At 41.8% G+C, this 71,751-nt stretch overlaps 1 protein-coding gene and 1 non-coding gene across 4 annotated transcripts; both read left to right on the top strand.

Moving 5' to 3' along the window:
* Positions 1-11,772: 11,772 nt before the first annotated feature.
* On the top strand, positions 11,773-11,882 carry LOC111762090 (U6 spliceosomal RNA). Its single transcript, XR_002795299.1, has one exon. It is a non-coding gene; the product is annotated as a U6 spliceosomal RNA (small nuclear RNA).
* Positions 11,883-21,682: 9,800 nt separating this feature from the next.
* On the top strand, positions 21,683-70,795 carry TOPBP1 (DNA topoisomerase II binding protein 1). 3 transcript variants are annotated; one of them, XM_058294972.2, is made up of 28 exons: positions 21,683-21,919; positions 22,267-22,357; positions 24,271-24,405; positions 25,848-25,991; positions 26,623-26,804; positions 27,872-28,068; positions 28,979-29,158; positions 29,735-29,904; positions 31,623-31,786; positions 31,915-32,165; positions 37,740-38,098; positions 38,728-38,900; positions 43,882-44,093; positions 46,281-46,567; positions 52,037-52,210; positions 52,302-52,411; positions 55,917-56,040; positions 56,675-56,821; positions 56,943-57,045; positions 58,341-58,533; positions 59,886-60,106; positions 60,970-61,136; positions 61,387-61,498; positions 64,487-64,650; positions 65,404-65,541; positions 67,247-67,336; positions 67,509-67,670; positions 69,917-70,795. In XM_058294972.2, the coding sequence occupies exons 2-28, from the start codon at positions 22,274-22,276 to the stop codon at positions 70,058-70,060; spliced, it is 4,587 nt and encodes a 1,528-aa protein (XP_058150955.1). In that variant the 5' UTR covers positions 21,683-21,919; positions 22,267-22,273; the 3' UTR covers positions 70,061-70,795. The 3 variants fall into 3 exon arrangements, with proteins under 3 accessions (XP_058150955.1, XP_058150956.1, XP_058150957.1); XM_058294973.2 differs by having other exon boundaries at positions 21,765-21,919; positions 29,750-29,904; XM_058294974.2 differs by lacking the exon at positions 67,247-67,336 and having other exon boundaries at positions 21,768-21,919; positions 69,917-70,209.
* Positions 70,796-71,751: the final 956 nt, after the last annotated feature.

The raw sequence follows: 71,751 nt of genomic DNA, 5'->3' as shown, positions 1-71,751 counted from the left end.
TACCTCGGCATGACTGAGTTATGATTAGGGCTTTGATTGGGCTAGTCATTAGGGCATTGAGCCCCGCCTTTTGGTGGGTGGAGACTCACAGGTAAAAAGCATGGCCAAGGGCAGAGTTGAGGGTTCTTAATGCTGGAGTGTTGGCCTCCGCTGCGGCACTGCAGGTGGGTCACTGCAGGCGAGTCGCTGCCGGGGATCGGGCCTACGCCACGGCCTGACCGGGGCGGCAGTGGGCGGCTCAAGGCTTGGTGGGGACGCGCGGTTCGATGGAGGAAAAACCACGGAGACGAGGTCTATGCGCAGGTCTGATTTTATTCGGGAAGTACATGGGGTTTTATAGTGTCATGGAGGCGGGGAGGTTGTGGGAGGGGCATGTCCGCGGGGCAGCTGAGGATTGGCTGCAGAGGCAAGGGCGGACCTGCGGTTTATGACGTAAGCCATTGATGGCAGAGGGGGTTGTTTCCGAGGTTGTGCCGGGGCGGATACCGGATGAGGGCGGTTGAAATGAGGCGGGGAGAACAGCGATCGGCTGGGAGGGGGAAGATAACAGTGGCTGGGAGGAGGGGCGGAGGGAGGCAGCAGCACAAACTGCTGCTGAGAAGGGCCATAATACAGGGAGGTTACGAGGAAGAGGCGGGCAAAGTGTAAGGAAGCGAAAGGCAGGGTGGGAGCAGGGGACACTGGAGTTTTGATGTTGGAGTTTGATGCTGAAGTCTTAAGCTGGATGTCCGGGAAAAGACACAGAGCCGTTCTCCTGATAGTCTACAGCTGCCCTTGTGGAGGAAACAGAGGAGCTGAGCCCAGAGGAGCCCAGGAAGCCTGAGCCCTCACAGACGTCGGCAGCCATCTTGCTCCAGCACGTGAAAATAGACTTTGGTGAGGGAAATAGCTTATGCTTTATGGCCTGCTATCTGTAAGCTCCTACCCCAAATAAATACCTTTTCTAAAATCCAACCAATTTCTGGATTTTGCATCAGAACTCCTTTGGCTGACCAATACAGAAAGAAATAAGAAATACATTTATATCCAAGGTAACGACACTTATGCAACAGATTTAATTCTAGATGTGCTTTTGTAAGTTCTGGAATCACTGCAGTAATTGGCGTGTGTCCATGTGGTATATGAAGCACTTAGGAGACATTCTAATGAAGCGACAAACTGTTCAGAAGAAAGTAGTTAAATTTGAAATAGATGTTTCAAAGACTAAGAGAAAATGTGTTTAGAAGCTTTATAGACCGAATAAACTGACCACTCTAAAAAAGTAAATAAATATCAGAAATCCTCCTCACACAGACACCTCCTGTGGTGGTAAGATCGAGGCACCTCCAGAGCTAAGGAAACTGTCAGGCAAGAACCAGTGTCTCCTTGGGACCCTGCACCAGTCGTGAGTCTCACCAGACACCCCTCCCAGCACCATCCTCCCAGCACCTGCGACAGGAGAGCGCAGCCAGCCCTCCCACCGAGCGGGGCTCCCGGCCAGCCCCTCTGGGGTCTGCCCCACCACTGGCTCTGGGCTCTGACAGCCGTTTCCCGGTCATCTGTCTGTCCTCGCAGCAAGCAGGCCCCCCAGGCAGCGCTGGGGACAGCGACAAGCAAGAGGGTTTGGTTTGGTTTTAAGTAAATCTTCAAAGCCTTTTACACGGAGCGTAAAGCCCTCGTTTCGCGCGGCTTGGAGCAGGGGCCGTTTTTCTTACGGAGACTGGAGAAGGAAGAGGGTCTGAGAGGAGGGGCAGGCACGGGGCAGGCGCAGGGCCGGCGGGAGCCCTGGTCCACGGAGCCCGGAGTGGCCAGTGGGGCTGCCCCTGAGCCGCCCCGGGCGACACGGGCAGGCCCGGGCTCCGGGGGACGAGGAGAGCCGCCACCAGGAACACGACTCTCGAGGGCAGAGAAGCAAGAGGAGGCGCCCGGAGGGCCTGGGGACAGGGGCTTCCTGCCGGCGCTGGCTGGCCTGGGCAAGCCCGGTGCCCCATGCCCGTGTGCCCTCCTCAGAGCGGGGACGAGGGCCGACAGTCGCACTCCCTGGAAGGCGCCCGAGTCGCCGAAGCAGGGCCCCTGGGAGGAGCGGGCACCCCTGCGTGCCCCTTTGCCCGCACACGGGTGACACAGGCTGGGGAACGCCTTCCCGTCCACGCAGGGGACGCGGCTGCTCGAGAGGAGTCGGGCCGCTGTGTGCAACACGGAGAGGGGCCTTGGGGCTGTGCCAGGTGTGAGGGAGGAGGCCCGGGAGGGAGCCCACGAGCCTTCAGCCGTGCCCTCAGGAAGCGCGTGTGCCCGGGCCACGGGGCGCAGCTGCTAGAGGCGGCCGGCAATGCCCGTGCCTGAGAGAGTGGCCGTCACAGGCCTGCACGGGGTCTGTGCACGACCGGGCGTGACAGCCCAGGTGCAAGCCCAGGAGAACGTCCTCCCAGCACGTCCGCTCAGGCGTGAAAGCCGCGGACCTGACGGACCAAGGCGGCAGTCCCGGCCGCTGGCCTCCGTCACCTGGCCCCGCAGAAGCAGAGCTCTAAGGGGTCGGAGCACCCAGGCCACCGGGCCCTGGAGGCCCTACCTGACCCGGGGCTCAGGCCCCCCGCCCGCACCTCCCTTTCTGTATCCAGAGGCCGAGACGGCTCGCGGGGCTCCCCTTCCGCACTGGGGGAAGCCGAGGTCACTAGCCTGCTGAGGCCGGGGCCGTGCTGATAGCCACTGCGGAACTCCCAGACAGCCGCCCAGCAGCCCCGGCGTGGAGGCAAGCAGGGACCCCGAGGGGGGCACGGCACGGCCCAGAGCTGTGGCCTGGGCTGGCGCACCCCATCCCGCCCCAGCAGCCGCTCGTCCTGACCACAGAAGAGGAACGCTGCAGAGGGGGGCGCGCCAGGGCTGAAAACGCACCCTGCACTCCCCTTGGCTCATCGCACCCCGGCCCTCGTCCCGCCCAGCCCTGCCCTAAGGCGCTGACAGCTGGCAGTTGTCACCCCCCGAGAGCCCTCCCAGGAAGACGGGGTGAGGTGCCCTTTCTTGGCAGGCCTCAAGGGTGCCCAGGCCGCTGGGATTCCCATGGGTGGTCAGGGAATTAGAGGAGGCACCAGGGGACCCGCTCGTGGTCAGGGGCTTAGAGGACGGCACCAGGGGACCCGCTCGTGGTCAGGGGCTTAGAGGACGGCACCCGGCGGCCCGCGTGGGTGGTCAGAGGCTTAGAGGACGGCCCCCGGCGGCCCGCTCGTGGTCAGGGGCATAGAGGCCCGCTCGCATGCTGCGGGTTCACACACCCTGACTGCGATGTCCTAAGCGCCCCCCAGTCTTGGAGCTCATGAGGCACAAACAAGTGACAGTGACCGCAGGGCCCTGATGTGGCCAGGTGGGCCCGGAGCGCCCCCGCCCCTCCAGCCTTCCTTACCCGGGAGAGGCCGAGCAGGCCACACCCAGCAGAGCACCCGCCCTGCCCAGGCCAGCGCGGACCTCCCCACCGGCGGGCCGCTCAGCAGGAAGTCGCCGGCCTCCGTCAGCGCGGCCACCACATACCTCAGGTGCGTGGCCCTTCAAAGGGGCAGAGGGCCAGGCCGGCCCAGGAAGGGGCTGAGTCACCGCGGGAGCCTTCCGCAGCGTGAGCAGGGGCCTGCGGGGTCCTCCGGCTGCACCACGCCGGTGCAGGCGGCAGAGCAGAGGATGAGAGGAAGAGCCCTGAGGTCACGGCCGCGGCTCCTTCCCCGCAGTCCCTGCCACCCGGTGGGGAGAGCTGAGCCCCAGAGGGTCGGCACGTGGGCCCCCGGCCTTTCTCAGGGAGCGCGGCAGCCCCCGCGGCCCGAGCCGAGCCGCCTCTCCCCCTGCCGTCCCCCGCCGCCCCGCTCCAGCCCGACACCTGGCCAAGGCGTGCGAGGGAGGCGGGCTGGCCCCAGGCTTGCCAAGCCCCTCAAGCTGCGGTCAGCGTGAGGCAGCTACGCTTACACCGCCCCGCGACGCCGACGAGAACGCACGGAGGGAGCGCATCCCCGCCTCCCAGAGCTCTCCTCGCAGCAGGCCAGCCCGCGTTCTGCTGGGCCGCAGGGGCGGCGCGAGAGGGGGCCCCCTGTGTGCTCCAGAGGCGAGCCCCTCCGCCGTGCGCCCCCCGGCCGGGCGGCCTCCCTCCCAGCCCCGGGCGCCCCACGCAGCAGCGCACAGCGCTTCTCCAGGACGCAGCGCCCACAGCGCCCCGGCCCAGCCAGGTCACCGGCATCGCGGTCGGCGTCAGCAACGGCCGCCTCCGCCCCTGCGCCCCCACGGCCTTGCTTCCCGCCAGTGGCGCTGGGAGCCCGCGTCCAGGCCTGCCCGCGGGGAGAGCGCCCCGTGTTTGCGCCGTGGGAGTCTGCGGGGCGCGCTCGGGTCGGGGCGGGCCTGCCTCAGGCACCAGCCCCTTGGTGGTCCCGCTTGCGTCGCCAGCTGCAGGGGCGGAGTCCGGCCCACTCGGAGGCCCCCTCAGCCCACCCAGGAGCTCGCTCGGCGCCTGCTCGCCTGCGCCCCTAGGTCCCTTTCTCAGGGAGGCCGCCCCTGGCCGCGCTCCTGCAGTCCGGCACCCGGTTTCTCCCTTTGTTTCGTTGTCTAGTGTCTGTCCGCCCCTTTCGACAGGACCAACGAGCCCACTCAGCACCTACGAGAGCACCCGCCCTGGGGTGCAAGTCCAGGCTCAGCACCTACGAGAGCACCCGCCCTGGGGTGCCAGTCCAGGCTCAGCACCTACGAGAGCACCCGCCCTGGGGGTGCCGTCCAGGCTTTCCGCGTGAGTGAAGCAGCGAGCTGCCCAACACTTCCATCCTTACGACGTCACTTAGGCACCCCCAGATCTTCGGGGATCTATTTACCAAGGATTTCTTCCCCAGCCTTGCCTCGGAAATGAGGTTGGATCGTGTTCCTACACATCGCAGAAATCATTCTTTTGATTCATTCATAAATTGACATTTAAAGTAAGACTACGCGTGTTTTCAGGGATCATTTCTATAGTTGGTTAAAGTAACGAGTTATTATATATATGCCTCCCTTTTTGAAATAATCTATTTTTTAAAATTTTAAGTATGCTCAGCGATGAAAAGGAAAACATGAGCAAGGTAAAAAGATAAAGGTAAGATATCAAAAGAAGGGAAACGGACTTTGGCCCAGTGGTTAGGGCGTCCGTCTACCATATGGGAGGTCCGCGGTTCAAACCCCGGGCCTCCTTGACCCGTGTGGAGCTGGCCATGCGCAGTGCTGATGCGCGCAAGGAGTGCCGTGCCACGCAAGGGTGTCCCCCGCGTGGGGGAGCCCCACGCGCAAGGAGTGCGCCCGTGAGGAGAGCCGCCCAGCGTGAAAAGAAAGAGCAGCCTGCCCAGGAATGGCGCCGCCCACACTTCCCGTGCCGCTGAGGACAACAGAAGCGGACAAAGAAACAAGACGCAGCAAATAGACACCAAGAACAGACAACCAGGGGAGGGGGGGAAATTAAATAAATAAATAAATCTTTAAAAAAAAAAAAAAAAAAAAGATATCAAAAGAAGCAAAAGGAATTCCTAGAGGTGAAGAGTGCATGATCTGAAATGAAAAATTTCAAAGGATGAGATTAACAAATTAGACACTGCTGAGGAAAAAAGGTAGACTAGAAGTCACTGAAAGGAACTAACCAAAATGAAGCATAAATAAATATCTGGTGCTTTAACATATGTGCAGCTGAAGTCACAGAAAAAAAGGGAGGAGGCAGAAAAAATATGTGAAGCAATATTTGGACCCAATTTTTCCAAATGATACAAAAACAGCCAGGAGGCAGAAATAAATAGGAGCAAAGATGGGAAATACCACAGAAACTACACAGGCCCATTATATCATGAAATGATATAATTAATGTGCTAAAAGGAAAATAACTTGTCCACAGAGAACTCTATGTCCAGTGAAAATGATTTTTTAAAATTAAGGCAAAAATAGACTTTTTCAGACTAAAATTGAGAGAATTTAGTAAGAGCAAACTGGTACTACAAGAAATGTTAAAGGAATTACCAGCACCAGATGATTTCACTGGTGAAATCTATAAAAACACTTAAGAAAGAACTAATATAATGCTGCACAAACTATTTTTAGGTAATAGAGGAGGAAGAAAAACTCCTCACTCATTTTCTAAGGCTAACCTGATACTAAATTCCAACAAAAATTTTACAGTTTGAAAAGAAACTATAGCCAAATGCTCCCATATACATAGACTCAAAAATCCTTTACGAAATATTAACAAATCAAATCCAGCAAAAACAAAATTCAATACATGAACCTACACACACATAAACAGGTCAGAAAAGAAGATATACAAAAGGCCAATAAAAGATGTTCAACCTCATTTATGAAAAGATGCTCAACATCATTTGTCATCAGAGAAATGCAAATTAAAACCCCAGTGCTGGCGGCGGACTTGGCCCAGTGGTTAGAGCGTCCATCTACCACATGGGAGGTCCGCGGTTCAAACCCCGGGCCTCCTTGACCCGTGTGGAGCTGGCCCATGCACAGTGCTGATGCACTCAAGGAGTGCCGTGCCACGCAGGGGTGTCCCCTGCATAGGGGAGCCCCACGCGCAAGGAATGCGCCCCATAAGGAGAGCCGCCCAGTGCCAAAGAAAGTGCAGCCTGCCCAGGAATGGTGCCGCACACATGGAGCGCTGACACAGCAAGATGACGCAACTGAAAGAAACAGATTCCCGTGCCACTGACAACAACAGAAGCGGACAAAGAAAAGGCAGCAAATAGACACAGAGAACAGACAACTAGGGTGGCGGGGGGGAATAAATAAATAAATAAATCTTTAAAAAAAACCACAAAACCCCAGTGCAATACCACCCCACACCTGTTAGAATAGGTAAATGTAAAAAGACTGACAACACCAAGTGGTACAGCACCAAATGGTACAACTACTTGAAAAAGTTTCTTGTCAAGTTAAACATACACTTATCATCATGATCCAGCAATGCTACTTCTAACTCTTTACCCAAAAGAAATGAAAATGCGTGCTTACACAAAGACCTGTGCACTAACATTCATGGCAACTTTTGTCATAATAGCCAAAAACTGGCAAGAACCTAAACGTCCATCAACCCGTGGAAGAGTAAAAAGACTGTGGGTTAGCTATACAACGGAATACTTCTCAGCAATAAAAAAGGAATGAACTGTGATACACACAACAATGTAGATTAATCTCAGAAGAATTATGCTGAGTGAAATATCAGACTCAAAAGAAAAAAAAAGAAAAGATTATGTATGAATCCACTTATGCTCCTAGAAAAGGCAAAGTAATCTCTAGTGAGAGAAAGTGGGATTGCCTGGGAAGGGGTAGGAGAGAAGTTTGTGGGTGATGAAAATGTTGTGCTGGTGTTTACACGGGGGCTATGCACTATATGTGTAGCATATATGGCTTTGCATTTTTCCCACAGGCCTTCCAGTTCTTTGCCCTTTTGGTAAGCATCTCATTTCTTAATAGTTACACAGCAAGCCTTGGGAAATGACTGTTCATGAGCAGTTACTCACAAACTAACAGAAAGTAACTAATAAGTAAACCTTGTGGCAAGCGGATGTGGCTCAAGCAGTTGGGCTCCCATCTACCATATAGGAGGTATGGGGTTTGATGCCCAGGGCCTCCTGGTGAAGGCAAGCTGGCCCGTGTGGCAAGCTGGCCCACGCAGAGATCTGGCCCACGCAGAGAGCTGGCGCAGCAAGATGACACAACAAAAAGACACAGAGGAGAGATAATAAGAGACACAGCAGACCAGGGAGCTGAGGTGGCACAAGAGAATGATCGTCTCTGTCCCATTCCGGAAGGTCCCAGGATCTGATCACGAGTCACCCAATGAGAATACAAGCAGACACAGAAGAACACACAGCGAATGGACACAGAGAGCAGACAATGCAGAGAGGGGGGGAGAAATAAATAAATAAATCTTTAAAAAAAATAAAAAATAAAAAATCCTGTATGCTTAGACTTCTGTCCTGGAAACTCTAAGAATAACCTGGTTTGTGAACTGCTTGACTACCTACATATCAACAGATCCCCATGTAATTACCGTAAAGATGTAACTTCAGCTCCTCTGACGAACACTGCAAATGCTCCTTTTCCATAGGCACTGTGAAAGCCTAACTTCCGCCCTGCTGGGAAGGCTCTGTGGCTGTCTGGGCCTTGGTTACCTGTCTGAGCCTGCACTTTTTAATCAAGCTCCCCTCACGTGCCCGCCCCATCGCCACTTAGACTTGCAGTATAAAAGACCCCTCCTGCTAGCAACAACAGTTTGAGCCTCGGAAGTGCCAAGTTCTCCCTCTGCTGCAGGTGAGGATTTGGGCCATGATCAGGCTCAGTCTCTCCAAGAGACAGGACTCCCCCCGACCATCGAGGGTGAGGGGCCACGTAAGCGCCCGAGTAAATGCTCTTTTGCTTGCCAAGCTGGACTTGTCCAAGTCTTTCTTTGGTCTGATGCACCCCTCTCTGTTTGAGAGGAAGCTGTCGTTTTACATGGCTATTTGCTCTACTGGGAAGAAACGTAGGCTTAGGATGGGAACACTTTATTATATGTAAATTATGTTTCAATACAAATGATTTTCAAGGGGGAGGGGGAAGCACGCACCAAAAACGGAGGGAGTCAGGTAACCTAGTCTAGAACAATCAATCATAACCCCTACTGCTGGCCATGTGACCTTTTCAGGGCCCGCTGTGAAGACTTTCCACTGAGCTGGAAGGGAGAAGCTGCTGGTGGCCATGTGCTCCCTGCGTGGAGAGGACAAGAGGCTGAGAGGGGAGTGACAGCCACGGTGGAGGTGCAGGGAGTCTGAGCCTGGGCCCCCGCAGGGCCACCCAGCTAGATTTAGGATGGGTTTCTGTCATTTGCCACCAGATTTCCTATTGGACTAGAACACTGAGCTTTACCAAAAGCATGCCCCAAACTCCTGGGCCAGCAGCCAAGAGGGAGGGAACCGGGGAGGCGTGGAGAGGGGCAGCTCTCGCCTCTGATTGGTAAACAGGGAGCTGACTGGGGAAATGGACTTTCGGTCAGCACCTGCCTTTGCCAGGAGAGGAGATGGAAGAACAAACACTACAGACGCTCTTCAGGAAGAATGCGGGAAGGACCCGAGGGGCTGCACTCCAGTTCCTGGTGGGAGTAGAGGGCCCTGGCTATGTTCTCCTTGTCTCTCCCTCCCCAGCCCCAGCAGGCTCACCGTGGGGCCCCGTGTGCTAGGGCCGGGCTGTGGAAGGGCGACCGCGGCGCTCCACGCCCTCTTGCCCCCTCCTCCCTTTGCTCTGCCCCGGTTACCCCTTCCCTCATGCAAGATGCTGCACCCCAGGAATTAGTTACGCACCCGGGCTGGAAAGAGCCGACCCTGTTGAGCCAGGCAGGGCTCTTGACATGCGGGATCCCCATGACGTTGCACCATTACATTCCGCACAGTTACCCAGACAGGAGCCCTGGAGGAGTGGCTGCCTGCCCCCGCGTCTGACACAGTGCTGGGGGGGGCACCTTTACCCAGGCTTTTCCCAGCCTTGACTCGCCTGCTTCTAGAGCTCCGCCAGTCGGTATATCATCTCCTGTTCCCAGCAACTGTGTGCTTGCTGTGAAAGGGTGATTCCTACTGCGCTAATGAGGAAAGCAGCGCAGAGGCAAGGGGCCGCCAGGGCCACTGGGCAGTGAGCGGCATGGGGGTCTGACTGCAGGGCCCCTGGCCTCCCTCTGCACCTTGTTGTGTGGTCTGAGTGCGCAGAGGGTTCTGGCCAGTTCCGAGCAGGAAAGACATTTCCGTCAGGAGTCGGGGGTACCTGACCGGCGGCTCCGCCGCTTAGAATAACCCGTGGAGCCTGGAGAAAATCCCTTCTCTCCAGGACACCGTCCCCTTCACTGTAAAAGGACCTAACAGCCATAGGTCGACAAGCTTTTTTCTGTAAAGGGCACATAGTCGAGCCTTTGTAGACCGTAATTTCTGGTAATTACCCAACTCCGCAGCGGTAGCCGGAGGGCAGCAACAGGAGATACAAAACCAAATGAGCATGACTGTACTCCGTGCAATTTTGTGTTTGGACACTAAAATTTGAACTTCATATGTTTTTCACGTATCACAAAAATATTGTCCTTTTGATTTTCTTACAACCGTTTAAAGATGTAAAAGCCATTCATGGCTCAGCCGGCCCTGTGGCCGTAGACTGCCCTGGTTGTCGAATCTGCCAGGACCGCAGGGCGGGCGCAGGGATTGGTCCTCTGGGCCGGGGGGCGCAGGGCTGCCTCAGAGCCCGGCACCGCAGGCCCCCCGCGCCGGCACCGGGTACGCCGTGGAAACCCCTGTGGGCAGGCCCCCCGCCGCACTCCCCCAGGGCCGCAGCGCAGGCAGGAGCAGCTGGCGAGCCTCGGCTCCACGGTGGAGACTGAGGGCTGCGAGCGCCCACCCCCTCGCCGGCGCCCCCAGCTGCTCCAGCCGCCCGGCGCCCCAGGGCGTGGGGCTGTCTGCGCCCAGAGGTAGGAGCTGGCACAACCTGGGAAGCCTCGCCTGACCTCCTGGCTCCAAAGACACAAAAATACAACTAATGTAATTTATGGACTGTAGTTAACATTGTAACGTTTTTGTAGCAAAAGCAAAGTTGGTACTATTATAATGGTAAAGGTGAAAAAAAAAAAGAATGTGGAGTTTGCTTTAGAGATATGAATATGATTAAGTACTTTTTTCTCTTCTTTGTTTTTTTCTTTAATAAAGAGACCCTGACTATGTCATTTAACAAATCTTTGGACATCGGTGTATCTTTCTGAGCAGTAGGGGAGCAAATGAGTTAGTAGTTGAAATTAGATGAGTTACAAGTACTTGGAAAGAACTTTTTAAGAGTAATGTTTCCATACCTTGATGAGCTGCACTCTTCTGTTATTTTATTTTTTTGAATTTGAACTAAAGTTATTTTTTAAAAAAAAGAATGGGAAGCAGATTTGGCTCAATGGATAGAGTATCCACCTACCACATGGGAGGCCCAGGGTTCAAACCCCAGGCTCCTGACCCACGTGGTGAGCTGACTGATGCGCAGCGCTGATGCGCGCAAGGAGTGCCGTGCCACGCAGGGGTGTCCCCCGCGTAGGGGAGCCCCACGCACAAGGAGAGTGCACCCTGTAAGGAGAGCCGCCCAGTGCGAAGGAAAGTGCAGCCTGCCCAGGAATGGCACCACACACGGAGAGCTGACACAGCAAGATGATGCAACAAAAAGAAACATAGATTCCCGTGCCTCTGACAAGAATGCAAGCGGACACAGAAGAACACACAGTGAATGGACACAAGAGAGCAGACAATGGGGGAAAAGGGAAGAGAAATAAATAAAAAATAAATCTTAAAAAAAAAAGAGTGACCCCCCCCGCCCCCCAGGATGCCAGGTCAGTTACTAGAAACTAGATTCCCTGACCCCTGGACCGTCATCTGGGCAAGACAAGACGCTCTTAAATGTTTCAAAAATAGACTCCTCCTCCCGGGAGGAGCACGCTTCCAGGTTGACACTCCGGCCCTCCAGGGAAGTTCCTCGCACCCCTCTGCTCTGGGAGACTGAGGCTGGTTGAAACACTGACACTGGAGAGGCTGCTTCTCCTCGCCCTCGGAGCCCCGTGCTCCTGAGCTCTCCTGAAGCCGATGAGCTCTGCCCCCTCCTGCAGGCCTGGGGGAAGCCGGAATTCAAATAAAACTTTAAGAACTTTCTATTGAAGTTTAATAATGATCCACAAAACTGCACGTAGCCTAAGAGTACAGCTCAACGAATGACCACAACTGAACATGCGCCGGCAACCCAGCGCCCATGTCAAGAAACAGCACTGTGCTCTCCTCTCAGGCAGCACATTTACTGAAATTAGAAGGACACAGAGAAGATTAGCCTGGCCCTGGAGCAAGGACGATGCGCAAATTCGTGCAGTGTTCCCTTTTTTTTTTTTTTTTTTAGCTCTCTGTGGTTTTTATGAACAATGTTTGTATAAATACATTGTTTTTTTTTAAGATTTATTTTTATTTATTTCTCTCCCCTTCCCCCCCCCACCCCACCCCCCACCCCAACAGAGAGTTGTCTGCTCTCTGTGTCCATTCGCTGTGTTCTTCTGTGTCCACCTGCATTGTTGTCAGCAGCACCTGGAATCTGTGTCTCTTTTTGTTGTGTCATCTTGTTGTGTCAGCTCTCTGTGTGTGCGGCACCATTCCTGGGCAGGCTGCACTTTCTTTTGCGCTGGGCGGCTCTCCTTACGGGGCGCACTCCTTGCGCGTGGGGCTCCCCTACGCAGGGACACCCCTGTGTGGCACAGCACTCCCTGCGCACATCAGCACTGCACATGGGCCAGCTCACTACACAGGTCAGGAGACTCTGGGTTTGAACCGTGGACCTCCCATGTGGTAGACAGACGCTCTATCCATTGAGCCAAGTCTGCTTCCCAAAATACATTTCTTTTTTCTTCTCATTTTTTTACATAGGACTTTTCATGTGGGTGAAAAATAATTATATACTTATATTCAAAATCCTGTTTTTGCACTGTGTATTTTAGTGAATAAAAGGAATATTGCTTTGAGTAATTAAAAGAAAAAAAAAGAAACAATATTAACAGAGCTGCCTCTCCACCCTCTTCATCACTTTCTCTCCCACCTCCTTCCCAAAAGTAACCATTAGCTCAACTTCTAACACAGACTAAGTGTGCAGATTTTTGAACTGTAAATAAATGGAATCATACGCAATTTTGTGTTTGGTTTCTTTCATCCAAGATTACATCTGTGAGATTCACCTACCTTGTGGTGTGTAGTTGTCATTTCTTCCTTCTCGATCTTGCATACTATTCCATCAAGTGCCTATAGCGTTCCTGGTTTATGTTTTCTACTGATGACAGCAGTTTGGGTGGTCTGCAGTTTGGGTTCTTAGAAATAAGTGACAGTGTGAACATTCTGGTACATGCCTATTTATTTATTATTTATTTATTTAAAGGCAAGGGAGTTTATTAAGAACCAAGAAAAGAAAAACAGCACACGACCCTACCCATGGCTGCGGGCAAGCCACGGGGTGGGATGCGCACCTGGACCCCGGGCCAGGCCTTTGCTGACCTCTCCCCCTCCCCTTTCCTCAGGCCGGAGGGGCCCAGCTGCTCGCTGTTCTGATTGGTTGCCCTGCCTGTTAGCTGTCTCAGGCCTCTGGGGCATCAGGTCTTTTGATGCATAGAGGCGTGCATTTCTATGGGGTGTTTCCCCAGGAGAGTAATTGCCAAATTGAAAGGTAGGCATTAATAGAGAGCTTTAGTAGCTACTACCAAACAGTCGGTCAAAGTAGTTGAGCCAATTTACAGCCCCATCAGAAGAGTCGGAGAGTTTGGTTTCTCCACAATTTCACAACCTGGTGGGAGTATTGGTGGTTTCCGTTGTATTTTGAGTTGCCCTGATGACTAACAAGATGGAGCATTTTTCTCATGTGCTTACTGACCATTTAGATCCACTCTTGTGTGAAGGATTGGTTCAAATCTTTTGCCCTAAACATATTTTATTTATTTATTTATTTTTATTTATTTCTCTCCCCACCCCTCCCCTCCCAGTTGTCTGCTCTCTGTGTCCATTCGCTGTGTGTTCTTCTGTGACCGCTTCTATCCTTATCAGCGGCACGGGAATCTGCGTTTCTTTTTGCTGCGTCATCTTGTTGTGTCAGCTCTCTGTGTGGGCGGCGCCATTCCTGGGCAGGCTGCACTTTCGTGCTGGGCGGCTCTCCTTATGGGTGCACTCCTTGTGCGTGGGGCTCCCCTACACGGGGGACACCCCTGCAAGGCAGGGCACTCCTTGCGCGCATCAGCACTGCTCATGGGCCAGCTGCACACGGGTCAAGGAGACCCGGGGTTTGAACCGCGGACCTCCCATGTGGTAGACGGATGCCTTAACCACTGGGCCAAGTCCGCTGCCTGAGCACTTTGAATATGTTATCATGATGCCTTCTTACCTCCATTGTTTCTGATGAAAAGTTAGCTGTTAATGTTACTGTACTCCACTGGTAAGTGATGGGACATTACTTTTCTCCCTGTCTCTGACTCTGAGCACTTTTACTGTGATATGTTTGTCAGTGGGTCTCTTTGCATTTATCTTACTTGGAGTTCATCGGGCTTCCTGTGTGTGTAGATTAATGGTTTTGTTTTGTTTTTTTCATTAAACTTGGGACATTTTCAGCCATTATTTCTTGACCTACTTTTTCTGCTCCTTTCCCTCTTCTTCTTGTATTCCCATTATACATCTATTGGTCTGTGTAATGGTGTCCCACATTTGTCTGAGGCTCTTTTCAATTTTCTTCTCCCCCTGCCCCTTTCTTCAGATTGCATAATCGCTATCAATCTCACCTCAAGTATGCTAACTCTTTCTTTTGCCAGTTCAAATCTACCATTGGGCTTCTTTAGTGAATTTTTCATTTCAGTTATTGCACTTTTTCAACTCCAGAATTTCCATTGATTCTCTATTTTTATGATTTCTAGCTCTCCACTGATATTATCTATTTGATGAGACATTGTCATACCTTCCTTTCCTTCTTGAACCCTGGTTTCCTTTCATATTTTAAACATATTGAAATGGCTACTTTAAAGTCTTTGCTAAAGGACAGATTTCAGTTTTGGTAGGCTTTCAGTACTCCCAGCGGAAAACCTGGTATATTTATTGGGGCCACATTTCTACAATGTAGCATTATCTTTTTTTGAGGCAGCGGGGATTGAACCCAACACCTTGTACATAGGAAGCTGGCCCGTGACCAACTGAGCTGCACCTGCTTCGCTGTAGCTTTATCTTTTTTCCCTTCTCCCTGAAGCTACAAATTGTGACAAGTGTCTTATGGGGAACACCGGCCATTTATCAGGCTCAGTTCTCCACTCCTCTTTGAGGTCTCGTTTCTGTCCTTCCAGTGCCAGACTGCTAAAGGCTCCACTGATTTCTCTGTAGCTCAGCAGCTGCTTCTGCCCAGGCAAAGCCAAAATCCCTTTTGCTTTGTGCCCAGAAGTGGCAAATTCTCCCAAGGAAAATGTGGCTGCAAAATGTCATCTCCCCTCTCCCCTCATTTCCCAGAAACACGGCCCCTTTGGTCTCAGTGCTTTTGAATAGATGCTTCCTGGTGCTTATCCAGCTTTTCTGATGTGCTCAGCAAAAGTATGATTTCTGCACAAGCTGCCACATGGTAACTAGAAGCATAAATGAGGACTACGTTAGCAACTAGGTTTTTTTACTTTATTTGATAGGACTCTAATAAATTCTTGTTGCTTGAATGAATTTTCCAGGCTGCTGTGCTCATTTATAACTGTCCTGGCTCTTCCTTGATTTATTCCTTTGCAAGGAAACAAGGACTGTAAGAGCAGAGACCATAGTTTTCTTGTTCAACTCTCTATTCCCAGCTTGGAAAATAGTGCAAGGTATAACATAAGGCTCAAAAAACTATTAAGGAGATGAATAAATGCACATAAGTGACCATCCAAGAATCAGTTTAAACAGTCTTCTTTTCAGACCTGTGGAACAAAACCAAATAGTGTCCAGAGGTGAGCATTGCTCCTAAGGTTAATGATCCACCTAAAGCTAACACAGCTCAAATCCAGCAGAGCCAGAGGGATCTCTGACCCCGAGAGGAGCAAACCTCCCACATACAGGGGCAAAGTCCTATTTCAGATGAAGGCCGTCCAAAGTGCTAGCACCATCTCTGCTGCTTTGCCACAGGTTCTCACAAAGACCACAGCAGAAGTTTGGAGGAGCAATTAAAGACTCCGTCAAAAAGAAAGAAGGCCTTTGGAAAGTTAGGAAAACTTTGTCATTAGCTGTCTACCAGGCAGTGTGCTAGGTGCTTTCCAAATATTAATCTATAGTACCCCATGAAATAGATGCTATCATCACCCCCGTCTCCCCGAGGAAGAAAGTGACGCGCGAGAGGCTCAGTAGCTTGCCCGAGATCAGCTACCTCGCCCGTGCCAGTGACGGCACTCCAACCAGGCGGCCTGCTTCCATAGTCCACGGTGCTTCCCAAGTGTGGACTCTGGCATTTTTCTCTGCAGCAGTTTCACACTTTATTTTCTCAGGGCCCTTGTACTAATAAAGAGAATTTTTACAGTGGGAGAAAACATCTGTTTAAACACGTTGCCAATTGCAGGATTGGTTAGTTTGGCACTAGATGCTAAAATAGATAAATCCCCAAATCTCAATGACTTCCTGACAGCACGAAGCGCAGCGGCAGCAGGGGTGGTGATGGGCTGGCAGGACTCCCCTCCACGCCTCTGCTCTGTCACTCGGGGAGCCAGGCCGAGGGAAGCTCTGCCACTTTCAACACGTGGCTCCCAAGACGCTCTTGGTATCAACGTCCAGGGGAAGGAACAGGAAAAAGTGGGAAAGACAGGGCAAGAGGCTTTCATGGAGCAGGCCTAGAAATGACAGGCTTCACTTCTCCCCATTATCACTTGGACGTAACTCAGTCACCTGACTCTACCAAGATGCAAAACAGTGGGAAATAAAATCTCTGAGGAACTACTTCCCAGCAACACTACATTGTGAAAGCAGACTGGAAGTCTTGAGTATTTGTCTTAATTTGGATCCTCCAGAAGCAGACTTTTAGACATGGCTTTTCAAGTGTTTTATTTGGAAAATAAAAACAAAAACAAAAACAAACACCACAGGTAAGAGACTGGAAAGTAAGACAGGGAAAAAAAGGTGTGATGGTTACTCTTATGTGTCAGCTTTGTTAAGTTATGGTGTCCAATTCTTTAATCAAGTAAGCACTGGCCTGATTGCTACTATGAGGATATTTCCCCGATTTAAATCATTAGTCAGTTGACTGCATCTATAGCTGAGTACATCTACATCAGCAAAGACTGCCTTCAGCAAAGAGAGAAATCTCAATCAGTTGCAGGCCTTCAAAGGGAGAACTGAGGATTTCAGCAGTCGGAAAGAAGAGTTTCCACCTCTATTTCAGCCACCCAGCATTGTCACTTTCATTAGAGTTCCCAACTTGCAGTCTGCCCTAAGGAACTCGAACTTGACAAAGTCATGGTTACATAAGACAATTCCTCTCTCTCTCTCTCTATCTCCCACTGGTTCTTTTTCTCAGGAGGAGCTTATCTAATACATAAGGCATCCAAAGCGTGTGTTAAGAAGTCATTTACCACTGTGGGAGAATGAAGCTTAATTCCATTGTGGAAACCGAGAGCTGGAGTAGAACACACATCAGAGTAGACTATCCCAGCCATGGGACATACAAGCATTGGGGCAGGGGTTCTTAACAAGGGGTCTGTGGCGGCAGACTTGGCCCAGTGGTTAGGGTGTCCGTCCACCACATGGGAGGTCCGCAGTTCAAACCCCGGGCCTCCTTGACCCGTGTGGAGCTGGCCCATGCGCAGTGCTGATGCACGCAAGGAGTGCCCTGCCATGCAGGGGTGTCCCCTGCGTAGGGGAGCCCCACATGCAAGGAGTGCGCCCTGCAAGGAGAGCCGCGCAGCACGAAAGAAAGTGCAGCCTGCCCAGGAACGGCGCCGCACACACGGAGAGCTGACACAACAAGATGATGCAACAAAAAGAGACCTGTGCCGCTGACAACAACAGAAGCGGACCAAGAACACACAGCAAATAGACCAGAGAACAGACAACCAAGGCAGGGGGAGGGAGAGAAATAAATAAATAAATCTTTAAAAAAAAACAAGGGGTCTGTGAGCTTAAATTCAAGAAAACATTATTCTTGTGGGGACATGTTGGTGCAGTGTAATGTATTTATTAAGTAATACACAGTATAGTGTGAACTTAGTAAGGGGTGTGTGGTTTTTACCCGACTGGCAAAAGGGTCAGTGGAACAAAAAGGCTAAGAACCCCTGCATGGGTGAGTTTTCTCTCTTTGGGAGCTATATGACTTTCGATGATTTTCAAACCATAAAAAATGTGCAAGCTTGAGGATGTATCAAAGTTCGAATACTCTAGGTTTCTGATTTCCTTGGCAAAGCAATTATCTCAAAACCTTAGTGCACTTCAGATCTATTTGCTTCCAGTCAGCTTTATTTTGTACTTGTCAAATACACACATACAAGGCAAGATCAGGGCAAAGCCTGACTGAATTGATGGTAAAGATAGAATGAGCCACTTCTAGATTTAAACAGTTTTATTATTTACACCAATAGTGAAAAGAAGCCAAAGGACCCAGCAGCCTGGGACCTTGTCCCACACACCAAAAGGGATGCCACCAAACCAAAAGGGGCCGGCGACTGCAATGCGAGCTGGGGATACTGCATCGCGGAGGAGCCAGGTCTAGACAGTAGCTAAATGGTTTTCTACCCGCGGTTTTAGTGAGGGGGTGGGCAGAAAGCCCCACATCTCATCAGAACCTGGGAGGTGGGCGAGGAGAAACTATCTCATGATGGCTCCCCAGGGGAGAAAGGGGACAAGCGGGAGACGGCCTGGTAGCGGCTCCTCAGCGACTGCCGCGTGTCGCGTTCCAGCAGTACTGCAATTTCAGCCTTGCCTTATATGGACATGAGCGAGGTCGCCAAGACGCCCTGGCAGGGCTGGTCCCCGAGAGCAGGAGCCACGTCCACATTAGGTCTTCCCTAGGCATGATTCTCAGGCCTGATTTCTATCCTTGGCCCCATACCTTTCTCTCTCATTTGATGGTACCTACCCAGCTTGGGTGACGGGGCCACACTCTTCAGTCTTTTTTTTTTAAGATTTATCTTATTTTTATTTCTCTCCCCATCCCCCCTGTTGTCTGCTCTCTGTGTCCATTCACTGTGTGTTCTTCTGCATCTGCTTGTATTATCAGGGGGCACTGGGAAACTGCATCTCTTTTTTGTTGCATCATCTTGCTGTGTCAGCTCTCCATGTGTGCAGCACCACTCCTGGGCGGGCTGCGCTTTTTTTTTCAAGCAGGGCAGCTCTTCTTGTGGGGCGCACTTCTTGCTCGTGGGGCTCCCCTATGCAGGGGCGCCCCCACATGGCACAGCACTCCTTGCGCACGACAGCACCGCACATGGGCCTGCTCATCACATGTGCCAGGAGGCCCTAAGTACCAAACCCTGGACCTCCTACATGGTAGGCGGACGCTCTATCTATTGAGCCACATACACTTCCCTTAAGTAGAATCTTAAAAGGCCTTTGCCACTCAAATCCTCGCTCAGGTTTATCTCTGGTTTTTAGGGCCTAGATGCAGTCAATTTTTCCAGCCTTGCAAAACCCCACGTCTTTGGAGTTTCATTCCATTTAATTTTGCTTGCAAATAGGATAATTCTTTCCTGAGCTTGTCTCTCTCTTATTAAACACAGCCAGTAGCAACCAAATGTGCCACTGACATTGCACTCTGCCTCCTCTTCCCTCAAGCTCAGCAGCTCAGTTAGCCTATGTTCTGCCTTCCAAGTCACTGAAGACAAAGGTTTCGACAAATGTTTCCACATTGCAAGGAATATTTCTGCAGCAGTAAAGATCTTGTGCTAATTTCATATTTGTTAGACATCATTTACTGACACGTTTATTTACTTACAACACTGGGAACTTAAAGTGCTATAGTTCAAAAAATCTAATTTTAATGTTTGGTTTTTTTTTTCATTTTGAGAAATCTTACCTAGCAGCACAGTATACTAAGAAATACTCTTATTTCTACCATCCCTATCTTAAAAGTAACCATTTTGTCACATTTGTTTCCTGTTTTTCATTCTAAAATTCCCTTTACTTCCACCTCAAGCTGTATGTGGAGTATTTGGCTTCAGGTGACAGAAGTGTCAGAGAAACAGGGCACTGTCCCCAATGCAAGCAGTGCCAAGAGAGGGGAAGTTAATCCCCAAGCCCCCGCTTCTGAGGCAGCTCCCTGAGGACACAGCACAAACATTCCCCATTCTCACCCAAATCTTCACAGACCTCAAGCCCCTAGAACCACTCTCACTCTTCCCCAAGACGGCTGCTCAAGGAAACTTTACTATACGTGAGAACATCTCGAAGGTTTATTAAAAGACATTGCTGGGACCCACCCCCAGAGTTCCGACTCACCAGGTCTTGGGTGGGGCCTGAGAATTTTCATTTCCAACAAGTTCCAAGTGCTGCTGCTGCTGCTGCTAAGCCCACTCGTGGAGAACCACTGCTCTAGCTAATGCCCAAGGTCCGGCACTCTGCCTGCCAGGAAACACAGGCATGAACAGGGGCTCACACCTCACTTACTTGTCCTTCTTCTACCCACTGACGCCCTTTAACCTAGGAAAGTAGTTTTCAAAGCATGTACCTTTGCAGGTAGGGGACAAGGGAATGAAAGACAAAGAAGGGATTGGCCATAGCAGGACTCTGGGCCCTCCCGTGTCGGCAGATCTCTTATTCTAAAGACAAGGTTGACTCCTCTGCTGGTGAATTCCAGCTGGCTAAAAGCTGAAGGGTTGACTTTATTTTCCTACTCATCTTCATTAGCAGCATCTAGGAATCTCCTGCTCTCGTGAGGCTTCCACTTAGTGCCATAAATGCCAGGAATGGGCTCCTGCCCCGGTGCTGACCTTCCTCGGAGCTGGGCAGGCAGCAGGCAACAAGGAGCAGGGGGTGTGCCAGGAAGGGCATGGGGTCTCAATCCAGGTGCTGCCACTTCCTGCTGTGTGGTCCTGGGCAAGTCACACTGTCTGAGCCTCAGTTTCCCCATCTACATAGCATGGGGCAATAATACCCACATACTGGAGGATTGCTGAGGAGTCAACGGGAAGGGTGCGAGCAGAAGTCCTTTGTCCTTTGTAAAGTACCCTACAAATATTATTATGATAGCTACATGACAGATGTGCATCTTAATAGGTAATGGTGGCTTATTTTTTTTTCACCCAGCTTTAGTAAATTTTGTTTTTAAAGCTTTCCTCTCAACAGTGGACCTTTACCTTTGAGCCCCAGGTTACAGGTTCTGACTCACTTTCCACAGGTGTATTTACATGCTTAAGACTCAAGTGCCTCAATGCTATCTTTACGCTCTAAAAAGAAAAACAAGCAAACACCGCAAAGTACATGGCACTAAGCTTTCACATTACTAGAAGCAAAGTCACGATGTTCTCCATCTCAAGAGTCAAGAATAAAATGTGAAGTAGCTTTACTAAGCAGCTTGATGGGTGACCAACGGGCACACATTCTGAAAGCCCGTTTTACCTCCTCTCCTGTTCACTTCCTTTGAGCACTAGGTTCCGTCCCAGAAATCTCCCTAGCACTCAGGCAGATAAAAAGAAAGAAAGAAAAAAAGAAGACACGCCCTTTGGAGGGAGGAAAAAAACCAATGAAGATCCTGGTTCACGAGCCGGGCGGCCTCGGACCCCTCATCTAACTCCCAGGCCTCGTCTTCTCCACCTGTGCGGTGGCGAGGCCGTGCTTCGCCCACAGCTGTGCTGCCGGGAGCGAGTCGCTTCTCGCGCACTGCCTGGCGTACGCAGGTGCAGAGTAAATGTCTCCTGGGGAACCTCCTTCCGCCCTGCTCGCCACAGCTCTCCTGGGGCCGGGTCGGCCTCGGTCCCTCCAAGGCGCAAACCGCGGCGGCCCGGCCCCCGCGCCCCTGGGAGGCCCGGCCGAGCCCGCGGCCGCGCGCCCGCACCTCCCTTCCGGCGGCTCCCGGCCGCCCGCAGTGGCTGCGTCACTTCCGCAGGAAGGGGCGGCCGCAGACGCGCGGTTGGCGCGAAAGTCGGTTCAGAGCGTCGGCAATTTCCGGGGTCTCCGGCGTTGGCGCGGGCCGGGGGCGCCGCGGGGTGGGCAGGTGTGCGGAGCCGGGGCCCGACCCCGCCGCCGTCCTGCGGGCCGCGGCGCTGAGCGAGGCGCCGAGGAAGGCCCTGGCTCCTGCCCGGCCCCAGCGGGGGCCGCGACGCGCCCGCGGCCCGGGGGCCTGCGCCTCTCGCGCGGCTAACCGGCCCGCGGCTCGGCCGGCGAGGCCTTGACGCCGGCCGCGGGGTAGCAGGCGCGTCCGGCCTTTGGAGCTTGCTAACTGGCTTCCCTGTTCGTATTCAACGTCTGTTTACGGAGGGGTAAGCAGCCCTCGGGGGTCGGGGCCCGCCGCCGCGGGGGTGCTCTGTGGAGCTGGTGCATTTGGGTGTCCCTTTGCCGAAGGGGCTTCGAGTCCCCGGCGCAGGGCCCTCGAGGCATGCCGCTTGGGGACCCCAGTTTTCTCATGATCGGGGATTGGTGTCGTTATCTTTTTCCTTGACTTCGTCAGCATTCCAGCCTTTCTTACAAATGCGCTGGACGAATTGATAGGCAAGGCCGGAGCGTCTTCCTTAGGAATTCTTGCTTGCACGCAAACCTAGGAGCTTTAAAAACTTAACTTCACAGGTGGTGTGTATTGTTCTTGTTAATGATTCCTTTCTTTTGACAGCTCAGAAATGTCCGGAAATGACAAAGAACCGTTTTTCGTGAAGTTTTTAAAATCTCCAGACAATTCCGAATGCTTTTTTAAAGCCCTTGAGGTAAGAATAGTTGAAAACTGTCTTGTTGGATGCTGTGGATTCATTTTCTTGTTTTTAGTATTTTTGATTTATTGGGCTCTTTATGTCTTAGTAATAGATATTTTCATAATAGCCTTGCCATAGTCGACATTAATGTAGATATCATATTGAATGACTTAAATATATCATTATTATGTATTTGGGGGCCTTGAATTGATGACATTTCTGTTGGACGTGGCATACCTGTAGTTCTTGGAAATTAAAGTACTTTCTTTTGTTTACTAAGAAGAGTCGTCTTTTGTTGAAAAAATTTGAGTCACTTATGTAGTAGTCACTCTTAAGCATTTAATTGTTAAATGCTTGTTTCATTACATACAATATAGGACACAAGGGTGTACAGGTGGTGTAGAGCCTTGCTGCTCACAGACTCCAGCAGCATCGGAATGGCCTGGGAGCCAGAAATGCAGACTCTCTGGTCTATCCACAGACTTAGGAATTAGAATCTGCATTTTAACAAGATCCCCTGTGCACATTAAAAACACTGGTGTAGCAGGTTTTCCTTCCAATTCATTCATTTACCAAATATTTATTGACTGTCCATGATCTGATAGGCACTCTTGTAGTATTTGGGGTATATCAGTGGTCAGAGCAGGCAAAGATTCCTGCTTTCTCAGGGCTTACCTTCAAGCAGGAGGTGCTAAGTTTTATGGCAAGAGAAAAAAAAAATCACAACAGGTTCTTGGGTTCCAGAAGATGTATTTTTATGTGGAAGGAGAAGGGAAAGTTACAGTTTTAAATAGAGTGTGCTCAAAGTAGGCTTTAGGAAGACGGCGATATTTGAGTGAAATTGAAGGAGGTTAGTTAGGTATGTGGGTATCTGGGGAAGAAGCTTTCCGGCAGAGGAAGCAACCAGTACACAGGCCCATGGGAAAATACATAGACTTGGAGTGTCTGTCCAGGGAACAGCAAGAAAGTTCGTGTGGTTATAATGGAGTGAAAAGGGTTGGGGAAAGCGTATTAAGGAAAGCTTCAGAGAGTAAGGGTGAGGAGGCCACGGAGGGCCTCGTCGGCCGTTGTAAGACCTTGGCTTCCTCGCTCAGGAAAGTGGAGAGCCTCTCGAGAGTCTTAATCACAAGAGTAAATGAGCTGCGTTGCCATTTTAAGAGGATCACTCCAAGTATTTCACATAAGGACTTCAAATCTTGTTGAGAAAATATTGAATGCCTCTTAGGTGCCAGAATGTGGTGGCAAATAAGATATAGGTCATGAAATTTTTGTTCTTAGATGGGACAGAGACCAAAAAATTGTATACATTATGGCCATTTTATTATTATTATTATTAATAAAATAGACTAAAGGGATAAGGGAAGGATGTTTTAGAAGGTATAGTTAGGAAAGACATCTCAGAGGAGGTGACAGTAGAGCAGAGACCTAACTTAAGCGCAGGATCAAGCCAGGAGAAGAGTATTGCCAGCATTAGGAACAAGAGCAGATCCTTTACATGCGATTATGCTTACCTTGCTCCAGAGCAAGAAAGCTGGAGTGGCTAGAGTAGAGTTAGCAAGAAGGAAAAGAGGGAAGAGGTGAGGGTGGGAAAATAGGGGCGAAACTGTGCGGTCTCATAGGTTGTTACTCTTTGAGTGTGGGTGGAAGCTGTTGGAGAGTTTTAAGCACAGTGATAATGGTCTTGTTTGTATTTTTAAAAAGAGTACTAGTTGCTGCATGGAGAATTGATGGAGGCAAGGGAAGGAGAACGAGACCACTTGGGAGTAGGCTACTGCAGGGGTCTAGGCGAGGTGATGGTAGAGTGCAGTAGGGTGGCGTCAGCCACGTGCAGAAAGGCTGGATTCGAGATGGATTTTTAAGATAGAGTGGATAGTACTAAAGTACAGATGACTAATTTCAGGTGCATTCTTACTTCCCTTTTCTTTCAGTCAATAAAAGAGTTTCAATCAGAAGAATATCTTCAGATTATTACAGAAGAAGAGGCGCTGAAGATAAAAGAGAATGATAGATCACTTTATATCTGTGACCCTTTTAGTGGTATTGTCTTTGATCACCTCAAAAAGGTTTGCTAACATCTAGTGTTTTCTTCGGCAGTCTGCTTTTTTGGTTTGTTTTTGCTTCAGTGGACATCAGTTCTCTACTGGTTATGACATAATATGCAAATTATTAATACAGTGAAATCATTTTGGTTGGGGGGAGAGACCAGAATAATATCATCTTTAAAAGCTCATTATGTTACAGTAGGGTTTTATTATATGTAGTTTTAATATTTCTGGGGATGTATCTTCACTTAGTATAAATAACCCTGTAGGGAAGAAGCATTTTAGTGATGGAATTCTGCTATATACCTAAACTCAGTTTGATTGTAAAATATTTCAGGGAGAAATAATAAAAGGTAGTAAAGACCACAGCAGAGTGTTTGGTTACTTAATTGCCTTTCCTATGTGAACTTGCACACCAAATCTTAGTTCATGTTGTACCCTGAAAAATTATATGTGAAAAGGAAGCATATTTGGGTGATTGCTAAAATACTAGTGAGGCCTCTTATTTCTTTTGTTAATTCTGGAGTTTACTGACTCATTATTTTTTTTGGTGTTTGGACGAGAGAAAGCAATGAAATAAAAGTAAATTGGCTGTAATTCCATTCAAGTTACGAAGAATGGATTCTTGTTTAAGAAAGCATAAAGGAGTAGGTAGATGCAGTAGTGTCTATGCCTGTACAGTTTATGGAAGGTCTCTGCCAACCTTCGCCAAAAGCATTGTTGGCCTTAGCCTCTTTTTGGAAATACCACTGCTTGTCAGAATCAGTGCATCAAAAACTCATTTTCTTATGGCTGACCAAGAAAGATAGCAGTAATCATTTGCCCTGTAGATACTTAAATCAGCCATGCAGTGGTAGCTTTGGCAACTGTTGGCTTTTTAGTTTGCTCGAGTATGCTAATGCTGAACTAGACTGTCACCTCTCAACTCATTATCAGTGAAAATGATGTCACTTTCTGAGTTTAACTTGCGATGTCTTAGTAAAAATCATTGCAAATTTTCCTTGGAAAGACACTGACGTGGAAAAACAATATTTAAAATCTGAATGTAGAACCTGCCTAGGATTATGTTTTTGTGTATAGGGATTTGGGGGGAGGCTTACTTATAGCTCTCACTTTAAAATGCTTTATTTGCTGGATGCTTCATTTGAAAGTATATATGGATATTTCCTAATTGGATGGCCTAAGACTTGCTAATACACCCATCATTAAGATTGTGTTTGTTTCAGAGATTAAAATTTTGATACCCAGTTTTGCGTGACAGGGGCTTTTAAGTAAAAGCTTAATCCTTTTGATAGCTTATGTTGTTTGATTTGCTTTATTTAAAGTTTTGTGAGAAGTTAGATAGTGGTCTTTATTTTTTTTTTAACAATTTGGTGATTTTTTCAGCAGTGGTCATCAACCTCTATAGAAAAGTTTGGTAAATATTTTAAATTTTAGTAAAACTTTTTTTTTTTTTTTTGTAGCTTGGCTGCAGAATTGTTGGTCCTCAAGTAGTCATATTTTGCATGCACCACCAACGATGTGTCCCAAGAGCTGAACATCCGGTTTATAATATGGTTATGTCTGATGTTACCATATCTTGTACAAGCCTTGATAAAGAAAAAAGGGTAGGTAGTTGAGAAGAATATCATGATCGATGTGTGTATATTTCCATGCTTAATGTTTTTCATTGCATGGGAGATACCTTGAAAGGGCATTGCCCTTAGTGTTCATGCCTTATGAAAGAGTTGATATACAGAAACTGTTTATATCCTTTTATTTTTTTTAACAAAATGTAATACGTGTGGAATAAATTTTATGGAAAACAAAGGCTAATTCAAGTTTTTGCTTTGATTAAAAAGGAAACTCATTTTTTTCTATATGCAGTAATCAAGCTTTTTTTTTTAATACTTTTTCCTACCATAGATGGATAATCTTTTAAAAAAACAATTCCAAAGTATTTTTACAAAGTACATGTATTTACATATTTAAAAGAATGTATAGACATCATATAAAATATTTATTGTAGATGCAGCTAGTTTAATAAGTTCATGGAGTTGAAAGGGATGAATATAGGAAAATAATGTATAAAGGTAGTTACTTAAAAACATTTTTTAAATAATTCATATCGCTCTAACTTCCAAAAAGTAATTTGTCTCATTTAATTTTATAACAGAAACATTTGTGTATTCAAATTAACAACAACAAAAGATATCTATGGGATATTGTATTGATGATATATTTTCTTTTGAACTACAGGAAGAAGTGCATAAATACGTTCAAATGATGGGTGGACGAGTATTTAGAGATCTTAATATATCAGTAACTCATCTCATTGCAGGAGAAGTTGGTAGCAAAAAATATTTAGTTGCTGCAAATCTAAAGAAACCTATTTTGCTTCCTTCTTGGATAAAAACACTTTGGGAGAAGTCACAGGAGAAGTAAGCAAGACATTTGATATCTTCTAGATTTGAAAGAACATGCATTTAATCATTTTGGCATACTCTGATTTTTCATAGGGGAAGCTTCATGGTATCCTCTTTAAATTTGGTATTCAGGGACCAAAATTAGGTCAGTACGCTTTCTTCCAGTGAAAACAGAAGTGCAGAACAGTTGAGAAAATCTCTGTGGCAACTCTGTAGCTCTTTATGTTGAATCATCCTTCAATATTATGCTGATTCGTTAAGATGGAGAATTAATTAGCCACTTTGATAGTCTTTTCCCAAAGGAGGCATATGTGATGTTGAATGTAAACATGAAAGCCACCAACTGGAGAAGTGATCATTTAATAAATGTTAATTGTGCCCTTTTTATGTACCTGGCTTGAGCTAGGGAATAGATGTGTATAGTCAGCAAAATAAGCATCCCTTCCCTCATGGAGCTAGATCCTATTTCAAGAGACACAGTTAAGTTTTCTTAAATTAGATTAGCAGCCATAAGTCCAAGTCCCACAGTTTGAATTGATTTAGGCATTTTTCTTGACTTTTTTCAACAGTATCCAGCATATCCTAAACATATATCCATGTTGGTACCCTCATTCCCATCCTAACTGCTGTATCAGCACCTTCCTAATATTGCCACAGGATTATTAGGATATGTTTATTGCTATTCTGCCAGAAATTATTGTTTATTACTTATATAGAACAATGGAATTATAAAAAGGTTATTTTTCTTGTGGGTGGCTGAAACTTTGGATATTTAAGTATAGATTCAGACTTATAATTTTGGGGAATGTACCACTAGCATGGGCGTTAGTAAAAGTCAATGAACTATGTATTTTCCCTTAAACAGTTTTATTTGAGAGACTGTATCTGATAGGTGAGCAATTAGTTTAATTTGAGGATGTTAGCCTTCTCTCTTTTTCTTAAAAAAAAGTATAAATCCTAAAAAATTAGGAAAGCACTAGTGATATTGTTTTAACTTTGTCATTATTCTTTGTGGTAAATTTAAAACCATCTGGCATATTTAATATGTAATGTTTCTTTCCTTCTACCATATTTTCCCCCAGAAAAATAGAGAGATACACTGATATAAACATGGAAGACTTCAAATGTCCTGTATTCCTGGGCTGCATCATCTGTGTGACTGGCCTGTGTGGCTTAGACAGGAAGGCAGTCCAGCAGCTCACAGTCAGGCATGGAGGGCAATACATGGGACATTTGAAAATGAATGAATGTACACATCTCATTGTACAGGAACCAAAAGGTACAGCTGTGCTTCCAAATGGAAAATGCAAAGTTCTGTCTAGTATTTATATTTAAAAATCTTTACAGAACACCTTTGCTTTTGACCATATCATTAATCTAGTCTGGTACACTTTTCCCTAAAATCTTGCAAAGATAGTTTGGTTTAGTTTTGAATTGAATGAACCATCTTGACTAAATGAACCATAAGGTTTAACTTGAAGATACAACCTGCAGAACATGAGGCAATTAAAAGAAGAAAGATACTTTATCAGTAAGAAAAATTCTTAAAAATTACGATTAATGTGGGTGTTATATAACCTTTATGTCCAATCTGGAGAATATTTTTGCCAGTCCTCTTAATATATATGCATACTGATTAGGGAAGAGTTTTGTTAATGTTTTTATTGTCTCTTCTAGATCTGTGTTATTATACTAGGCTATCTAGATGAGAGATAAAATTAGAGAAGACTTGTTAAAATTAAGAATTAGATAATTAAATCTGAACTTTGGGTATGGTCGGTTTCGATATAATTGTGAGTAGAGCTGATATTTAAAACTATTATAATTTTGTGAGTTATCCCCATTTTATAGAATAAGATGCTATGGTTTAGAAAACAAAAGTGATGGAGTCCAATATTATTTCAATTATCCCACAGTTGCTTCTGTCTTTCTGCACTTGTGTTTAAAAGATAAACCTCTTCATACAACGTGTATTTACACATAGAAAGTATAATTGCGTACTAATAACCTAAAATATCACTTTTTAATACATGATATAGCGTACTATTTTAAAGTAATAATTACTTTTATCTCTGTTTCAGGTGGAGTTTTTTTTAGTAACCTATCATAATTTAAATATTTCTGTGAAGATAGATTTTAATGGTCTGCATTTCTCTGTCTCTCTTTTTCTTTCTTAATGAGCATGATAGGTCAGAAATATGAATGTGCCAAGAGATGGAATGTACACTGTGTGACTACGCAATGGTTTTTTGACAGTGTTGAGAAAGGTTTTTGTCAGGATGAATCCATATACAAGACAGAGCCTAGACCAGAAACGAAGACTGTTCCTGAAACGTCAACTCCTACAGGCCAGGTCAACACCATTGATAGTAAGTCTCATTGGGATTAAATCAGTTTTCTATCTAAGAATTGACTTCTTAATAGGATCATTGGGCAATGCTGGGAAACTTCATCTGTGTTTGCTATGTATGCTTCCAGGTATAATTGTCTAATAAAATAGCTAGATTATGTAATTGACTGCTTTCTTTCACACCCTGATGTAATGTCAAAGAAATTAAGGATACTAATGGATAGAGACCTAAAATAAATTAATTTTAAAACTTTACTGATATACAAATATTAGTACATTTTCTGTATTTCTTTGCTGTAATTGTTATAGATCATTGATATTTGTATTAAGTTTTAAAAGGTTTTTGTTTTATGGGTGCTTTTTTTTTATGTTGGCAATTTAGTAAAATGTTATAAAATGTTTTTCAAATGTAAGCTTCCCGGACTTTAAACTAGCAACTTCAGATTTGTGTGGGAAACAAGCCATTATTAAGGAAGTTTATTATTATTTAGTTTCATCTTCCCTTTTTAGACTTTGCAAACCAAAATTTCAATAAAAATATCTGAATTTTACTTTGGAATGTCCATAAATTTTTGCATCCTTTTTTAAAATGTAGGTCGTACTCTTTCAGATGTCAGCCATATTTCTAACATCAATGCAAGTTGTATAAATGAATCCACATGTAATTCCATTCTGAATAGCAAATTGGAGCCTACACTTGAAAATCTAGAAAATCTGGATATCAGTGCATTTCAAGCACCTGAAGATTTATTAGATGGCTGTCGGGTACGTCTTCATTGGTAGTAAGTACTGTAAGTGGTAACACAGATTAATAGTAGTTTGCCATGAAAGACCCTTCATAATTGGGCTTACTCTTCATCTATGTACACCCTCCACTCTCTAGCCAAGCAGATACGCTCACAAGACCATGTGCATACTTGGACGGTCAGGGTCTTTCTGTCTGGGGTGTATCTTTATCTGCTGTCCTTCAAAGTTCATATCTGTTTTCAACCCTTCTCTGACTTCTCCCAGCTACATTAATCTTTCCATCTGCTGTGTTTTGAGACCCTTTAGTTTCTGAATCACTTAGTAAATTTTTAAAATTTATTTCCAACTATCATTTATTAAGTGCTTACCATGTGCTAGCCACTGAGATAATCATTTCCTGTATTGTGTTATTATGTTGTATATAGTATCATTTAATTCCCACAAATAACTCTAAAATGGATGAGATTCTGCGGATAAGAGGATTAAAATCCTTATTGGGGGTCACATAGGGTTGGCTAACCATCTTCCCCAAAGCCTTCTTTAGGTTCACTATTTTGTTTAATATTTCCTGGATTATTTAATTTTTCATTTGTTTGTTTCTTTTTTGTTTGTTTTTAGGAGGTACCAGGGATCAAACCCAGGGCCTTATACGTGGGGAGCAGGTGCTCAAGCACTGGAGCTATGTCCACTCCCACATTTAGTTTTTTAGTGTATGAATATACTTGTTGGAAACATCATATGTTGTACTTTCCAGCTCTCTAGAATACCTCCTGTATTACTTAATATATTCCTGTTTGTTGAATGAGTAGTCTGTGCATTAGTATTCATAGGTGTCAATATTTAACCCTATTTTATTGTTAGAAAGGAAATTGGGCAAATTATCTTACCTTTCTGTACATCAAAAGCTTAACATATTATTGGCAGAACAGAAAGTGTCTTAATTTCTTTTCCTAGACCATACTACTGGGTATGACTTATTTTTTTTCTTTTGTATAAAGGAAGTGTGTGATTCCTAAGTTCTTTTAAAAGAAAATATTTTCTAACAATGGAGGTGATTTAGTTTGGGATATAAATGCAGTTCAGAATAAATTTGTCATCCTAAGAAGTATTTTTAAAGATATGTAATGTAAAATAGGAGGAAAAAAAAAAGATTTTTACGTTGCTTAAATTGGTTTAAATGTGTACATTCTGATGGTAAAAAAAATAATCGTATACATATTATCCAGAAAGCATTGTGCCTAGCTCTTTGAGCTAAATTTTCTTGTTTAATCAACTCTGAAAAAGCGATTTCAATTTTTAAGAATATAGGGTTTAAGAGCTTAAGTAAGAGCATGGTCATATGGCTAATCATTAGCAACTGAGCCAGGATTTAAACCTAGGTTTTCTGAATTCAGACAATTAACCACAGTTTCTTTCTAAGATTTTTTAATTTACACCTTGTAAAACCTTCATAATTTGAAGTTGCTATCCTTAAATGTTGGATTCTGGCTTCTATTTTATTTAATGCCTTTAAAGCATGTATCAAGTATCTATGATAAAAACATACTATGAAGTTGCAAAGAATGATTTTAAAAAATCAGTTTCAAAATACACTTTTCATTTTCTTATATATCTTAAAATGTACAGAACTGTCTTTTTTACACAATAAATTTAGATTTAAAAAAATTAATTTGCAACTATTGAGAGAAATAAAGCATCTTAAATACATTAATCTGAAGCAAATATTTTCTTTGCAGATATATCTTTGTGGCTTTAGTGGCAGAAAACTAGATAAACTAAGAAGACTTATCAACAGTGGAGGTGGAGTTCGTTTTAATCAGCTCAACGAAGATGTAACTCATGTTATTGTGGGAGATTATGATGATGAATTGAAGCAGTTTTGGAATAAATCAGCCCACAGGTTTTGGCAGTTCTTAATTTAAAACAATTTCTACTGTATAGCGCTTTTTCTTAAAAGTGCATGTCTGTGGGATTATGGAAACTACATACGTAGCTTAAACTAATATGTAACTATGTACTCTGTTTTAGGCCTCATGTAGTGGGAGCCAAGTGGTTGCTAGAGTGTTTTAATAAAGGTTACATGCTTCCTGAAGACCCGTATATCCATGTCAGCTACCAACCAGTGGAAATTCCAGTTTCAGATCAACCTGAGAGTAAAACAGCCCTTTTAAAAAAGAATAGTAGCACCTTCTCTAAGAAAGACTTGACACCTAGTGAAAAGCATGAGCAAGCTGATGACGATCTGCTCTCCCAGTATGTAAACTATAATTCAACAGTAGGTAAGAAATAATTGACCAATATTAAAATATATTTTAGCAGTCAAATATACATATAAGATTTCTGTCAGATTTTCTAGATTTTAAGTAAAACTAACCTTTCCTTCCTTTAAAATTTCATGTTTATAACTGAGAAGGCAAAGCTTTAGGGACTCTGGCTCTAAACCCCTTCCTCCACTCCTCTCTCCAACCAAGCAGCTCCATTTGGTCTTTTTTATGTGTACGGGCATTGTTTAATTTGTTTGTAAGTTTGGAATAGCATGACCTTTTTATATAAACCTTGTAACAAATGCCAGTTACTGGATTATTGTGATCTTAAATGCATGAAGTGCCACTTGTGGACTACCACCTCAGTGTGTTTGTGATTAGTATTTTTTTTTTATTTACCAACATGTTTAACTGTTTCTTTGTCTTCCATTCCTTTCTGCACCTGAGAGTTCCCTTTTGGAATCATTTTCTTTCTTCATCCTTTAGAAGTTCCTTTAGTTTCTGCTTGCCTGAAAATGTCTTTATTTTGCCTTTGTTCTTAGAAGACAGTTCTATTGGGTACGATCCTAGACATCTATTTCATCTAAACTCTTTGGAAATATTATTTTGTTGTCTTTTCTTTCCATGGCTGCTGGATAAGAAATCAGATGTCAGTCTAATTGTCATTCCTTTGTAGATAATCTGTCTTTTCTCTCTAACTCTTTTTAAGTTTCTTTTTGGCTTTCATGTCCTAGAGTTTTACCATTTATTTGTCCTGCTTGGAATTCATTGTGCTTTTGAATCCAAGATGTAGGTCTTGGGTTGTATTTTTTGTATGTGGGTTTTTTGTTTGTTTGTTTGTCAATTCTAGAAAATTTCTATTATCTTTTTGAATATGGCTTCTTCCCCATTCTCTATATTCTCTAATTCTATTAGCTCTGTGTAAAAGAACAGATCATGTCATCTGTCCATGTTTTCCATCTTTTTAGCTTTCTGTGTAAGTTCAGATTTTTCTTCCGGATTACTAATTCTCTCTTCAGCTATTGTATAATCTATTTAATTCAGCTATTAAATTTGCAATTCTAATTATTTTTAAAATTTCTAGATGTTCTTGTTCTTTTAATAATCTGTTTTACTATATTCATGTTTATTCTTTTTCTCAAAACATTAAACTTATTATAACATCTGAATTTGGGGGTAGAAAGAGCCAATTCTGTGGATTCTTGTTCATGGTGCCTTGTTTCCTGTTGTGTTTTGTAATTTTTATTGTGAGCTCATTTTCATGAACTTGGGGGAGTCTAAAAAAGTGTACTCCTCCAGACAGGGTTTGTGTTTATGTCTGCCAGGTGCCTGTAGGAGAATACCAACTCTCCTACAATAAAGTAACTAACCTTTAAGTTAGTTTATTGGCTGGAGGTTTCTTGGACGGTCAGGCTAGTGTATATTGCTATCCTAACCTACTTGAGGACTAGCCTGTCATGACAGATTCTTGGGAACCATGCTTTACCCCATTGTTGTAAATCCAAGTCCAAATGCACTTGTCATCTCCCTTTACAAGTTGGCTTTGCTGTTGCTATTGTTGTTTGGTTGGTTTTGGTCTATACTTTTACTGAAAATATTTACATTTAGGAGCGGTCCTGGATTTGTGTACTTAGGATGTACGCTGCTCCAGGTCTGATTTGTGTGAGACCAGAGGCTGACTCCTGCCCCTCCATGTGGCGCCCTTTACTTAGAAAGCCTCGGATACTGGGCACATAGACTCAGGGTAACCATTATTTAAGTAACCACTTGATGGTCTGGATTCATGCTACTACTTCATCTTTAACCCTTGACGATTTCCCTTGCTTTCTTGCAAACTCAACTGTGCATTTATCAGGATGCTTTAATATTTTGTACTGTATTTTGAGGTGTTTTATAGTGAGAGGGTTTCAACTGTTTTGGCCTACCATGTTTCAAGAAAGGGAGTTCCCAGTTCCTTTTCTGTCCACATTATTTCTGTTCATGTTGTACTGCAGAATTGATGTTTTTCACACCATTTGCTTCTGCTTTAGTATTGCATAGCAAGAGATCATCCTTTTACTTTTCTGGGACACTCAGATATAAAGAAGCCACAAATTTATGAGAAGCGGTTTTATGTACAGTCCTTCAGCAAGGGTTCTTGGTGGAGGACAGGTGATTCATTTCTCAAACCTTTCTAAAGCACCTCGTGTTCTACTGACTTTGTAAGAATCAAGTTGCAGTAAAACTCAATGGATCCCTTAGTACTCTAAAAAAGATATAATAAAGTTTTTTACAATTACTTCTTAAAAGAAGACTTGATTTTCACTTGACAGCTTTTTCAATAATAGGTTTATCAATGATTGTCTATTATGGAACTTCTGAATCAGATCTTTTTGAAAGAGGGATTCTACTGCTAAAATAAATGGAAAGAACTATAGTAGAATATGTGAATTTATCCTATCTCTTAATAACTTAAAGGTTTTACATACTGTTGATAAAAACTTAGTGTTTTTAGTGTGTCTTTATAGTAGTATGAAATCTACTTCTTCATTCTTCCTGTTGCACTGGCAATATATAGATAAAGTTGTGGTTTTTTTCCTCCTAGGTATGATTACAAAATCTTGTGAATTGTTTTTACATTTTATTTAAAGAGTAGTTGTTAAAAAACGCACTCTTCTTTTATAATATCATGCCATCTTTACTTCCATCTAAGCTTACTCATCCTCATTTATGTCTATAAATTGAAAATATACTATATTCTCTTATTCCTTATAGTTAGGTACTGAGGGCCAAAGAATATAGAATGAGTACCCAACTCTCCTGCTGTACTGGTCAGTCAGTGCTCTAGACAGAACTATGCTTCCTTAGCATGTCAATAGGAACAATGTAAATATTTGTATTAAGTAGTAGTCTCTTAAGTTCCTAATACATATATGGCTGCACTTTGTTTAAAATTGGAAATATGAATGTCTGTTGGAAATGACAATAAAAGTAAGCTCGTAGTGTTATGTATGGGCTTTGGTATCAGACAGACTTTGGTGTGTTATCTCATTTCTGCTGCTTAGTAACTGACCTTAGGCAAATAAGTAACTTCTTTACACCTGAGACTCCTTGTGGAAAAGAGGATACCCACAGTGTGAACCTCAGAGTATTGTGAGCAGAAAGCAAGGGACACACTCAAGAAAGCATTTATGAATGAAGAAACGAATGCTTGAGTAGCTTCCAGCCTTGCTAGAATTCTGTAAAGCAGGGTTTGGCAAACTTTTTCTATAGAGGACCAGATAGTAAATTTTTTAGGCTTTGTCTATTTTATATGATTTTTATTTGTTTTTATAACCATTTATAAATGTAAAAACCATTCTTAACTCACAGATCATATAAAACTGACTCTGGGCTCAGTCTGACCCCTCATTTGCCAAATCCTGCCATAAAGTGTACCTTCCAACAGCATGACTAGAGTTTTCAAAAAAATACTACTTTTTAAATTTCTTGTACTTTTAGCCTTAAAATGCTTAGTATATATTAGGGACTGTTTAGGGATTTAATGACATTTATAATCTATATAGCTATGTATTTTTCTCTAATACCATTTCTCAGCGAACTTTGTCCTAAAATGAAATAGTTGAGACCATTTGCTTGGGTTCTTTTTTTTTTTTTTTCAATTTTTGTTTGTTTGTTTGTTAGTATTGATTTTTTTAAATGATACATTAAAAAAAATGAGGTCCCCATATACCCCCCATCCCCCTCCCCCCATAACAACAACCTCCTCCATCATCATGAGACATTCATTGCATTGGGTGAATACATCTCTGAGCACCGCTGCACCTCATGGCCAATCGTCCACATTATAGCCCACACTCTCCCACAGTCCACCCAGTGGGCCATGGGAGGACATACAATGTCTGGTAGCTGTCCCTTCAGCACCACCCAGGACAACTCCAACCCCTGAAAACACCCCCACATCACATCTTTTTTTTTTTTTTTTTTTTTTGTCTTTATTTTTTTAATATTACATTCAAAAAATATTAGGTCCCATATAACCCCCACCCCTTCACTCCACTCCTCCCCCCATAGCAACAATCTCCTCCATCATCATGGGACATTCATTGCATTTGGTGAATACATCTCAGAGCACCGCTGCACCTCATGGTCAGTGGTCCACACCATAGCCCACAGTCCACCCAGTGGGCCATGGGAGGACATACAATGCCCAGTAATTGTCCATGCAGCACCACCCAGGACAACTCCAAGTCCCAAAAACGCCTCCACATCTCATCTCTTCCTCCCATTCCCCACACCCAGCAGCCACCATGGCCACTTTCTCCATACCAATGCCACGTTTTCTTCAGTTACTAATCACAATAGTTCATGAATGGAATATCAGTAAGTCCACTCTCATCCATATTCTATTCCTCCATCCTGTGGACCTTAGAATGGTTGTGTCCACTCCACATCTCTATCAAGAGGGGGCTTAGATTCCACATGGATGCTGGATGCAATCCTCCTGCTTTCAGTTGTAGGCACTCTTGGCTCCATGGTGTGGTTGACCTTCTTCAACTCCACGTTTTGCTTGGGTTCTTGATCACTTGTCCTCTTCAGAAATCTGTGCAGAAATTAAGTAGCTCCAGTTTCATTATGAAACATTAGGTATTTCAGGCTGTGGCACTTAAAAAAAAAAAGTAATTATAATTTCCATGTTAAAGGCTTGGCATTTATACCTTAGACCTGATACTTCTGCTTTTCCCTTAATGCTATTTCTCTCAATTCTATTGTGAACTATAGTTAATAGCAATATTATAATGTCCTTGTATCGATATCAAAGAGGGTGCTCCATCAACCTAAGGGTCAATAGTAGGGGGTATGGGAGTTTTTTTAGACCAAGGAAAACATGCAGAGGTACTGGGGAGATGCTTGCACAGCTCTGATGGAAATGAGAGCCTCTGAGTGTGCACTCTGGACAGAACGGACAAGGCATGGGGCCGTGGAACACAGTGAACTAGGCCGTGGAAGATGGACTGTGGTCAACAGTGCAGATATGAGTGTGTTCTCTCAAGAATTGCAACAAATGTACAGTACTAATACATAGTGCTAATAATAGGGGGTATATGGAAAAAATATACCAAGTGTTTACTCTGGACCACAGTTCGTGGTAATAGTCTGATCATATTCTTTCATGGTCTATAACGTGTTTCACAGCAGTGTAGGGTGTTGGTGAAGGAGTGGTGAACAGGAATTCTGTATATTATGCATGACTGATTTTGCAAGCTCACAACTTCTTTAGTGAAAAAATTACCTAAACCAGTTTTGAAACTAAAGCCCATGGAGTATTGGAGCGAAATAATTTTCAACTAATTAAAATTTGTGTTATGCAAGAAATACTTGGAACAATAACGTGATTGCTGCTGTCCTTCCTACTGGAAGACGGTGTTGCTGAAAACACTCTTGGTAATGCACAAAATGGAGTGGGGGTGGGCACACCTCTTTTTCTTGTTGTGCACATTGAAAGCCTTGGTTTTGTAAGTTTGGTCACAATTTGCAAACTCCATTACATTGTTGAAATAAACTGTGAGGTGATAATCTGTTAGAAAACATTTCTTTTTTCTTGTCTAGTTGAAGCTAAGAACTCTGAAGCTGAGAAGTCTGAATTTGGGCCCTTAAATGAGTCTACTCGTGTTGAATCCTTCAATGATTCTACTCGTATTTCCCTGCAAGAAGAAAACCAGTCTCCAATAAGTCATTGCCTCCCTGATGCTTCTACAGTTACTGAAGAGGGCTTGTTTAGCCTAAAGAGTTTTCTTGTTTTGGGTTTTAGTATTGAAAATGAATCCAATATTGCAAACATCATACGAGAAAATGCAGGAAAAATCGTGTCCCTTCAGAGCAGAGCTGTTGCTGATTATGCTGTGGTTCCTCTGCTGGGGTGTGAAGTAGAAGCAACTGTGGGAGAAGTTGTGACAAATACCTGGCTGGTAAGAAAACACTGTAGCAGTTGAAACAGTATTGAAAAGATAGCTGAATGTCAAGTGTCCATGGTTGTTCTTAAGCTCTTCAATTTAGGTAAATTAATATTTCAGTTTTCACACTGCCTGGATCTTACTTTTAGTAAGGTAAATTTAAAAATATGAAATTGTTCAAGCTGCTTCTTCCTAAATCTGGTAAAGTAAAGGTTGCTTTTCCCTGGGGGTTGCAGCAGCAGCATTCCTTCTTAGGGCGGTCATTCCAGGTCATCTCTATTATTTCAGTCTTTCCTGTTGGCACTTCTGTATTATCCCAACTTGTTAGTTTATCAGGGATAATTCAGCATCAGTTTGGTTTTAGCTTTCCAAGGATTAAGAGAAAAAATATGCAAACTATTACTTTGGAAGAATTAAAACCATGTTCAGTAGCTTCAATGATAAATCTGGTTTTAATATCCTAGTATTAGGAATGTAACATATATATTTCTCATTTGAAGTGTGCTGGAATGAGCATTCACAATTTTTTATTAAAATACAATTGTTTTTCATCTAAACTACAATTACTATTACTGTGACTGAACCAGTATTAATCTCTGGTTGCTTATTTCAGGTTGCTTTATTCTCTTTCTTGTTTTCCAAAGGTTACTTGTATAGACTATCAGACTTTAGTTGATCCAAAGTCAAATCCTCTCTTCACACCGGTCCCTGTAATGACAGGAGCTACTCCTTTAGAAGATTGTGTTATTTCATTTAGCCAGTGTGCTGGAGCAGAAAAAGATTCTTTGACATTCCTAGCAAATCGCCTTGGAGCAAGGTATGTGGTATTCTAAGTGGATATCTGCTGTCCTTGTGTGCCTTTTTCTTTTGACATATTGGAGAGCATTCAAATTAGAATTCAACTAGGTGTCTTTATTATATTTGTGGGTAGAGCATGGTAATCAGTGTGGTGGTTCAAAGTGCAAAGGAGAAGGTACTACTAGATACATAACTGGCAAAATTTTAGGCCTGTAGGTAATAATTACCCATGAGGAAATGAAGTATTTAATGCTGGTATAAACATGAGCCATTATTAAATATTGCTCGTCTAAGCATTATTGTTTTCCATGTGCCTTGTGGGTGATTTATTATTCAGCATACATCATTGTTTTCTCTTGTTTTCACCCAGAAATGCAGATATTAAGCAGGGCTAATAAATATTTTGGGAGAAAGGAAATGAGCTTAAAAGTGGCTTTTGGAATCTACACTGGCCCAACCAATTGGTGAACATTAGATGGTGGCTTTTTAAAAAGGAAAAAGAAAACTGTTATGTCAATAAATACATGTGAGAGGGAGTAGATGTGGCTCAAGCAGTTGAGTGCCTGCTTCCCACATGGCAGGTCCTGGGTTTGGTTCCCAGTGCCTCCTAAAGAAGACAAACAAACAATGAGTAGATATCTAGCAAAAACAATGAGCAAAACCAAAACGAGCAGAGGGTGATGTTACTCGAGCAGTTGAGCACCTGCCTCCCAAATGGGACATCCCGGGTTCAGTTCCCAGTGCCTCCTAAAAGAAAAAAACAGACAACTAGTGAAAAACAAAACCAATGAGTGCAACCAAGTGCAAACAATAAGCAGACAGACAAGGGAGTCATTGGGCGGGGGGAGATAATAAATAAATCTGAATGAATTAAACTTTCATTTTAATTTTAAAAAATACTTTAAGACTAGATCATAAGACAAAACTGCATGAACTCTGCTTTTAAACAAGATTTCTACCTAAATCAGAGTAATTGAGAAAGTTTGAGGGAAAAAATTTTGGGCAAAGATAAGTCAAGTAAATATAAACAAACATTAGAAGGAGTTGCAATTTTAAAAATCAAGACAGGTTTGAATTCAGATCAAAAGCATTAGACAAAGAAAGAAGAGCCCTGTAAATAAAGAGTACTATTAACAGTGAAGATAAAATATCTTTATACCAACTAGAGCATCACCATTCCTAATACAAAAAGGACAAAAGATATTAAGGACAAATCTACCAAATCATAGTACTACAGGAGACTTAATTTCCATCTTGAACTTCATGAACGATCAAACAAGGATCTAGAGCTAAGTAGCACAATTAATTAAATATCTACCCTGAAACAGTGAACATACCTTTTCAAGTGCCTATGAAATGCTCATGAAAGTTGGCTATCAAGTTAGTCTCAAAAAAAACCTCAGTAAATTCCCAAAGTAGAAAGAGTACAGACCATATTCTCTGGTAACAGTGGAAAAAATAAAAATAAACCTAGAAATTAGTCATAAAAAAAAACCCAAAAACCCCTATCAGCTGGATCTGTTTTAAATAACTAGGTTCAAAGAGGAAATGAAAACAATTGGCAAGACAAGAAATGGTAAAAAGCAACTCCAGTTCCCATATTGTGATCTTAAAATACTATTCCCACTACAGGAAACTAAAACTTAAAGAATATAATCTGCAAAATCCCAACCCTGTAACCAAAATCCATACTCTTCAGTTTCTTCAACAAATATCTGTTGAAATTGAAGCAGGAACCTATAAACTAAAAGACATCAGGAAAAAAAACCACTTTAAATGAAATATAGTATATAAGTGTTTAAGGATGCTCTAGATGATAAAATTATTTTAAAAAAGGAGGGAGGTATAGGAGTTTGGTATTATTTATGAATTCCAACATTGGATTCAGAGGTTTCATTCTTGATTAAATTATAATTAAGGCTTTGATTGGGTCATGTTTTATGGCCTGGTAGCTATAAGCTTCTACCCCAAACAAATAACCTTTATAAAAGCCAGCAGATTTCTGGTAGTTTGTATCAGCACCCCTTTGACTCACTAATACAGGGGGCAAGGAAATTATGACCACAAATGTCCAAGAGGATTGTGACTAAGAGGAGTGGTTCTTCAGTGGCTGGCAAATTTCTATCTTCTGATGTGGTTGTAGATAAAAGGATTTTTACCTTATAATTTAATTCATCAACCTATATAGTTGCTTTTTGTGTGTTCTATATTTTAATTATATGAAACATTAAAACATTTTTTAAAAAACTGAAGTTGCAGAAAATCTGGAAAATGACAACAAATACTTGACATCAGACTCTAGGGATACCATTCAAGCAATGCTCAGAGAAAAATTCAGTAAAGTGGCTATGTAGAAAATTTTGTTTAGATATCAGGGACTGTCGTATCTACAAACACCCAGCTAGAAAAACTAATGGAAACGAAGGCCTGTTACTGAGTCTGTGAAAAAAGTTAAAATACCTAGCATCAGATTTAAAATGAAACTTGAAAGAGATACAGAAAACGTATAAAATGCTGAAGGAAACAAAATAAAATTTGAACAGTGGGTAAGATACAGCTTGTTCTTGGAAAGGAAGACTAAATATTGTGAAGAAGTTGTTGTTCTTCCCTTAATTAATGTATAAATTTAATGTGATCCCAGTAAAAATACCAACAAAATTTTTTTATGGAGGGCATTAGGCAAACTAATTCTAAAATTCCTATGAAAAGATAAAGCCATAACAATTCTTGAAATAGAAGAATAATTGGGACTTAGCCCTACCTACCAGGGCTTTAGAACATTTCTTCCAACCTGCCTCACCCATGCCTGTTCCTCCTCCTCATCCTTCAGTTCTCTACTTGGATGTTACTTTCTCTGGGAAGCCTTCCTTGACTCACCTAGTGTACCAGTTTGATATGATTGATGAATTCCAAAAAGAAATACTGGACTATGTTTGTAAACTGCTTTTTTCCTCTGGGCATATTAGATTATATTGGATTCATAGGTTTATTTGATTAAGTAATTATGTAAACCTCGTGTGTCAGTAAGGCGTTTAATACTACACCTTAGTGAGTCAGGACTCACAGATAAAAGGCATGGCAAAGGACAGAGTTAGGGGTTTTGATGTTGGAGTTTGATGCTGAAGCCTTAAGCTGGAGCCCTGGGAAATAAGATGACAGAGGAAAGAGAAGCCAGCCCCAGGAAGAGAGGAGTGCTGAACCCAGACAGAAGCAAGACCCTGGAAGAGAGGAACCCCGGAAGCCTGAACCCTTGCAAACGTCAGAAAGCCATCTTGCTCTAACACGTGAAAATAGATTTTGGTGAGGGAAGTAACTTATGTTTTATGTCCTGGTATCTGTAAGCTCCTACCCCAAATGAATACCCTTTGTAAAAACCAACCAATTTCTGGTGTTTTGCATCAGCACCCCTTTGGCTGACTAATACACCTAGTATGGCCTTTATGCCACTTTGTCATCCCATAACACCCCGTTATCCCTCTTGTGGCTCTTACCCTAGTGTCACAATGATGGTTTACTTTTGTGACCCCTGCTAAATATATAAAGAGTGAACCTAATGGAAACTATGAACTTTAGTTAATAATAACATATCAGTATCGAGTCATCAATGGTAACAAATGTACCACACTAATGCACAATGTTAATAACGGGAAACTGGTTAGAGGAAGGGGTATCTTAGTTTCCTATAGCTGCCGTAACAAAGTACTGCTAACCGGATGGCTTAAGCAACAATTTATTATCTGTTTATTGCCTCTTTCTAGCTTCTGGTGGGTCGCTGGCAGTTCTTAGGCTTCCAGTCTCTGCTTTGTTCATCAGATAGTGTTCTTTCCTTATATTGTGTCCAGTTCTCCTCCTGTAAGGGCACCAGTCATACTGGACAAAGGCCTGCTCTAACCCAATTTGTTCTTACTTTAGCTAGCAACATCTACAAAGACCTGGTTTCCAGATAAGGTCATGTTCAGAGGACTTGAACATGTATGTTTAGGGGATATAGTTCAATCTATAATGGGTACATGGGAATTTTACACTTTCTCTTCAATTTTCTGTAAACCTAAAACTGCTATAAAAAATAGTCTATTAATACACACGCATGTATATAAAATTTTTAAAATAAAATCTCACTACTGTGGCTATAGGTAGCAGAAAGTTTGATGGACTTGAGCAGAACGTCTAGAAATAGACTCACATACCAAGAGAAATTTAGTTCATGGTAAAAGTGACATTTCAAATTATTAAGAAATTTCTTAAATAGAACAACTGGTGGAATACAGTAAAGTTGGAGCCACATCTCATACCATAATAAATATGAAGGAATCAGTAGGCTAAATGTAAAAAAATATGAAACCAAAAGAGTACTAGGAAAAAAATGGGAGATTTAGAAAAGAATCCTATAGTGAAGAGTTAGACCACAAAACCCGGAAGTCATAAAAGGAGAGATAATTCTTTTTATGTCTCAAGTGGTCAACTTATGTTTCTGCCCCTTTATTCTCTGAATTTAGTATATGTGATTTTGAGTAAGTCATTTAATTTCTTTGTTGTCTTTCTTCAATTTCTGTAAAATTCAACAATATTGAGAGGGTTTAATAAGATTTTATGTGGAAATGCTTTGAGAAGTCATAGTGGGCCAAAAAGATGTTATTTATTCCTTGTCTTCGCTCCTCTGGTTGGTCTTTCCTCCTTTTGAGAGGAAGGTCAGTGAGGGTGGGTGATGGCTAATTAAGGCCGTAATTTTTCTATTATTTCCAAGTCTTATTTAATTTGCTTACGTTTTAATAAAATGTTTAATTGTTGTAGCAATATGTTTTTATCTTAGAGTAAACACTTGTAAGGAGATTAGCTTAATTTAAAAATAATAATCCAGCTTCTAATCAGTGTGTATTTTCTCGTACTTGCATGAACTCTCAACACTGTTGTTAAGAAACTTTATACTGGTTAATTATATATATATATATGGCTGGTTAAGTGTATATGACCATTTGCTTTTCTTTAAATATGCATTTCAGCGTTCAAGAATATTTTGTTCGCAAATCCAATGCAAAGAAAGGTATGCTTGCCAGTACACATCTTATATTGAAAGAACCAGGTGGTTCTAAATATGAAGCTTCAAAGAAGTGGCATTTACCAGCAGTCACTATAGCTTGGCTGTTGCAGACTGCTAGAATGGGACAGAAAGCAGATGAAAACCATTTTCTGATTGAAAACCCACCTAAAGGAGGTATACAGGTTTTTTTTTACAATTATATTTTTATAATTTGATGGTTTCTGGGATAGAAATGTGCTGAAGCTTGATTTTAGGAAAGGTCATGGGTTTCTGCTCTTCCTATTGTATGCAGTACTTTTGGTCCAGTGAGCCACTGTTGGCCATTGTGCTTTTGAGTGGCAAAATATATGCATATCACAAATTTTAATATATATATGCTATCAACTGTAGGCACTATCTGAAAGCTAGAGGATATAAGACAATATATGAACAATCTAGTGTCTCTGTATAGAAGTCTAAAGATGTGAGCAGGATCCCATTTACTGTTGATTTCTTCTGCGGTTCACACTAATTCACCTTGCAATTACCGTGCTGTCTTCCTCTCACCTTTGGGCTTTAGAACGTTTCCTCTAGCCTACCTCACCCTTGCATGCTCCTCCTCATCCTGTTCTCTGCTTGGATGTCACTTTACCTGGGAAGCCTTCCTTGACTCACCTGGTATGGCCTTTAAGCTACTTTGTCTCCATCCCATAACACTCTGTTATCCCTTTTGTGGCTTTTACCCCAGTATTACAATGCTGGCTTACTTTTGTGACTCCCTGCTAAATTGTAAGCTTTGTAAAAACAAAGAACATGCATGTCTTGTGCATAGTATATCCCCATTGTCTAGCATTGGGTCTAGCAAGGAATAACCAGGTAATAAGTGTTTTTTATTAAATTTTGAAAAAAGGTAGAAGGCAGTGGTAGGGAGCCACCATTGCTCCCTTCTCCTAAGGGCCGATGCCATCCCTTGGCAAATTTCAGAGAAAGGCATCAGCTTGGGAATAGCTCTCGGGCCATCACTTACATATTTAGACTGGAAATGTTACAACTGAGGCAAAAGTAAATTTCAAATCATAATAAAATTTCATTCAGGCATTTCCAAAAACTTGACTGGTTTATATTTTCAGCCTGTATTTTTCTCCCCATGGAGGGATTTTATTTGCTTGTATATTTTGCATCCCTAGAAAAAGAATCTGAGGATTTTCCTTCTGTGTGTTTTTGCCCGGCTTCCTCATTGACCATAAAGCCAGCTGAAGTCGTCAGTAAGTGAAACCAAACTGACTGGATGGAGCAGACTATCCTGCCATTTTTCTAGATCTTTGAGCTGTCCATCAAATCTGGGACTAATCACCCTGCACTTGTTTAACCTCCCTGTGAGGTTCAGAACAATTTTCCCAGCTCTGTAATCATAAGTGATTTCAAATCACCAATACAGTCATGTTTCATCATCACAGGTAGAAACCTGGCAATTACTTTGACCCGATAAGAACCTGGCATGGGCCTCTCTCTGACCTTGTTGATGCCCTTGAAAGCGTTAGTCAGGTCATTAACGTGCACCATTGTGGCGGCACAGAAAGGTGGCCGAAAGAGCTGTTTTCAGACTGTATATTTAAACTGAGTATATGTAATTGTGGTTTCCTTTTTATTCTGCCATTGACTTGGATGCTAATCTGTATCCTTTTTGGCAAATCGCGAGGTTATTGAGACTATTTCAAGATAGAAGAAGATGAAACAGGAAACCCATTTTCATTAAATACTTGTTCCAGGTAATATTTGCCTAAGACATCATGCTTTTTAATATATCATTTGGTTTCCTTCTTGAAAAGTAGGTATATAACTTTGTGGTTTAAAATGTACTTCAGGATTAACATGTAAACTGACAGTGAAATAAAAATAATCAATTTTTATATACCTCTTCATGTATTTCTTTTTTTTTTTTTTTAATTTATTTCTCTCCCCTTCCTTCCCCCCCCCCACCCCCACCCACCCCACTTGTCTGCTCTCTGTGTCCATTCGCTGTGTGTTCTCCTGTATCTGCTTGCATTACCCGGCAGCACCTGGAATCTGTATCTCTCTTTGTTGCATCATCTTACTGCGTCAGCTCTCCATGTGTGCGGCACCACCCTGGGCAGGCTGCACTTTTTTCGCGCTGGGCAGCTCATGGGGCGCACTCCTCGCGCGTGGGGCTTCCCTATGCGGGGGACACCCCTGCGTGGCACAACATTCCTCGTGAGCATCAGCACTGCAAGTGGGTCAGCTTTTCACACTGGTCAGGAGGACCTGGGTTTGAACCTTGGACCTCCCATGTGGTAGGCAGATGCTCTATCCATTGAGCCAAGTCCGCTTCCCATGTATTTCTTTTCATTTGTTCATCTCTAGAACAAAGTTTGAAAACGGAAATAACGAATGGGATGAATCTAAATCCAGACACTCCAGAGCATTCTGGCGCACATCTGGAAACTCAGAGAAAATCAGCTGTTACACCTTTAGATATGAACCGGTTTCAGAGTAGAGCTTTCCATGCTGTGATCTCCCAACACACCGGACAGGTTTCTGTCTCCCCAGCAGTCGGGTTGCCACTTCAGAAGGAGCCCTCATTACATCTGGATACACCATCAAAATTTCTGTCCAAAGATAAACTCTTCAAGCCTTCCTTTGATGTGAAGGTAAGTTCATAGGAAATGGTGCTGAGTTAACAATTTTGTAGTTATATTTATTGTGTTCTTCATTCGATGTTTCCTCTTCATTTGTTTTCTTATGGTATTTGGGAAAGATTTTTAAAATTATCCTAGTAGTTATCTTTGTAGTAATACTTTTTGTAGTGCCGTTATTTCACCTTTTTCTTAAGCTTTTACTTTTTGTCAGTTTTAAATGGTGTTTTTTGATTCCCACTTACTGCCTTCTACAACAGTCAGTGATCTTACTCTACTTTCCCCTTTTTCTCTCTTCTCTTTTTAGTTGCATTTTTGTCTTGTCAGTAAATAAGCTTATATATCCTCCCTCCCATGGACCTCAGCCTTGCTTAGTCTTTAACTCTGCAGTTGAATGTCTGAGCTGCTGTCTGTCTTCAGTGAGGTTTCCCTTTCGTCTTCTGGTGGGATGAAGTTCATCCTCCAGTAAACGGCTCAGGAAGGGCACATGTGGACAGCACACCCTGACCCTGGCACAATCAGAGCTTTTACTGTGAGGTGGACTCTTCAACAGATTGTTTGGATTTACTATTTTTCGTTTGTACTTTTTTCCTGGTATAAGGTTTTTAAAAATCCCTAAGAGCGTTTTATTTTTTTAAAGATTCATTTTTTACTTTCTTCTCTCCTCTTCCCCCCTGTTGTCTGCTTTCTGTGTCCATTCACTGTATGTTCTTCTGTGTCTGCTAGCATTATCTGGCAGCACTGGGAAACTGCGTCTCTTTTTTGTTGCGTCATCTTGCTGCATCAGCTCTCCATGTGTGCAGCACCACTCCTGGGCAGGCTGCACTATTTTCACGTGGGGTGGTTCTCCTTGTGGGGCGCACACCTTGTGCATGGAGCACCCCTGCACAGGGACGCCCTGCGTGGCACAGCACTCCTTGCACGCAGCAGCACTGCGCGTGGGTCAACCTACCACACGGGTGAGGAGACCCTGGGATTGAACCCTGGATGTGGTAGACGGATGCTCTTATCGGTTGAGCCACGTCCGCTTTCCCTAAGAGCTTATTTGAAGCTACTTAATTCAATGTGGAGTGTTGTGTTATGATTTTCTATAGTTTCATGTTGGGTTTTTAGGGAAGATTTTTCACTGGGAGGGGAACATTCACGATGTCTGACTTGTTAAAGAGTTTGATATGGATATGGTGTACTTCTTCTTGTTCTTTTAGAGAAGAGTGTTTTAGTTTGAGCATGCTCTTTTCTGTCAGTTCTGCTCCTTTGGAGCAGTTTCTTTATTAGATGACCTTGTAAGTGGTGAGGGGAAGGGTTGGTGTGTCTTGTTTATCTTTAATTTCTGCAGGATCCACAATTTTCCCTTCTTATTTCCTTTGATCTCTTCACTGACTCCTCTCCAATGGGTATACCCCTTCTCTATCTCTTCATCCCCCTGAAGAATGGGTTCTCTGAGCTACTACTGGTCCTGCTCACCTTCAGTCTTTGCCCTGTAGCCCAGGCCTATAATTACTACGTCTGATCTGTGTTCACTATTTTTGTATTAAAAAATGTGACTGCTGATGGGCATAAAGTTTCTTTTTGGCTTGATGAAAAAGTTCTAAAATTAGATTATGGTAAGATGCACAACTCTGTAAATATACTAAAATTATATACTTTAAATGGGCAAACTTTATGGTAAGTAAATTATGTATTAATACAGCTATTTAAAATAAATAAAACAGGATGTGCTGTTTAAAAATGTATTAGGATTTGCCCTCTTAATGGATAAAACATCTCCATAAACATTTTAAAAAGGTATTTGATAAGTCATTCCATTCAGTGTAGATTTTTAAAATTTTTTAATAAAATAGGAATAGAATTCACTATAACGAAATACTTTTTTTTATTATTTCAAAACAAGCTTTATACTTAATGAGCACATGAATCATTCCCATTAAATTAAGTTCAAGAACAGATTAAGAATGCCTTTCATCACACCTGCCAATGGAGCTAGAAAAGACAGGAAGTAAAGGATATAAAAATTTGGAAAGGATTTAAAATGTCCGTTATTTGGGTCTGGAAAACCAAAGACAACCAATTCAAACTTAAGAGAGAGTTCAGTGAAGGGACCCAGAAATTAGTAGCTTTCACATATTACAAACAACATAAACCAGTTAGAAGATCATAATGTAAGAAAAGATCCTATTATAATAACTTTAAAGTAAATACGTTCAATAAAATCTCTTAATTCATTCAACAGTGTTATAAATGACGGATACAATGAATATATATGCAGAAATCCTTGCTCTTATGGTGCTTTTATTTTAATGGGGAGGAGATGGACAAGAAACTTATAAACAAAATGTGTAAGAGTCTATGTGGTGATGAGTGTTACAGAGAAGAGCAGCAGAGCAAGGCTGGGGTGGTAGTTAATTTCAGATAGGTTGGTCAGGAAAGGTCTCACCTCAGTGACTTGAACAAACATCCAAAGGAGATATATATATACATGTGGATATATGTGGAAGGGTATCCCAGGGTAGGGGGAAAAGCAAGTGCAAATGGCCTTCGGTGAGAGAACAAGAAAAACAGTTGAGTAGCAGGAGGGGTCCAGGCCTTGTACAACATGCAAAAACTTTGGCTTGTGTTCATTGAGATGGGAAGCCATTGGAACAATTTGACAGTTGTGGTATGAGCTGTTTTTGTTTAAAAGGATTTCCCTTGTTTGTTTGTTTGTTTGGGGGGTGGGGGGCAGGATTCAGGAGAATAAAGATGGATGCACAGAGACCGGTTAGGAGATTTTGCAGTAATCCAGGTGAGAGATGATAGTGGCTTTACTTAGATCAAGATGATATCCATGGAAGTGGTGAGGTATTTTGAAAGGCCATCCATTAGGATTTACTGATTGGTTGTGTAATGTGAGAAAAAGAGAGAAGTAAAGGGTGGCTCCCAAGTGTTTGGTCTGAGGATTAGAAGAATGGAGGTAACAGTCCACTAAATTGAAGAAGGCCGTGAATAGAACAGGCTGGGGTTGCAGTCTGATGATCAAGTTCACTTTTTGGATTTATTACATTTGACATTCCTTTTAGATATCCAAGTACAGTTGTCAGATAGGCAGTTGCTTATAAAGCCTGACGTTTGGAAAATGGTCTGGGCTGGAGGTAGGAATTTGGGAATCTGGGCTTGTAAATATTTAAAGCCATATGAGAATATATGCCAGGGTAATAGAAGAAGATAAAGAAGAGAAGAGGTCCAAGGAGTACCCCGAGGTCCTCCTGTTTAGAGAAGGAACTGGCAAAGGATTCTGAAAAGAAGCCACTTTTGTCTCGAGGACAAAAGCCTTGAGATTACATTAGAGGCCAAGTAAGAAAAGTATTTGAAGAGGAGGAGGGATTATCTGTGTCAAATAGTGCTGAAAGATCGAGGTGAAAACAGAACATTGGTTCTGGATTGAGCATGGTGGAAGTGGAAGCCAGTGTGGATCCATACGGGAATGTGAGAAGAATTGGAGACAAGGGAGTATAAACGGTGCTTTTGAGTTTTGCTTAAAGGAGATCAGAAAAATGGGGTGGTAGCTGTAGCACAAAATGGGGTCAAGGAGGTTGTTTTGTTCTTAAGATGAAAGAAGTGGCTCTATGCCAGTGCACATGATCCGTTAGAGAGCCAGTTGATGATGCACACGAGGGGAGAACTCCTGGAGCCACGTCCTGGAGTGGTGAGGAGTGGGAGCTAGTGCTTAAGGGGAGGGAAGTGCCAGGAGGGAGCTAGTGTTCGTGGCAAGGATGCTGACGGTGGACAGATGTGGAATAGGAGTGCCTGGCTTCTATTGTTTGCGAAGAACTATTAAAAACACTTTGGAGAAATAAAGGACTTTAACAAATAGACATGTTCTTAACAAAACAGGTTAAACATCATAAAGGTCTAGGAAAGCAATGTAGATCTTATTAAAAATGAAAAAAAGAAATAGTATAAAAATTGAGAGGAATAAATTGAGGGTAGGCACTACCCTTCCAGTTATTAAAATGTCTTATAAAGCTGCAGCAATTGAAGTAGTGTATTACTGTCACATATATCCTCAGATCAGTAAACAAGATTATAACCCATAGAAAGGGAAACTTACTGCATCATAAAGGTGGAGTTCAAATAAAACAGTTGGGTAGCCACTTGGGATTAAATCTTACACTTCATATTAGAATAAATTTCACATGATCGGGTATTTAAATATCAGAAATGAAGCTATAAAAATTGTAGAGCCGGCCAGGAGAAGGCTTGTTTGTTTTTAAGTATCTCAGTGTGGGAAGGTCTTTTTAACTATACCTACTGCCCCCCCCACACACACACACACACCAAAAATAAAATAAAAGTTTAAATAAATTTGACAATTAAAAATTTCAGCATTAAAAATTTCTGCCCACCAAGCAAAATCTCAGCCTTCCACTCCCCCCACACACCCTGGTAACCTCAAATCTGCTTTTTGTATTTGACAGATGACAAACTGAATACAAATGTGTACATGTATCATAGTGGATATGCACATAAATTCATAGAGGATAATATAAAAAAATTCATACAAGTGAATATACCAAAGCTAATAACCCAGTGGGAAAATGAGCCAAGGATAGGAAAAGATAATTGTCACAAAAAATTAAATACAAATAGAATACATGCATAAAGATGATGAACTGAATTCTACATGAGAGTGGAAAATTTAAAACATACAGGTTAACTTTTTAACCTATCCGATTGGCAATTTTAAAAAATCCAATTACCCACTGTACTGTCAAGCATTTATGGAAAACATACTTTGCCGGTGAGAGTGCCAGCATTGGTACATACATTTTGCTTAAATGTTTCCCTTTTCTCCCATGTGGGTACAAGGCTAGCAAAGGATTGTTACTCTAAAGGCTGTTCGGTTGGGTACTGGCTCTTATTTTCTGCCATCTATGTGGAATAGTCTGCAGGTGGAAAAGAGAACAAGCAAGTGTGGTTTCCTCATGAGGGAACCAAGGCTGGCAAGAGTATATGTGTGTGTGTGTGTGTGTATATTTTTTTTTAACTTTTGAAGATTTTTCACAGTTCTCCGCTCATTCTGACTTTTTAACCTTTCATATTCATGTCTTGCTCTTACCCTTCTTTGCCTTCTTGCTTACTTGTATCCTGTGTGTTTTTGTTGTTTTGGATTTTAACTGCAACGTCAATTCTAAGATTCTGGTAAATAGAGTACTCACTGCTGAAAGGTAAGCATGTTATTCTCTTTAGACCCTTTTGGTGAAAAGTATGCAATTTTTCCCCTTTTTAGTATCTAGAGATGGATTATGTTTCATTCTTTTTGTTGTTGCTTGGAGGAAGTAAAACCAGAGATGATTAAAGCTGTATCCTGTTAATACTGAGGGTTATCCCTTTACCCCTCCTTCCCACTTTCTATTTCTGTTTCTCTCCCCTCTATACCTTTCTCCTCTCTTCTGTCTTTTTCTCTTCTTTTCTCCTCTCTTCTTCTCTCCCCCTTTATGCATATAGGATGCACTTGCAGCCTTGGAAACGCCAAGAGGTTCCAGCCAACAGAAAAGGAAGTTGAGTACACCACTTTCAGAAGTCATTGTCAGAAACTTGAAACTTGCTTTGGCAAACAGCTCTCGAAATGCTGCGGCTCTTTCTGCCAGCCCCCAACTGAAAGACGCCCAATCGGAGAAGGTAGAATTAGATCTCTCATTAAGAGGGCATTTTAGACAATAAAACATTTCAAATGATAATAGCTGATGGTTTTTTTATTTTCCATGGACAGGAAGACACTTCAAAGCCACTTCACAAGGTGGTGATATGTGTGAGTAAAAAACTCAGTAAGAAGCAGAGCGAACTAAATGGGATTGCAGCCTCTCTCGGAGCAGATTACAGGTAGTTATCACATCTTCTCCATGGTTGTGAACTGGCCAGGGTTCATAGAGAAATTGAAAGCTGTAATGAGCATCTACAAGGAACCAAATTTATTTATTTGTTTGTTTGTTTGCTTTGTTTTTATTTTATTTTGTTCGAATCAAATTTATTTTGTCTTTTAGTGTGTCATATTCTCTTGAGCACCTGGTTTGTGCCACACACTGTTCTAAAAATTTGGAATCCATGAATCAACAGTACAGTCCTGTCTTCAAGGATTTTATAATCTAGGAAATATATCTGCATCTGAAGTTAAGCATATTTTCGCCTTAGTGCTTTTCAGATTAGAGCCCTTCTGTGAGTAGTACTAAATACTCTAGCAATGCTCCTGAATAAGGACAGTCTTTTTTTGAGGTTGTTTTAATTTCTATCGTGTTGACTACTTGGAGACATGGACTATCAGATAAGCCTTCAGCCTGGCAGCCTAAGTTAGCGACAGCTCCTACGTAGCACAGATGGGGTCAGCGTCAATGACTGAGCGACCCCTGCCGCTTCCAGCCAGTTTCACCTTCGTGCTAGCTCTCCTGATCTCCTGTGTTCAGCCTAATGATTGGTTTCTCGAGTGTTAAACGGCTTGAGGAATATGATTAGCTTCACCTTCCTCTTTGGTTTTCAGTTAGCTTTCTATTTGATAAATTCATATTAGCATATAAAAACAATGTTACCTATAATAATTATAAGCAACTTAGTAAATGCGTATGTTGGTGTGTTATCTATTATAACTTCCTATTGTTTATATTACCTATTATATCTTATTACATACTATTAATACTTATTATATCATTACATATTATATGTATATTACCTATTAACTTTTTATTGAGCACTTAGTATGAGACACAAATTATTTCATTTTTTTTCGTGGATGTATATATATTAGTTGTTAAAATTGAATGCTTTCTTGGATATCCTGTTTGTATGTGGACAATGTAAGACTTAAAAGGAAACATAGAGGATTTATGTTTTTATAAGATTTTAAATGCCGGTCCTCTCAGTATAAGAAGAATTTATTGTTGAAATCTCTAAAGGTAATAAGATTGCTTTGAGTTTTAACTGTTCAATCTTATTGATTTAAAGTTTGTGTTAAATCTACCTTCCTGAAGTAGATTTCTTAGGCTGGATAATGGATGAAAGGGAAAAATCCTTTACTATGCAGGGATACAATATTTATGTGTTCATGGGACAATCACTTCTCAAGTGAATATGTCCCAAATGTCCCAAATTATGGACTCCTCTTCGGTGAGCTAGGGCCAGAGCATTCTGAAGAGACCTGCTCCTGTCTCCTGCCTTCAGACAGCCAAACAGCAGAAGCAGCATCCCCTTTGAATTACAGCTATTTTTGTAACATTCCCTGTACTGACATGGAATTCACAAATTTTATAACCTACCCATCTTATAATTTTAAAAATTAACATAAATGTTCTACCTGTGATATATGGGAGGAATAGACGGTGCATACTAACAAATAATATGTTTAGCATGTAAATGGCTGAGCCTGGTGACACTACAGGACAGTGTTTGCACATGTAGCTAAAGTCACCTCAAATGCAATAGCTGGAAGGCTGAGACAAATATGGAGGTGCATATACCATGGGCAGCATTTCCAGTGGTGATAGGATTTTACCAAGGGTCGTTTACAGTTTTGCAAATTTTCACATGAAGCCAAGAATGGCCTTCCATCAATTTGGAATATCATTACAACTGCAAAAATAGCTTGTGTTTATATGTGAAACAGATTCTACACTTATATAATTATAAACAAATTTTTGACTTTGAATTTCTGTCAAGACATTGAAAGATCATGTGGGATATGGGATAATTGTTTATTATGTATAATTGTTGCCCAGACTTTCTCACATCCCTGGATTCCACCGTTAAATGCTGGCCCCCTTTCACACAAATGTTATTATAGCAACCAAAATCACCCCTACCAGTTTCTAAGATGTCCTCTAAGATAAAGTAACACTTGCTGAAAACACTGATGTAGACCAAGAGTTGGCAAACTATGGCACGCCAGCCATCTGTTTTTGTAAATTTTGTTTTGTTTTGTAAAGTTTTATTGGAACACAGCTGTGCCTCTTCATTTATGTGTTGTCTGTAGCTGTTTTTGAGCAACAAAGGCAAGAATGGAGTGGTTGCAACAGACTGGCTTGTAAAGCCTAAATTATTTACCATTTTCTGGCCCTTTAAGTTTGCCTACACCACCTACAACAAATACAGCCTGTTCTCAAAGGATATATAAGAACTAAGTCTCATAGTTTCCATATTACCACAGTATAGAGTTGAACCAAGAAGATTCAGGCAAAACACTACTCTATTTTTTGGAATTATCTTATAATTTATTTAAATGTATTGTTTTACCTCAACAGCAGTAATAGAGCCAGTTGCTAGAGAGCTAACAATTAATTAGAGAAAGTATTTTTTAGTGCTGTTTTTAAGAATACAGGGGAAGCAGGTAGTACCTGGAAATAGATGTTTATAATATAATGTAGAAGAAAATATTATTTAATTTGCTTTACTTGGGTATTTAAAAGATTCAGAGATATTTATTTAAGAAATGGAAAACATTAAGTGTCCGTACAGAGAGACCTTTATTTATTTATTTTGGTGATTATATTTAGAAATACTATTTTTATACTTCTTTTTGCCTTTTTCTTGATCCTTTGCAGGACAATGTTTTATATATATTTTTGGAATTTTCTTAGGTCAGGAGAAAATACTGACTGGGAAGATCATAGCATAATAGAGCAGATAAGAGCATTGTGGAGTTTTTTTGGTTTTGTTTTATTTTTTGCTATTGTAAATATTTTAACGGTGGTACCAGGGATTGAACCCGGGACCTCATACATGTGAAGCAGGCGCTCAACCACCTAGCTACACCCACTCCACTAAGAGCTTGGGTTTTGAAGTTATACCTGGTCTACCACTTACTGGCTGAATATCTGTGGACAGGTTACCCAGACCCCTCATTTTCTTATCCGTAAAATGGATATAATAAAATTCCAGCATTTCAAGCTTGTTGTGTGAAGAATGAATATGATAATGATACAAAGTATCTAGTCTAATGTGTGCCATAGAGCAAATGTAGCGTGACTGCCAGCAACTGGAGGATAGATTGGGTGCTTTGCTATTTTATTAATTTGAAAATGCCTTTATTGTTAACTATAAAGTGATAGGTATTTATTATTTAAAAATTGAAACAATTCAGAAAAGTTTAAAAAAGAAAGTAATATTTTAAAGAAAATCCTTCCAAACAGCTCTCTGCATTTATATACCTAGAGGTAATTGTATAAAATATTATGGAAAAGGTGGACCCTGTCGTTTTAATGGTCTTGCTTACTATTAATATAGTTCTAAAATTTTTGAGAAGGTCCAACTATTTTATAGATATGATGAATAATGTTCACCCTAACTAATGTGGGCTATTTCTCTTAGTTTTGTATATATTTTTAATTTGGCCATGTTTCAGGTGGAGTATTGATGAAACAGTGACCCATTTCATCTATCAAGGGCGACCAAATGACACCAATCGAGAGTATAAATCTGTAAAAGAAAGAGGAATACACATTGTTTCAGAGCACTGGCTTTTAGAAGTAAATTATTTTTTTCCTCCTCTCTCTGATAAAATTTGCACAAACGTTATTTCAGAATACAGACCAGTTTCAGTGTGTGTGAACAAATGTGATAATCTTGGTTTACTGTGCATAGTTCATTTCTTTAGCATCAGAAACTTAAGGTCTGTAGTCTTTAAATACTTAACAAGTCTTTAGTGGATACCCTTCTTTCTGATTCTCTTATTCCTTTTGCTAATTAAAAACGATATGAATGAAAATTTTATTTTAATTCAAGGATTCATTTAGCATACCAGTACAGTTTAAACTGTTTTCTCCCTCCTTCCTCCCTCCCTCCCTCCCTTCCATCCTTCTACTCTCCACCTCCCTACCCTGCCCCAGGGGCATTCCCTGGAAGGGGATTGATACCTTAAAAGCAAAGAAGTAGAATTAGACCTTATACTGTAGTGGAGATGACATTTTAAAGGTGAGAGCATTTTAATTGTCTTATGAATGATGGAATTTTTCAGTGTAAACTACTTTTCAGAACTTTAGTTTTGTGAACTTTTGCCAGCTTAGAGCATGATGCATTAGTTGTCCTTATTCTATTTAACATCTTCCTTTCAATTACAAAGATTTTTTCAGTCCTATTTTAAAACACACCATTGTATTGCAGTGTGCCCAAGAGTACAAACATCTTCCTGAGTCTCTTTATCCACATACTTATAATCCCAAAATGAGCCTGGATATCAGTGCAGTGCAAGATGGCAGACTCCGGAATAGCCGACAGCTCTCAGCTGATTCGACAACAAAGGAAGACGAGGTAAGTAACGTGGAAATACATTGAAGCCCTCCTTAGGATGAACATTTAATCATATATTGCTGTCAAATCTGTATGCAATGGCTTGGATCAAGAAATTGTTATTTTTCTTCTTCAATAATAGCCTGATCATTTAGCTTTAGAAGAAAATGATGTAGACAGCATGACCACCAGTAATAAAGAATCAGCAACACCAAATGGAAATGGAAAGAAGGACTCTAAAGGAGGTAAAATATTTTAAATTGCAAACAGTTATTTTTTACATGTTTGTATCTTTCATACAGAGTGCCTATTTTGCATAAGATAGTATAAGTTATTTTCTGTGTTCCTAATACAAATAAAACATATATTTGAGGAATGATTCAAAGGTCCTTATAAATCATTAAGTAATGATTTGTAACTCTTTTCAATTAACTAAAAAATAGTTAAATGATTTTGAGTGTAACTGGCAGTGTTTATGGAACTAGGTATGTACAGAGTTAGTCTGGTACAGCCCTATTGTATTAAAGGTAGATAGAGTTACTGATCTTTTAAAATATTTATTCTTTGATTCAGTTTTTCAGTGGTTTTCAAAAGTTGCATCATATATATATTTTAATGTATTCACATGGTTTTAAAGGTACAGAAGGAGGTGTGAAAAGTTTATTCCACTCTGTCTTAACCCCAACCTCCCAATCGTAACTACTTTCTTATGTTTCCTTCCAGAGCTGTTTTTATGTCATGAGCTATGTTTATGTCATGTTAAGTGGGCTTAACAAAGCTTAACCAAAAATACATAAATGGTGGACTATTACGTACCTTGATCTTAATCTTTTTGCTTAATAAAAGTTCAATTTAGGGATTGTTTCATATCAGTAAGTAGGGATTGGCTTCTTTTTTTTTTACATCTGTATAGTATTGGCTTGGAAGGCCCTAGTTTATTTAGTCAGCCCTTGTTGTTGGGCATTTAGGTTGTTTCTCATTTTTTGCTATTATAAGCAGTAGCGTAGCGAATAACCTTACATATGTGGGTATCCTGTTTTAATGAACTGCTACTTTCTCTTTTCCTTGCTCATCCTGTCCTGTCAGAGCTTTCCCTGAGCCTTACCTATCCGTGTACCTATTCGTTAGCCCACCATGTTCATTCCCAAAATATTTATTTAGTGCATACTTCTGTGTTTAGTCTATAAGGAAACCAAAGATAAATACGAGGTAGTGTCTACGTTCAAAGGGCCGTAGGGAGTGCAGTGAGGACTGTGGAGAGTGTTTGAGCCTGGCAGGGAGCGCCAGAAAGGGATAATCACTTCGGTGGTAGTGAAGTGTGTTGAGGAGTTTCCTCCTCATTTCATACAGTCCCTTCATGGTCAGGTCTCCCTTTATGTTCCTGTTCATATCGTAGTACATTACCAGGGACTGCACTACGTGTTCAGTACTCTCTACTCAGCAAACTTGTGTCCAGCCAGATATAGACAGAATGGTTAATGTGAACAAGATATGGTAAACAAGAGAAACTTCACCTTGATTAATGCATTTTTATTTGAAGCTCTGACACAGGCCTTGGAGATGAGAGAGAACTTCCAAAAGCAGCTGCAAGAGATAATGTCTGCAACGTCAGTCGTGCGACCCCCAGGGCAGAGGACCTCTCTTTCGAGAAGTGGCTGTAACAGTGCGTCTTCAACCCCTGACAGCACCCGCTCCACTCGCAGTGGACGAAGCAGAGTCCTGGAGGCACTGAGGTAGGCACCTGCTGCCAGCAGCAGAAGAGTAGCCAGTGGCCGAGGAAAGGTAGCTCCTTCTTTAGGCACCCACTGACATGAGTTAGGCCTCATTTTGCTCTTTTAAAGAAAATAAAAACAGTAAAGAGGTTTCAGAACACCAAGACCAACGAGAGGGTTACATGGTTGTATTCCTGCCCACTTGTTTAGCCCGAACGATATACCTTATGTTCAGATATTGCCTATCGGTTTTGGCCCTCTGCTGACTACATTTTCCTCTGCCTTTCCTCTCTCCAAACTGTTCTAGGATTCATACTTGGGGGCAAAAGCCAAACTCAGAGGTCTGTCTGAAAGTTGAGTGAGGAGTGAACCTATTTTTTATTATCTCCCCTGAGAAAGACATGATTTTAAGATACAACTTGCCTCATTTGAAGTGGATTCAGTGGACAGTCCTCTGTTCTTTAATATTAATATTAAATAATACTTAAGCATTTTGTACCCTTTGTAAATTTACCTTTTATAGGAAAGGTGATTACAGATATTAGTGTGATGGACTTAAGTTCAGTGGCAAAAGGTGTTTTTCTAGATAGAAGAAAGAAGAAAAATCTCTAATTTGTATGGTGAACATTCTGGACTTATACCTTGACTTAATTCAACTGTGCGTTTGTCTTATGCTGATTGTATACTTCATGAGGATAGTTCTTTATCTGAGTATTGAGGAAAGTTGACTTTATTTTTATTATGCTTTAGACCATGTTTATGTGTACATAAAGAAAATCTTTGGAATTCTATTTACTCTCAAGTGGAATCCTTAATTTACACCATACAGCACATTTCACTCTAAATCTGTGTAAGACTGGTCCACTTTAGACTCCCGGAGGTTTGGTTACTAAGGGCCAAAAGGACCTTCACATAACCAACCTGACAGTAACCTTCTTGAGTAATTATAGTTCTTATAGTTGCATGTGATTAAAAAACCACTCTTAAGCAAAATAACTCCTTTTTTAAACTGTACCATGTTTCTATAAACATATAATGAAGAGAAATTTATTTTTCAAATGCAACAATCATTTTAGAATTTTTAAAAATTTTCATGAACATTATTGAATTTTTTCCTCTGAAATTTTAACTATATAATATAGACATTCAAAATACATTTTTAATATTCTAGCTTAAAGAGACAGGTTTCTGGAGAAATATTTAAAAAGAAGTTATTTCCAAAAGTTCATTTATTCCGTAACAATATTATGTATAGATAAATGGCAGGGTTATAAAGGTGAACTACAAACTTTACAGTCTAAATTCTGGATTTTATGAGTTTGAAATTTGTTATATCTGTCTGGTTATTTCAAATTATCACTTTTATTCCTTAGGCAGTCTCGTCAGACAGTACCTGATATCAACACAGAGCCCTCCCAGAATGAGCAGATTATCTGGGATGACCCTACAGCCAGGGAGGAGAGAGCAAGGCTTGCCAGCAATTTGCAGTGGCCCAGTTGTCCCACACAATACTCTGAGCTTCAGGTTGACATTAAGAAATTGGAGGATTCCCCTTTCCAGGAACCTTTACATGACACAGAAATTGCTGATCAGGGTAATGATAAAGAAATCTGTTTACTTGTTTGTATTGAGCACATGTTGATCTCTTAAAAAACAAACGGATAAGCACATTTTGGTTCTCTGAATTATACATATAAATAAAATTTTCTTAGATATTTCTGATATTGGTTTAAACTTAAGAGTTAAGAGTTAGAAAAAGTATAAATTTGAGGCATTTATAAGTAAATTGAAAAATATCTTTTGAACATTAAATTTGGAAATTTAGGATAGGCAATTTTTTGCAACATGTTTTTCACCATTGCTCTTTCTTTCTTTCTAGACCATTTTCATTCGTGCAGCCAATGTGTGGCTTTTCTCCCAGCCGTCTTATTTTCATTGCAGTCTTGTAAATTCTCACTAACACATACTTAAAATTGTTCTTTCAATTTGTGTGAGTTCCTTTCTGAATTCTCACTTTTTTCTTCCAGGAGCTTTACCTTGCAAATGAAATCCTTCCTATCTCTTATCTTTGGTTATCTCCTTTCTCCCTTTCTCTTCTCTTTCACATCACTATTATTTCCCTATACTAGATATGCTGGGTTTTTTTCCTCTACTTCTGATTTTCTCGGAATATAGAGTTACTTTCATTTTAGAGATTTGTGTTACACTTCACTGATGAAAGATTGATATTTAAAGAAGGGGGTAGGAGAAGTCCACAGGTAACACCATTTGCCCTTTTCAAGCTAAATAATTGTATTTATTTATGAGCTATAGAAATAGTATACTTTCGCATGTACTGTTTACATCCCACAGTTTATGTTTAATTTCATTTTGGCTAAGACATATGAGAATATTTCCCAGAGTTAGTTCTTAGCCATATTTGGATAATACCACACTGCAGCATTTTCTTGCCCTTAGCTGCCTTTGATCCTGGAAACGTTTGTGTGACTGAAGCCCCGAAACAGCCAGTCTCAGAAGAACTGGAAGCTCCAGTAGCAGCCAGCCACCCGATCCCCACACCGCAGGCCCCCAGCATCGCCTTCCCCCTCGCCAACCCGCCCGTGGCTCCGCAGCCCCCAGAAGAGGTACGCGCCTCCGTGGCGTGGCGGGGAGGGGTTTGTTCAGTGTTGTCGTGCTGCACTGGAAGTTTGTTGGTACCTAGTATCAAGAATTTATCAAGTGTTGAAAAATGTGTTTTTCCTTGCATTGTTCTTTGCATTATCATTCTATATTTGAGCATTCAGAAGACTGAGTAAAATGTCACTGTAAGAGAACCATATGTATATACTTGATGACTTTTTTTTGTTAATTTTCTCTAAAACTCTTCCATTCCAGATTATAATGATAGAGGAGACTCACGAAGACTTAAAAAAACAGTACATATTTCAGTTGTCATCTCTGAACCCTCAAGAACGTATTGATTATTGTCATCTGATTGAAAAACTAGGTACCAGTATTCTACTTTAAAAAGTCCTGTATCGTAACTTTATTTGGAAGTCATATGTAGTTGTTACCATTTGTAAGATGTAGAAATTAAGACAAAGGAAACTGGAAATTTGTCTGAGACTAAATATCAGGTCAGCATGAAAGCTGTGCTTTTATATAGTCACTAGGTCATTGGCTTAGAGATTTAAATTGAAACCAGTAGTTATGGTATAAGAATCTCCTGTGCGTCTTTGAGCATTTGGTGAAATCTTACACAAAATCAGTTGAAATTAGGGGAGTGAGTGTAGCTCAGTGGTTGAGCTCCTGCTTTGCATGTATGAGGTCCTGGGTTCAGCCCCCAGTACCCCCTAAAAATAATAACATCAGTGAAATTATAGTCCTGTAAATAAGAGTGCATTTTAATGAGCTGAAGGTATAGTAACAATTACCTCAGAGGATTCTAGCAGTCAGCATGCTGGATTCTGGGAAAATCTGAAGTAGCAATGCTAGACCCCTGGCACCTGGGTCGTGGCATTCGCTCCTCGGTGCTCCCCTGGTCCCCTCATGTAATGGTATTCTTACTCCATTTGCTGTCAGGCTGCCATCTGACATCACACTGGAAGGGCAACTACGTGTTCTATAGCAGACTGTCCAGTAAAAATATAATGGAGTCACAAACAAACTTTTTCTAAGTAGCCACATTTTAAAAAGTAAAAAGAAACAGGTGGATTTAATTTTATATACTTTTTAATTTAACTCCATTATCCAAAATGTCATTCAGTGAATGTAATCAATATAAAAACAATTAGTTGCTTTACTTTTTTTTTTAATACTAAGCCTTTGAAGTCTGGTTTATATTTTACACTTATAACACATCTCAATTTGTACTAATCACGTTTCAGGTATTTGATAGTCACATGTGACTAAATCACTGTTTATAATGGTTCCCTGCGTCATCAAGAAAAAGGTTATTTTTTGTGATGTATATATCTTCAAAAAAATTTACAAAAATGATTGGGGTGGGAGGTGGGGAGTGTGTTATGGGAACCTCATGTTTTTTAATGTAATGTTTTGTGATATATTAACTTTAATTGTAAAAAATGTGTAAAGAAAAGAAAAAGGTTAAATGTCATTTATTTAGTATTATCTTTTTAAGGATGTGGAGAACTATGATCTACATTTTTTAAAGATTTCTCTGAAATACAGTTGGATCCTTGAGAAGCTGTTTCTTCTTGGAAACTTTACTCGTGAAATACTTGGTTTCCCAGTCACAATAGATTAGATGGGATTGTAATTCAGCATTGTTAAGTTTTACCCCACGTGCCTATGTCCAATCAGTTGTTCTGTCTCTGAACTGTGGATGAGAGTAGTGGATCTAGGCGAGGACGGAGAGCAGAGGCCAGGGAGTAGACTGTGGTGGAACTGGAGTCCGTGACTCCAGAGGGTTTCTGATAGTGGAACGTGAAGAGATGCTGTGGCAGACATTGTATTTTCTTTTGTCATCCTTTGATCTTGGGAAAGTTACTCTGCACCTGTTTCCTTATGTGTGAAATGCAGATTAAAGTGACCTACCTCCATAGGGTTATGAGGATTAAATGAGTTAGTAACCTGGAGTGCTAACAACAGTCCCTGGCATGTAGTAAACGCTCGGTAAGTGTTGCTGTTAGCAGCAGCAGCATTATTACTAGTCATCTGTAAATCATGAGTAGAGTTTGATTTTTGTTACAGTCTTATAAAGTCCTAGATATAACTCTGCCTAACCACTGGTCGAGTTAATTTCTAAATCAATAGCTACACTTTACATCAGCTTGTATTTACTTATGGCTTCTTCCTTCCTCAGGCAGACTTCATACATAGATATATCTGAGAAGAGTTTCCAGTTACTGCTTTTTCAAATCCCTGCTACTTCATCCTCTCAGTTACCTAGTGTTTTTCTCCCAAGCTTCTGTGTTTGTCTTATTTCCATGCACAAAATATTTCCTTCAGATGTCCCTTTTTGACTTCTGGCTGGCTGGTTACTCATATTTGGTGCTTGCAAGTTGCTGAGGTGGTTAAAAGAGACTTAAGAGAGGGAAGCAGACATGGCTCAACTGATAGAGCATCCGCCTACCATATGGAGGGTCCAGGGTTCGATCCCCCGGGCCTCCTGGCCCACGTGGTAAGCTGGCCCACATGCAGTGCTGCGGCGCCCAAGGAGTGCTGTGCCACGCAGGGGCACCTCTGCATAGGGATGCCCCATGCACAAGGAGTGCGCCCCACAAGGAGAGCCACTTCACATGAAAAAAGCGCAGCCCACCCAGGAGTGGTGCCACACACACGGAGAGCTTATGCAGCAAGATGATGCAACAAAAAAGAGACGCAGTTTCCCACTTCTGCCAGATAATGCAAGCGGACGCAGAAGAACACACAGTGAATGGACACAGAGAGCAGACAATGGGGGAAGGGGAGAGAAATAAATAAAATAAATCTTTAAAAGAGAGAGAGACTTAAGAGATATATAAACTACTGCAGTGTGTGGCCTGGTTTTTGTCGTAATTCTTCTTGTATTTTGATTAAAATAAACCAGCTACAGCCAAACAGGGAAAGTTGAACAAAGATTTAGTATTGAGATAGTGAAAAAATTTTCATTATATTAGATCTGATGTCACTATGACTATGTAAGAAAATGTCCATATATTTATTAATGCATACTGAAATACATAAGGGTGAAATGACATGATGTCTGGAATTTGCTTTAAAATAGTTCAGCAAAAATGGGGTGAAGTAAGGATGGCAAAATAATGCTAGAATCTAGGCAGCCAGGGTTTAGGAGGAGTTCATTTTATTTTTTATCATCTATATTGGAAATTTTCATAATAAACTTAAAATTTTACAAAAATATATACATAAAGTAAAATAATTGTTAGTTTTTTACTTAGTTTAGTGCATTTTGTTTATAGAAGAATTTCTATGCATACTTGAAATTCCATGAAGAAATGAGTGAAGTACAGCCAGTTTTTCTCTGGTTCAGGTGGATTAGTGATCGAGAAGCAGAGCTTTGACCCCACCTGCACACACATTGTCGTGGGCCATCCCCTTCGAAATGAGAAGTACCTGGCTTCGGTGGCGGCTGGCAAGTGGGTGCTTCACCGCTCCTACCTGGAAGCGTGCAGGGCTGCCGGACGCTTTGTGCCGGTATGTATGCTCATTCATGCAAAGGGTCATTTTTCCTGAAAAGTAAATGGCTGAATAGATTCCAGCATATATATGACTGTCCATGTAATTGTATTAACCAGAAGACCGATTAGATTATACCAATTATAAGGTTCTCTTTGATAATTAAAGCAAGGCAGATTTAGAGATCACAGAATCAGATTCCTGATTATATCAGTTTTATTCACTTTTTTTTAAAGTTGCTTAATTTGAATGTGGCTTTTTTCTTTGATTGAACTAACATTCACTTAATGTCAGAAAAGTTCAAGATTATCTCATAGTTCGCTTTTATTTGGCTCCCAACTGGCTGTCACTGTGGTTTTTGATGTTTTTTGATCAGGGTGCTTTAGGGGTCTCTTCTATAGACAGGTAATCAGGTTAATACCTGGCTCCCATGAGGCTGACCTTGCGTGATTTAACCCCATTAAAGCCCAGAATTCTAAGTATCGCCAATTGCCCAGGCATACTTACCATCAGTAGGTTTCTTAGAAACATATGCAGTATTTTTCTGATTTCTAATTAAAACCCATATATACTTGATGCTCATATGAAGGCACATTAATCTATATTTTCTTCATGCTTATGAAATGCTTGCTTAGTGTTCTCTGTAGTTAGGACAATTGAATAGTTAGCTTTTCTTACTCAGCTGTGGGCTCCTTAAAGACAGAAGCCTTTATGCAGCACAGTGGCTCCCCTGTTGTAGGAACTCAAATGCTTGTTGGGCTGATTCTCCAGGAAGAAGATTATGAATGGGGAAGTAGTTCCATACTTGATGTTTTGACTGGAATCAATGTGCAGCAGCGGAGACTAGCACTTGCCGCAATGAGATGGAGGAAAAAAATCCAGCAAAGACAAGAAACGGGCATTGTTGAGGTATTAACATATGTACTTATGTAAGTAGTATAAATGACATTTAAAACCATGACCATTCCAGAGTTGTTTTTTTAAGAGAACGAATATGCTTGACCAATTAAGAATAATCCTACTTGTTTTTAATCCCTTGGCGCCCTTTGGCATTCTTAACTGAGCCTAATATTAACAAGTTGTTCTAATTTTGATCAACAGTAAGATATATGTAACACTGAAGGCTCTTTAAAAATAGTTTGTATGTGTCAAATGTTACCCATAACTATTTCTTCCAAAGAATCTTTTCAGAATCTAGCTTCAGGGATTCTTTTTTTTTTTTTAAAGATTTATTTTTTATTTCTCTCCTCCCCTTTCTCTCCCCTGCCCACCCCCCCAGTTGTCTGTTCTCTCTATTTGCTGCATGTTCCTCTTTGTCCACTTCTGTTGTCAGCGGCACAGGAATCTGTGTTTCTTTTTGTTGTGTCATCTTGTTGTGTCAGCTCTCCGTGTGTGTGGCGCCATTCCTGGGCAGGCTGCACTTTCTTTCGCGCTGGGCGGCTCTCCTTATGGGGCGCACTCCTTGAGCGTGGGGCTCCCCTACACGGGGGACACCCCTGCTTGGCAGGGCACTCATTGCGCGCATCAGCGCTGCGCATGGGCCAGCTGCACACGGGTCAAGGAGGCCCGGGGTTTGAACCGTGGACCTCCCATGTGGTAGGCGGACGCCCTAACCACTGGGCCAAGTCCACTTCCCCTTCAGGGATTCTTAATTTGGGTTCCCCAGATTCCCTCAAAGGAGTTACTGGATCTCATTCAGGAGGTCTGTAAACTTTGGAAGGGGGGAACGTACATCTTATTTTTCCTGATGTCTAACTGAAGTTTAGCACTTCCTTCAATTACAAGTCCAGACACCAGATCACAGCATATTAGCAGTACCATGACTTTGCAATAACAGAAATCAAATGTTTTTGTGTCACATTGTAGCTGCTAGTATCCTAACACTGTAACTATATAAAATTTTAGACATTGTTAGACCCACCACTAGATCAAGTGATGAATGCAGTAATATAGAAGCGCATCTATCATTTCATCACAAATATCTTTTTAATATTTTGCTGACTTTCCATAAAATGGTTTTCTTTATAATCCCTTATATTTTATTTTGTGCATTAAAAAAATACTGTTCATATTATTCATGAGACTGCCAAACAGGTGCCCATGGCACACAAAAGAGTTATGAACATCAAGTTAAATATTCTTTCATATTGTATTCTGAATTCTCCTTCTCCAAATCTTTGTTAGCCTTGATTCCCTTTCTTCTAGAGTAATTCCACTGGCTTCTGTTAATTGTTATTCCCTAATTAAGTATTTTTATTTTTCCAATTTACAAACATTTTGAAGAGAAATGTAATCACAGATTCATTTAATCTAAGAATTTTACTCTACGTGCTAATCTCAATTAATTGTAAGGAAAAAAATAGGACTAAATGTAAGTCAGGCTGTTTTGTTTTAATGCTGTCTAGTCATTAGTTTTCCCCTGCTCTTCTAGCATTTCTTGGTGGCCTACTGTGCACCAGGCTCTGTGGCTGTGTTTCAGGGTATTCTGATCAGAGACAGTTACTACCGTGGCAAAAATCAAGACTACAGGATGATTTGTTGCCAGAAAACTAAATCATTCTTTTCCAAATGATGTCAACATGGATTTTTTTTTGTTGTTTTTTTTTTTTTGTAGGGGGCATTTAGCGGGTGGAAGGTTATTTTACATGTTGATCAGTCCCGGGAAGCAGGGTTCAAACGCCTTCTTCAATCAGGAGGAGCAAAGGTTTGTATTGAATCAATTTACTGAAATTTTTTACATGAATTATTTTCTAACTGAGGCTGATACTATCAGCTCTTGATTTTCTGTACTTTGTGATATGGTAATCCTTAGTATATATTAATACAGTTGAACTACTTTGGGACACTGATTGTGATGCTTCTTTTTTTTTCACTAGGTGTTACCTGGTCATTCTGTGCCTTTATTTAAAGAAGCCACACATCTCTTTTCTGACTTTAATAAACTGAAACCAGATGACTCAGGAATTAATATAGCAGAAGCTGCTGCCCAGAATGTACATTGCTTGAAAACAGAATATATTGCTGATTATCTTATGCAGGTTTGTTAGTCTGTCTTTGACCTCTTATTGAGATGTGCTTATGTACTTACAGAGAAGTAACTACATCAAAACCCTTGACTTGTTGGTAATAGAATGTAAGTCTCCTGTTATCTCCACTACTTGACCCCTTTCTGATTTCATTCTATTTTTTAAAAATAACAGCTATGTTAATATTTGGCTTTTAAGTTAAATATGCAAAGACTATAAAAATGAAAGTGTCTCTAAGAACCTTGAAAATACCCTTTACAATGGTGGAATATACAAAAAGCAGAAATTGATTCCTGAAGTCCAAGGAGAAAAGTCTGTCTGTAGTCTTCTTGACCTTTTGCACTTATTAACCATAAACACCTATTAGAAGCTTTGGTAAATAGAGCATTTGCTATGGGAAGTCTTCACTACACCCATGCTCATAATCAGACTATATAGTATGATATGACCGGGCAGTGAGAAAATCTTCCTGTCCTCTGGCACCAAAGTACCTGACATGCCATCAGGAATCAGCAGGGCATGACACGTGATCAAAAATATCTCACTATGAAGGATTTCAAGCAGAATGGTTTTGACATAGGGGAACCAGATCTCAGCCTGACTGGGTGTTTTGCTGCTTGTGTTGGGAGGACTCAGGAGTAACAGAAAGCACACCTAAACATAACCATGGAGCCTTGTTATAACACAGTGGGGTGTACTGATTCGGAATTAGTAACCAAGTACTAAATCTTCTTGAGCACCTAAATAACTTGTGAGAAAGCTCTTTGTGGACAAGCATGATGTTTAAAAATTTTTCCCAGGAAGGAAAAGGGCAGGAGTTGAGAGAGTGTACAAAACTGTTGCAAAGTGGGTGTAGCTCAGTGGTTGAGCGTCTGCTTTGCACGTATGAGGTCCCAGGTTCAATCTCTGGTACCTCTAGAAGAAGAAAAAAAACTTTCCATCCCCTCCAATTCCTTATTGTTGCAGATACACAGCCTCCTGTCTAGACAGCCCTGCTGTGCAGGGCTAAGTGTTTGTACGTGCATTCTCATTTAATGTTTACATTAACCTTCAAAGAAGATTAGTAGTTAAGGCAGTGGGCTTTGCAGAGTTAACATTGCAGAAAGGAATTTGAATCGGTCAGGTAGAAGATATATTTGAAAAACCCAAATATAGTAGAACAGAATGAAAATCTGCTGACAAAAGAGGTGCAAGAACACTAGACTATTAGTTCCATGCATAACACTATCTAATGTTTATTGGGCCCCCATTTGCCAAGCACTGTACATGGATTATTTTATTTAATCTTCCAATGACCCTTTGAAGTATTTTACTATATTATTCTGTTTTTTATCGATGAGGAAGTTTGGTCCTGGAGACATTAAAAACAGTTTCCAAGGTTACTCACCTGTTTGACTCCAGATTCTATGCTTTTAACCATCATGTTTTTCTTTTCACCATTCTTACCATACCTAGCAAATTGTCTAGTATATATACTGTTTAATAAAAGTTATTAACTGAAGAAAGAATAAATAAGAATGACTGAAAACAATAAATCAATAATCAGATGTGAGATTGAAGAAGCTTTTCTGGTTGGGCTCATCAGAATGTATGTACAGATTAGAAGGGCTCACTGCATTCCAATGAAATTCAGTGAAAAGAACCCCACACCTAAATATCATAGTCAAACTTTTAAATTACAAAGATAAAATGTCCTTTAAAAAATGCTGTGAACAAAAGACTGAGCTGTAGCAGTATAAAATTGAGTAAGATTTGTCATCCATGAGTTTCATATTCAAACTGTCTTTCATATGTTACAAATGTGAAAAACAAATATGTAATACAAATATACCATTGTATACCTTTTCTGAAAAATTATGTGATGATAAATTGTAAGCCAGCTGAACATCAGCACCAAGAACTCTGGAATAGCAAGTCAGTGGTAACAATTGACATATATTGTTCCCTAAAAAAAATATAAAGTGTGAAGAAATATTTATGCACCTAAAGTACTGTTAGTTATGATAACAAAAAGTAGAAAACTATTAAAATCTATGCTAATCCCATTCTGCCTGAGACATATACTCATTTTTCTGATAAAAGTGAGACCTTAACTCTCCTTCAAAGACAGAAGTTTTCTTTGCAAGAACTTAGGAATGAATATGCATTTTTCCTCTTAAAATTTTTCTGGCAAAAAGCAGATTAAAAGAATTACCTGATCACTTAACATTATGAAATGTGAAAAAACTTAACATTGTTGGGCTTTGTTCCTTTTTTAGGAATCTCCTCCTCGAGTAGAAAGTTACTGTCTACCAGAAGCTCTTTCATTTCTTCAGACTAATAAGGAATCTGTGCCTGGATTATCACAAAAGAGGAAAGCTCCTATAGAGAAAAATAAACTCAAACGACCTCGAATATACTAATTGTATCTAGTCTAGTTACCAAACATTTTTTAAATTAAAAGCCTAAATGTTACTGTGGTGGATTTCTGTAGTGATTTAAAGACAAGAACCTAGAGAATTCTGCTTCATACTGTAACGATGACTCAGTTTGAAGTCAGTTTTTAATTAACACCTGAATTTTTAATCACTGAATTAAATTATTTGCTGTAATAAAAAAATTACTTGAAATAACAAAAACAAAATATAATTCAGCTAGCTTGTCATTAAACAACATTGAGGTATGTGATTTCATTATTTCTCTTAAATATCTGAGGCTGTAGCTTAAGTTTAATTAGCAAAGTGATAAGATTTTGCTTCAAAATGTCTGCTTTAATTCATAACGGGGGAGTTATCATTTGGGATTTGCTCATGTTTTTCCTGATTTTTATCTTTTCTTGCCTTTTTACCCCTTTTTAACAGGAGCCTGAGCACAAGGTTTGAGGAAGCTGAGGCTTTAAGCTCAAATGTGTATATGTATGTGTATATATGTATATATATATGTATATATTTATGTATAGGTATGTTTGTACAGATCTCCATGATGTTTGCCAAGTTTGGGTGACAAAACTTGGAAAATGCCAATAAAGAATAAAAGTAGTGACTCAAATTAGTACTAAGTTATGTCCAGGCGGATAAGGTTTTTTGTTTTTTGTTTATAACACTCTGGCATCCACTCTCCTGTTGAAGCAATAAAGGATTTATAAACTTAGGTTAAAATTTTTCTGATGCTATTTATTTAGAATATTTTATTGGAATATTCTAGTTGGGAAAAAAACTTATTAGAACTACTAAATTACATTAGCCGCTGAGCCTCAATACCGAACACAGGTAGTACCGCGATCCTCTAATATAAAGCTGCCTCACTGTCCAGGGGACAGACGGGATCAGCCAGGACTGCGGCGCCCGCGGCTCCTGCGGAGTGGAGTGTGAGGCAGACGTGGACGGGGCGTGCGGGGTCCTTAACAGGCCTGCGCTTCTGTCGGGTTTCTCAGGAAGGGCTTCGGCTGAGCGAGACGGCGGTGCAGAGCCTCCCGGGTTCTGTTCCACTGCAGGGTTTTTGAACAACTAGCAAAAACTGGTGGTCGTCTTCCTCAGAACGCTGGAAAATGGTTCAAGGGTTGCAGGGAAAGGGCGTGTGCTGAACCAAGAAAACGTCACTTAGAAACGCTCGTGCTGTTCCCCCCCGGGAGGCTCCTGGTGGCCGTCCCGCCGGCACGACGCGAGCAGGCTCGGCTCCTGTGGGCCCTGGTCCTGCTCCAGAGGGAGCACCCGGCCTGCCGAGGCGCCTGGAGGCCCGTTCCAGCCGCAGGCGGAGGCTGAAGGAAGGGACCTGGGTGCTGGTCTGGCGCGCCTCTCAAAAGGCCCAGCAGGCAGAGCAGCCTCCACGCAGACAGCTGAGCTGGTGTAGGGACAGCGGCACGGGGCACAGGATGACCCGAGCTCAGAAGCAGGAGAGTGCCCCGGAGCTGGGAGGCGGGTCGGGGTCTGCTTCACAGGGAGAAGAGCTCGTTCAGCTCCCGGGGCACGGGAGGTCCTAAGGCCAGGGGCAAAGACCACAAGACAGGCTCAGGGAAGACCTCGGGTCCCCACGCTGGTTTGGGGCTGATCTTGATAGGAGGGATGAACTCAGGGAGAGCACGGGCCAATTTGCTAAGACTGTAAAAGGTGGTTTT

The sequence above is a fragment of the Dasypus novemcinctus genome, chromosome 4, assembly GCF_030445035.2.
Source record: "Dasypus novemcinctus isolate mDasNov1 chromosome 4, mDasNov1.1.hap2, whole genome shotgun sequence".
In the NCBI taxonomy this organism is placed as follows: Eukaryota; Metazoa; Chordata; class Mammalia; order Cingulata; family Dasypodidae; genus Dasypus; species Dasypus novemcinctus.
This window is presented reverse-complemented; position numbering and strand designations above follow the sequence as displayed.

Bases quoted from the DNA above. Each gene is read 5' to 3' on its own strand.
- TOPBP1 (XM_058294972.2), top strand. From the start codon at position 22,274: ATGTCCGGAAATGACAAAGAACCGTTTTTCGTGAAGTTTTTAAAATCT. The intron at 38,099-38,727 runs GTAAGAAAACAC...TGTTTTCCAAAG, and splicing joins TTGTGACAAATACCTGGCTG to GTTACTTGTATAGACTATCA. The intron at 58,534-59,885 runs GTAGGCACCTGC...TTTATTCCTTAG, and splicing joins AGAGTCCTGGAGGCACTGAG to GCAGTCTCGTCAGACAGTAC.